At 45.1% G+C, this 72,089-nt stretch overlaps 1 long non-coding RNA gene across 1 annotated transcript; it reads right to left on the reverse strand.

The window, feature by feature from the left end:
• Positions 1–1,279: 1,279 nt before the first annotated feature.
• On the reverse strand, positions 1,280–41,694 carry LOC142804170 (uncharacterized). Its single transcript, XR_012894487.1, has 3 exons — positions 41,536–41,694; positions 41,292–41,395; positions 1,280–6,510 (listed from the first exon to the last, which is right to left on the reverse strand). It is a non-coding gene; the product is annotated as an uncharacterized LOC142804170 (long non-coding RNA).
• Between the last annotated feature and the right edge of the window lie 30,395 nt (positions 41,695–72,089).

Genomic DNA, 72,089 nt, shown 5'->3' on the forward strand with positions numbered 1-72,089 from the left:
CATCTATTTCATAGTTGAGTTACCATATGCCAGATTAATTCTTTGTTTCTCCGTCATCAGAGCCCTGAGACTAGAGCTCTTTCCTAAAGAACCACCCCCTACTGTTGTGGCTCCACGGCTTAATCTATGAAAGAGTGATAATGTAGTGTAGAATAATATCATTGCAACGAAAAGAAGCAGGTACAGTTGCTATGCCTTAAAACACAAGTAATAATCTGACCGATCGCTTCACACCGATGCAGAGCTTTCCGTAGCGGTTAAGCTGTCAAAAATGTTGAAAATCAGCGCTCGTGTTGTGGACACTCTTCCATAGTTCTCATTATTTTTGCGATGTTTTGCTTATATGCTTGCTGGTAGCATAATCTGGTACTTTTCCAGAGTGTACACAGGTAATGTTGTTAGGACTAAGTTAATAGCGGACAGGCGTAGGTGGACTGTTATGGCTTAGCACATTTCTTACTAATAAAGCATGCACCTGTATACGCTTAGTTATTGTATTTTACGAGCTGCCGTATTGTGTTCACACGGTCTGCTGTATGTCGCAATCAGATCTAAGTATATCTGAGATTAAACATATACACACATGTGGCCATGCTGGGTCACGTTTTCAAGGGCGTAGCCAGAGTTTATTTCTGGCTGAAGCGTCGAACCCACGGTGTGGTTCAACCAGTAATATTGCATTGAATTGTATAGCTTCAACCCAACCTTGTGGCAACGCCTAGCACCTTATACTACCACTAATTTAATTAGGACAAAAATTGTGCGCTTCTTCGCCTCTTAACAGTTGTCATTTTCGCTTGGTATTTACGCGTCATTCTCGCACGTACAACCGTGGCTATTCACGCATGTCGAGTTCAAGACTACTGCAGCTGCATACCGTCCGGAACTCCGGCATGATTAAATAAAATATATGCTGCAATCGGATCAGCTGATGCTGGTTTTCGCGATTTGGGAGGATAGCCTAATTTTTCTAGCTGATTCTTTGTAACGGTGTCTTATGATCGTGATCAGGCCCCTCAGGTTGTGTCTGGCGCAGAATTACGCAAACGTTTAGCGAAGACGTTAGCTAAATCACGGCCTGAAAGTCGGAAATTGCGATGCGCAGATCGCGACCGTCTTATACCCGCCGCTATGGTAGGTGTCCGTGTGACACGCAACGCAAGCTAAGCACAGTCGTAAAAAGTAGTACGCCCCCGCAGGGGCGCCCACCTGCGCAAGTAGGCGTTTGTTGTGTAGCGGCACCACGGACCCGAGCAAACGGGGGGGGGGGGGGGGGGGTTCAACTCCCTTCCACGCCAAGCCGTGCGTGACTTTGCCGTGTCCGGGGAAAAGGGGATCCTGGGGGTTGAGCCAATGCTGGGTGATTGGACCTTTAAGGCCCCCAGTGGCGGCAACACACCCCTTTGGCCCCAGGTTCACGTAGACGGCACACCCGGATTGACCCGCCCGGGGGCAATCGGCAGTCGCCTTTTCCTGTCTCCACCTCACATCTTCGTCTTTTCTCTTACTTTAAATCTTTCCTGTCCTCTACTCACTTCTATTGACTTCCGTGTTTCCTGGCGGCAAGGGTTATTCCTGTGTGGCTATCCTACCTTGGATACACCATATTCATTATAGCGGTGGCGTAGAGCTGGCGTATGTGGGGCCTGTACTTACAGAACCTGCAGCGTCCCCTTGTAGGACTCCATGGTGGGTGGCTGGCACCGCTGCCGAAAGTAAACGTTTACACATGGCTAGTTCCTTCCCCCATTCCCTGATCGCCCTCAGAAAAGAGGGTGCACCGATGAAGTCTTCCAGTTTTTTTTGTCACCAGAAACTATTTTTTCCCCGATTTCACGTTATCCACGCGGACACACCCGGCAAATCAGTGCGAACACTTTCACCTTTTCTAGTTTCACAGTCTTTGACGGAAATCTTCGGCCCAGGATATAAAGCAATGAGAATTGCAAGTGGTGACCTCCTGTCGGAGCTCCGCGACCAGAAACATTATGAGAGACTGCCTAATCTAGTGAAATTTGGAGATACCAAAATATAGTAAACCAACACCGAACCATGAACACCACCCGGGGCGTTGTTTCAGATGATGACCTGTTAGGGCTGACGAGGCTGAACTCCTGGAGGGTTTTAGCGAACAGAATGCCATCAACGTGAAACAAATTAGGATGAAGCGTGATGACAAAGAAGTTCAGACTAAGCACCTGATACTTACTTTCAATTCAAGTGCACTGGCCGACTCTGTTGAGGCTGGGTACATCAAGCTTCGAGTGAGGCCGTATATACCAAACCCTCTCCGATGTTTCAAATGTCAGCGATTTGGCCACAGTTCACAGAACTGCCGAGGCCGCCTAACTTGCGCGAAATGCAGTGCTGAAGAACACACATCAGATGCCTGTGAAAACTCTCTTCACTGAACAAACTATAATGGTGTGCATGCCGCATACTCACGGTCATGCCCATGCTGGAAAAAAGAAAAGGAAATTGTCACAATTAAAGTAAAACAAAACATTTCATTTAGGGTGGCACCAAGGCAGGCGTCTTACCTACTAGAAACTAGCTTTGCCGAAGTAGCGCGTGAGGGGGAAGCGCCACGACGAACCCCGGCGGCTGTCTGGCACACGCGTTGTGAGCCAGCAGTGACACCATCCGCCCCCTTCGCGGTCGCAGCCAGTGCTGCTCCGCCATCCAAGAAAGACCCAACAACCTCTGGGCAGGAGGCCGCGAAGGTCTCGTCTTTTGAGGCGAGGCCCTCAAAACAAACGCAGCGCTTGCAAGAGCGCGTGTCCAGCGCCTCGCAAGAGGTGATGGACACAACACCGAGCGTGAGGGCGCAGCCAGCGCTTAAGGATCGGCGCGACTCCGTCGACCGATCCAAAAAAGGAAAATCTCGTGTCACAGCCCCTGGAAAGGGTCCGTGAGCTAACTTTTCATCCTTGAGCACACAGCAAAAAACACATCTAAAATGGACACACAGATATTACAGTGGAATTTGAGAGGACTTCTCCATAACCTGAATGATATCAGAGAACTTCTTAATAAACATACTGCAAAGGTGCTGTGTGTTCAGGAAACGCATCTCAAGTCCACACAAACAAGCTTTCTAAAGCAATATGCCTTCTTCCGCAAAGACCGTGACGACGCTGCCGCTTTGTCGGGCAGTGTCACTATAATAGTTGATTAAGGTGTTGCCTGCAAGCAATTAAAGCTCCGAACTTCTCTTGAGGCAGTTGCCGTCCGAGCAGTGCTGTTCGCGAAGCTACTAACAATTGCCTCTATTTACGTTCCTCTTTGCTGTCATCTTTCGAAGACCCAATTTCAAAGCTTCGTTGATGAACTTCCTCCGCCATATATAGTCGTTGGTGATCGAAATGCACATAATCTCCTAAAGGGTGACTCCCGTTTAGATGCGCGAGGACGCTAATAGAACACTTTCTGTTTTCGTGAGGCGCATGTCTACTAAACAAAAACAACCAACATAATAAAGACCTACACACAACACATACTCTTCTATAGACCTGAGTATTGTCTCAAGTACATTAATTCCATATGTGGAGTGTGTCGTTCTCAAGAACCCTTTCGGGAGTGACCACTTCCCGATTATGTTGAAGTTAACAAAATAAGATACATGCTCGCCTGACTTTCCTCGTTGGAACACCAAGTCAGCCAACTGAGAACTTTTCCGAGAAATTACATTTTTAGACGGTGATGACATTGCTGATTTTAATATAGACAATGCTGTAGCATACCTAACAGGTTTATTATTGACGCTGCAGTGAAATGTATTAAGCAACCTAACGAAATGACTAATAAGCGTCGCATGCCATGGTGGAACGACGATTGTGGAAAAGCGCGCAATAGACAAAATAAAACTTGGAGACTACTCCGAAATTACCCAACGTCTGAAAACCTTGTCAATTTCAAACAGGTCAAGTCCCAAGCCAGAAGAACGCGTCGTCTTGCAAAGAAAGTAAGTTCGAATAGGTACATCTTCGGGTTAAATTCTTACACCGACGAAACGAAAGTTTGGAATAGGGTAAACAAGTTAATGGGTCGGGAGTCACACCCCCTACCCTTGGTAAGTAGCCGAGAGGAGAGCCTGGAGGAGCAGGCAGACTGTCTTGGTTGACACTTTGAATATGTCTCAAGTACATCACACTATACAGAAACGTTCTTAAAATTTAAAGAACGCAAAGAGCGGCAACCCCTAAATGTAAACGTCCGTCCAGGGAGACTTACAACTGCCCGTTTTCATTTGCTGAACTTAGGCATCTCTTGCGTACTGCAACAACTCGGCGCCAGGTGGCGATCGTATACTGTACGAAATGGTCAAATATATTCACCCCGAAGCACTAAAAACACTCCTAACCCTCATCAATGCCATATGGGAAGCTGGGTATATTCCATTGTCATGGAAAGAAGCGATAGTCATCCCGGTACTTGAACAAGGCAAAGACGCGTTCTTGGCCACGAGCTACAGGCCAATAGCGTTAACTAGCTACCTATGCAAACTATATGAAAAAATGATAAACTGGCGCTCAATCCACTTTCTAGAAAGTAGCAGTATACTTGACCCCCTTCAGTGTGGTTACAGAGAGGGGAGGTCGACAATAGACCACCTTGTTCGCATAAAAACATACATAAGAGATGAATTTATTCATAGGCAGTTTGTACTTTCGGTGTTCCTAGACTTAGAAAAGGCGTACGCTACCACATGGCGATTCGGGATTCTACGCGATCTTGCCGCCATGGGCATTCATGGAAAATGCTAAACACAGTTAAAAGTTATGTGTCAACCGAACCTTTCGGGAAAAAGCGGGAAATGCTTTCTGTAGATTATTTAATCAAGAGACTGGTGGTCCGCAAGGGTACGTGCTTAGTTGCACACTCTTTCTTGTATAAATGAACTCCCTGCAGTCAGTCATTCCAAGCGCGATAGTTTATTCCGTGTATGTTGATGATGTGCAGATGAGTTTCAAATCATGCAATATGTCTATCTGCGAACGACAAGTGCAGCTCGGAATGAATAAACTTTCTAAATGGGTGGTTGAGAATGGTTTTAAAATAGACACCAAGAAAAGTACTTGCGTACTTTTCTCCAACAAACGAGGGCAATGCCACTACCATATGTTGCTATTAAGGGAGACCAACTCTCTGTGAGCAGCGAGCATAAATTCCTGGGAACCACTTCAGATTCTAAGCTCACGTTTATTCCCCATATTAAATATGTAAAAATAAGATGTCTGGAAGCGATGAACGTCCTAAAACTTCTATCACGTAGAACATGGGGTAGTCATCGAAAGTGCCTCTTGAAGTTGTACAAAAGCCTTGTCGGGTCGCGCCTTGATTATGCCTCTATAATTTATCATTCCGCAACACCAAGTGCATTAAAAAACCTAGACCGCGTTCACCATCTGCGTATCTGACTTGCAACCGGTGCTTTTAGGACAAGTCCAATCCAGAGCCTCTATGTAGAGTCGAATCAGTGGTCACCTCACCTGCAGTGATCCTATAGCAGTTTCACATATTTTATAAAGGTACGGGCAAATATCAAGCATCCTTCTTATTCAACTATAAACGATATGACCGCTGCCACCATCTTCCATAATCGGCCCGCAGTGAGAAAGTCGTACTCTTTGCGTGCGAGAAACTTAAGTGAAGAAATGGGTGTTCCACTGCTAGAACTTTGTCCTACGCCCACAGCGAAACTTTTACCGCCGTGGCAGTGGCAGCTTATACACTGTGACAACTCATTTGTCGAGATCACTAAACATGCACCAGAAGCGCATATTAAAATGCACATCCGACAACTTCAGTCCAACTACTTATGCGTAGAGTTTTATACCGACGCTTCTTATTCGTATGCAGGGGTGGCTTATGCAGCCGTCGGACCATCCTTCTCGAAATCCGGTGTACCGCACCCGGAAACAAGTATTTTTACGGCTGAGGGCTATGCTATATTGTCGGCTGTGAAGCATGTACGGAAATCAAACGTACAAAAATCAGTTATATTCACAGACTCGTTAAGGGTCGTAAATACAATAAGATCACTTTTCAGATTCAAGAATCCGGTAATATATGAGCTGTATTCTGTTCTGTGAACAGCGTATATATCCAACCAGCATGTCACTGTTTGCTGTGTACCTGGCCATATAAACATCGAGGGCAATGTTTTAGCTGACAAAATGGCCACGTCAATTATATTCCGCGCTATTAGCCCTACGTATACTGTCCCTGCAACAGACCTAAAACCATTCCTACGTAAGAAACTGCGAAGCCACTGGCAACGCCTGTGGGACACAGAAATAATTATTAAGTTTCACTTGATTAAGGCGCAGTTAGGTTACTGGCCCTCCGCTACGAGAACACGACGATCTGATGTCCTATTCTGTCGCCTCAGAATAGAACACACTTATGGTACCCATGACTTTCCGCTGACTGGTGATGAACCTCCTACTTGTGGTAGATGTGGCGAGAGGCTAACCGTCCCCCACGTCCTCCTGGAGTGTCCGGACGCTGAAAGAAAAAAAAAAGAAACAATTTCCTTTATCATACCGCTATCATCCTCCTTTACATGCGATTATGTTTCTCGGCGAAGAGCCGCTTTTTGATGCAAAATCAGTTCTAAGGTTTTTAAAGGATGTATTATTGAATGTTTTTAGCCCAACATTGAATGTTTTTAGCCCAACAAGTTCATAGCGCATCCTCTGTTCAGAGGATGCCGCTGCGATAGCAGCTTTAATGAGCGCAGGCCTCCTGCCAAGTTATTTCACATACGTATCACTTTTAAACCATTTTATGTCTCCATAGCACACATCATTTGTCATTGCCACACTTTTAATATATGTATATTTTTACGCACCTACAGCGACTGTTTTTAGGCTCATTTACAGCCACGTCACATCTGTTTTATCCTCCGTGCACATCGCACAGTTCATTATCATCGCTCTGGCGCTCTTTGGCCACATCTGGCCCTTGCGCCAATAAACTCCACTAATCAATCAAAAGTATTACGCTTGTTTTGTTGGTTATACAGCCAGCTGGTGCTGTATAAAAGCTATCAGTTCCATGCTACTTCATTTATTAAATTTGTTTCTCAGTCTTTTGCGCCGACCACGACCTCAGTCGAGATACCAGCTTGCCAAGCTGAGCTACAGTAGATTTTGACATTTGCTGGTTGACTACACCATCGCTGCCTTTCTGAGTGCTAATTATCACTTTCGTTAAGGAGGCTTGAAATCATTGTTAGTTTTCTGGTGAATAAATACTTCCCTGGCCACATTTCGGGCGATTTTGTCCGATTTCGTCAACGCTCCCTTACCAAGAACTGGCCACATTGATTTTGTCATCCGGGTTCTGGGCAGAGAAAAAAAGAATTTCAGCTGTCTCAGCAGCGCCAGCGACAAGCCGGATTACATTTGTGAGTATAAGTTACTGTTCTTCTGTACGAGTGCTTTTTTGTACATACCTGTCACATGCGCCTTAATCAACCGCTCGCCGTAGTGCGCGAGTATTTGGCGAGTAATAGGACGAACAGTGAGGGCTAGTCGCGTACGTGTGACCCGAGTGATCGATCTTTTTTCTTTCGATTCGAAGGTACTTAGTAGAGTACAAGTAATCTTTTGATGTGCAACTTGTGTGACCTCGCCGCAACATGACGGGAGCCTATGCTGTCTGCCTATGTCTCGGGTATCCTTTAGAAAAGTGCCTGCCTGTCACCAATGCTAATTTTATGTGCCTGAATGTCAAACTTGTGCAGTAGGTCGTCAGCCTGAGCTGAATGGTGCATACACGTAGCACATGTCGCACTATTTTGCATAACCACGTCTTTACGATGCACCTAAAACAAGGCCAACTACTGGAGTCTGCCATGGGTTCAGCGTGGCCAATTTGTGGAGCGTGGCCCGTTGTAACTAGAGGCAGTTCTCTGGGTGGGAGGTTAGTACGCTAGACAAGGCTTTTGTAACTTGCTAGATACATTAGATATAATGAGCAGCGACGTTTAAAAGCAAAGCTTCGTGACATCAATACGAGTAGATAAAAGTGGCATCAACATTTATGCCACTTACTTTGCAGCAAAGAAAGCGGTGGTGATGATTATGTTGCTACTAGCGGGGTTAGCTTGGCCGACAACAAAAGGTCTGAGTAACGTTTCCGTTTTTTCTTGCTTTGCAAGCCCAACAATACCTTTCAATTCGTTTTGGAAATTCACTCCTGGCGAGTCAGAATCAAAATATGAAATTTAAAGTTAAAATTCATCTAAATTCCTATGTTTGCCTTGTCTGTTAGCTTCGTGTCGTTTGAATAATGTAAACGCCCCCCTTCCTCACCGAGTGATGCTGCTTCTGCGTACAAATGTGCCAAACTAAGTTTCCTGGGCCATTCTAATAAAATCAATGTAGATTGTGCTATGCTGCATCAGAGTCCCACGTTTGACAGTGTGTATCAGTGGAAATAGCCTTGCTGCTCTAAACATTTGCCGCTTGATTTGGAGGCCACCAATCTCACAGCCATACACCCAGGATTATTTTAATAACCGAACAGTGCTGGCACGCAATATGTGCTATACCCCACGCAACCAGAAACCAGATGCAATATTTAACCACCCAGAGATGAAAATTCAGTTGTGGTGAAGAAGTTGTGCGCAAGCGCACAATGACCATAAAGCCCTTCAAATTTTTTGAAACAATGCTGTATCAGCGGACTTAATGCGTTTGATTATCTAAGCACAGTAATCACTCCTTTCATTCTTCTTTTCACTACCCTCCGTTGGTACCTCTTGCGAAGCCGCTTTGCCATCTTGCCGGGCACCTCTTCCAATCTCGCGCGGCATACATCATTGATGACATATTGCTCCAAACACTGTCTTGTTACGGTTGCAGCGACTCCGCCCTCTGTCAACTGTGTGGGTACCTCTCCTGAAGCCGCTTTGCCTTCTTGCCGAGCACCTCTCCCAATCTCGCGCGGCATATATCATTGATGATATATTGCTCCAAACACTGTCTTGTTACGGTTGCCGTGACTCCGCCCTCTGTCAACTGTGTGGGTACCTATCCTGAAGCCGATTTGCCCTCTTGCCGAGCACCTCTCCCAATCTCACGTGGCATACATCATTGATGACATATTGCTCCAAACACTGTCTTGTTACAGTTGCAGTGACTCTGCGCTCTGTCAACTGTGTGATTGTTGGCGAATCTCTGTTGCTGTGCCAGCAGGTGCTTATACCAGTAGTCGGTATGAACCCTGTGCTACGGACCATAGTACCCGATTTGCAAGCACGTGCATGCATGTGGCCATCACGACAAACGACGAGTGCATGGAGAGCTTCTTGCAGGCTAATAAGAAGTCATAGGTTCTTGCTTGACCAATCGCAGCGTATTTATTCTGCACGTCAGATTCAACTTCTTGATGTCACGTGCCAGCCCGAAAGATATGGGTGGATTGTTTCTTGGAATTTGTGGAGCACTGGCGGCTTATTGTGCTGCCACGTGGATAATCGTTGATCTTGCAGCATTTTACATATGATGCACTTGTTTACTTCAAACGTTTGTAAAAAAATTATAGGGGGTAGTTTAGAAGCCCTTTAAATGGACCGGAGCAGTCGCCAAGCTACAAAGTAAGGATTGCTTTAGTTATTTGCTGTTCATGAGGAACAACGCAGAGCCGCTGAGTAGAGGATATAACGAGACACAGCTGGGGGCTAAGGAAGCTCTTTTACACCATTGCAAAGCGTAATTTACTAAAAACGGCCTATGTCGATGTGGGGGTTAATTAGTAAGCCTTTATTTAAAATGGGAGGAGGTAGAATGAAAGAAACACAGGGATCAAAAACCTTGTAGGCAAGCTAAGAGAATTCATAAATGCTTTCAACACATGAAAAAATATAAAATACATACAGCACACTATCAATATTGGCACGTGTTGTTTTTCAAAGCTTCAGATTGCAGAGTGGGATGACTTCAGCCATTTATGTGTGTCTTAAGTAGATGCTGGGTGTTGTTGCAATTCGGAGGATTCATTTTGTTGTGATTTTCGCAGCAGGATTATGATACGTCAGGTGCGAAACAGGCTACTGCAATTCTTTGAGCTCAAGCGCTTCATTTCACTCAAATCCATGTTGTTCGAATGCCATTTTGTCTCCGTTTTAACGATGCAATGCGGCCTCCACACGTTCTACTCACCTTGCATGGCTATCCTCATGTCTTGACCATGAGAATAGCCTGACCAATCTAGTGTGGCTCCATTTCATTCTTTTCTTTTATGTCTCCCTGTTCTAGATAGAATACTTACAAAATAGCCCCTCCGCTTATAGCACATCTAACTCGAAATGAAACTTTTTACTATTTCTTTATATTTCAAATAAATAATGCTTGGCTGCTGTAGTCATCAACGTACGCTATATATATCATTAACACACAAGCAAAACTTTTTGAACTTTTAGTCTTCTGTGCGTGAAAAAGAAAAATGAAAAGCGTATCCATAAAGTAGGTGCTGATTAGCTGGTTATTCATTTATACCCTTTTGGCGGAGCATGTGCTCGTAAACAGCACAGTAGGTATAAAATATTTGCGTTCACGTCATCACTTTCGGTGCTTATTTGCACCTTACAATTTCACGCTGTTTGCAGCAGGGCAGTTGCGTATCACCTACTGAACATTTGCGTAACCACCTTTGTGCGTAAACAGTGGGAGCGCACCAACAGTTAAGGGTAACGAATTTGCCACAACAGCATTTTTTTCAGTTTTGAACAGTGTTGACACATTAGAGACATCTATGAACATTTTACAGCACACAAAGGTGGATACAAGATTTTCTATGAAGGAAGATCACCATTTGGAATAACATATTTGCTCTTTTTGGGGCATACAAAAATAATAACAACAGTAGGAGGGTCACGGCTTTCCGCTCGCCCTTCTGAAACTTACCGCCCCCTTTGAAAAAGCACATAGAATGCTTGAAAAGTACCGATAGTGAAGCAATGCGTGTGCAAACCACACCACCCAATGTTACCTTATTAAACTCCACAATAAACAAGTAAATATAAGCAACATGTTCGAGCACAACCGGTCCATTAGATAAAAATCGGTGACATGCAGAAGCTACGAGGCTAATATGTAATTTTTATCGCAATGTAATCGACAAAGTAATGCTGTAAACAGCAGCAGAGACAAGCATGAGTTGCTGTGGTGCAGCTTTGAAGCTCATGCACTAGGCCGGTTTGTGCCTGCATTCACATGGTGCAAAAACTGTTTCATTCAGGTATGGCATGAAAGAGCGTGCTGTGATGAGTGTCTATGCTGTGCCATATCTGGATAGAACGGAGAACATAAACAGGCATTTATTTGTAAGCAGCGAAATGAGTAACAGATTTGTCCTTTCGCGTCAGCCACGAGGAACTCAAATAACATAGAGGTTATATTTCAGCAAATATTTTTTTAGCATCCCCGTTTCCTTAGTCTGAGCAACAGGGCACACGAAAATTTGTTGGCATGGCCACCCCTATCTGCCACCACACGTTAATATGGACATTCCGTGCCTGCACAGGTGGAGCGCGCCCAGCCTTCAACATTGTAGAAATGCGCTCGGTGTCTGCTAGATGGCAGCAGATTCTACACAAGATCTGTACAACACTGTCGGGTGTTTCAAAAACACATCAGTTTTCCCATTATTTCATTTTTTAGCCTAGCAAGTGTTGTGCTGCCAAGATAACAATGAATTCCTTTTTTTTTCTCGTGCTGTTGACCTGTGGTTTGCATTCCAAGGCTTGTTTAGGGCAGTGTGTCGTCTATCGCTTGGGCACCAGTGCTAATACAGAGTGGCAAGTTTCAAAATGTCTCGTAGGTGCTTTCTATTCATAGGAATCAGAAAAGCGGAAGTCTCAAAATGACGCTTCCCTTAAAGGTTGAGCACCTGGTAGTCACTTGCTCTTCAAAGCAGACCATTTTTAGCGAATTAAAGGCACGTTAATCATATCTGTCTGCCAGTCAGTCCGTGTAGTATCTATCCGATGGATCGATTTAATCTAGCTTGTTAAGTATGGGCGCTCTGTGATCGTCTCCGTAACTTGACACCTTAGGTAAGCAACTCATTTATGAGTTGACTAAGTCGAGACTCGCTCATACTCAAATTAAGCCATTTGATTGAGTGAGTAAGGGCTAGTAATATTTTAGCGAGCTTGAGGTTCACGGACAGTGTTTGATATGATACGCCGCGGACCACATGAACAACTAGTGCTGGAAATTAGAGAGCTGCTTCACCATCTCTTCTACGAAGAACTCAGAATCACATTTCAGTGGCTTCCAAGTCACTGCGGCATATTGGGCAACGAACATGCCGACGCAGCTGCTCGATCAGCACACAAAGATGGTGTAGAAGAATCTATACCATTTTCAAGGGCTCACGCTGCAATGACAATCCGAAAAATCGCTAATGCAGATTTAAAATCTCCGTGGAACGCGAGTGCTTACGGCACACGCGACTGCATATACTGGACTCGTCTCGTCGACTCCGGCCTCCGTCTAGACTCTCTCGACTCGAGACAACGGTCCTTTGCCGACTATGGCTTGGTGTCACCTTCACCAAAGCTTTCGCCTTCCCAATCGGCATGGAAGACAGTGCTGCTTGCTGTCATTGCGGTAACGTTGAAACAGTAGAGCACGTTCTCTGTCACTGCCCTCGTTACAGCGTACAAAGACGGCAAATAGCTGCTGCGTTAGCTCGCCGTGACGAAAGACCTTTGTCTGAACAATCAGTGCTTGAAAGGCGACATGATATGTGTGCTCACAGAAAATCAGTGAAGGCCTTACTGAAGTTTTTGCGTGGCAGTGGCCTATTGTATAGACTATAGCACCCCAGCGCCCCCCCCCCTTTTTTGCGCACGTCTCTTTCATTCTTCGCTTTCTTTCCCATCTTTCTTCCCCATTCCCCATTTCCCTAGTGCAGGGTAGCAAACCGGATGCTCCATTTTCTGGTTAGCCTCCCTGCTTTTCCCTCATTTTATTCTCTCTCTCTCTCTCTCTCTTGAGACCGAGCGAGTCTGCTTTAAGAAAACTTTGGTGGGCGAAAATGAGCCCCAGGCGCGAAGTATGTATAAGTGAGTTTAGGTGAGCTCTAATTTTTTGCCAACTATTGTTTGACATGAACCAAAACGTGCATGACAGGACAGAGTATGCTATTAAAGGGTTTGATTCAGCATTTCACTGACATTTGGTATCTATAATATACAAGGTGTTTATTTACACTACTTATAAATGCGTTAGAGAGCCAAGAATCTTTGGTTGACTGTTTGCGAAAAGTCTCTTGTCACTGTCGTTTCGACCACTGATTCACTCTGCACCGACCACTCCTGTCTTCCTCTATTGCCTGCTGCACCGTAAAGTATACTAAGGGTCGGTCATGCAGTTTCCCTAACATATTGGGCGTAAGGCCCACCACCGGAGGCGCGAGTGCTGCAATCGCTGTGACGTGCAGGGTTGAATCACGTGATCTCGCCTCGCACTGGCAAAGGGAAGCTGGCAGTTGCATGAGTGATTTTACCGTGACTTTGCAGTGTCTTCATTTTCGAACATCGTTGTTTTGCGCTGGCTTCATGTGTGCCGACTTCTGCACACGACATAATCCGGAAAGACAGCAAAAGTTACTAGCGCCTTGCCACCGTGCGCTACATACGTGAGGGTACTCTAACGGCAGCTTGCAGTGCCACTGCCACCTCTCTCTTTTTGTGTTGTGGTTGTTATTCAACTATGGGGTTAACATGAACCCCGACCATGAATGTTTGCATAAAAGCGGAACATTTAGGTTTCCGCATGGGAGCCATACTCACAACTAACAATGAATGTGCGAACCATCCAATTATGTATATTTCAAAATAGTATGTAGGTGTGTATATCTGGGGGAAGTTTCTGTAATTGTTATTACACTCAAAAATGTGCCCCGTTGTTGTCCGAATTGTCATAGAGTCTAGATATAGCCCGGAAGTCCAATTTTTTACCCTTTCTTTTGATAATTTTTCCTTATTCCAGTCTATTTCATTGTCAGTTGCTTCTGTGTGTTCAGCCAGTACGTTGGACGAAACCTTCTTTCTTACATCATGAATGTGCAGCTACAGATAGAGCTACTTCTCTCGCCAATGTAACCTAACAGCAGCCTGTGCCACTCCCACACTCCTCCCCGGCTATCCCTTCTTATGTGTGAACTCGACCACATTGGTTTCAATCCACCAGTAGCGTAGCCAGGGGGTGGCACACCAGGCCTGTGTCTCCTTCCCCCAATATTTTTTCTTGGTATATAGGGGCACAGAAAATAACGGTCTACCACATCTGCTTGCCTAGCTGGGACCCATTTTAATCAAGGTGGCGCCCGCTCCGAGAAAAAAAATTCTGGCAACGCCTCTGCCATCTGCGACCTCCGCTCATAGGGTTCTTTGCTTATAGATTACGTCTGTAGGATAGGCCCATAGCCACTGTCACTTCCTCTCAATGCTGTGTTGATCTACAGGCAAAAACTTCGTAAGCTTCGAAAACTGATTCATCATCTAAGAGCTGCCGTGAAATATCGTACAGTTTGTGAATAAAACTTACGAAAAACTGAACACTCCCTATTTCATTGAAAGCTCTGAGCCCCCCCCCCCCCCCCCCGCTTTCTTTGTCTTGAAGTTGCGTCGTCCCGGCCACGGTCCTAGCGATAGACATCTGCGGTACTGTCGCCAGGTCAACCGGTGCACGCTGTTGTTACAATACCTGGTTGAACACGCCTACAAGGGAGAGCCGAAGCGATACCTAACCCCACGGTGGAAAAAAAAACAAGGTGGGAAGTTGGGTAAGGGGAGGTGTAGTGATTATAAAATTTCTTGGTTTGAGATTCTAACCCGTGAAAGGAATCCTGAATAGGCCACCTTTGCCAAAATACACTAATGCTTTCCAAAAAAGCGTATTGAGATTTGGAAGGGGCTCTTATTTCTAGTCACGGGACACTACACATAATTTTCACTTACTCATGCGTTTGTACGCTGCCTAATTCTGAGTATCAGTGTAATCACTGATGTGTAAATATGTTACTCGAAATACTTTGGAGCAGTGTATGACAATTCTGCTTTTTTTAAAAGAACAAATGAAATTGTGCACCAGTTTTTTTTTGCACCACCTGTACTTTTCTGTTTCAGGAATCTCCCAAATTTCATGGTCGCGAGCTTGGCAGATCCAAATTTAAATTCTTAGACTCTGTCGAATGATTTACAGGCACAGCAAATGCTAATAATAACTTTATCAATGTTGGTTCAGTCGAGTGGTTCAACATACCACTTTCATTGAAATAGCAGTGCTCATGTTTACACTGCACAATTTAGGTGATGTCGAGTGGTTTATACATATTTTGTTTCTAAATGTAAGCCTTCTTTTTTATACTGCTCAAAATTTGGTATCTAGTGATGAAAATTGCGTATTTGTTTCCCTGTAACCTGCTAGAAATTTAAAATTTAGGGCTACAAAAGTAATATTTTGCTGCTCCTGAAATCGCTCTAAGTTGTATTTCGGCTGTTGCACCGCTAATGTTGTTAAACAGTGGCTTTCAGTGACACTGTGTTCAATAAGCAAACAAGTTCGTATTCGGATATTCTTTTCGCATTTCTTCTGGGGCCTTGTAATCTAACATGCACCTACCAGTCTGACCAATATAACTGTTGGCGCATGACTGAGGAATCTTAAACACTACTCCTGAAACACAAGGAATGGAGGAGCTTCGGTGTTTCTGACCACATTCACCTTTATTTTTGGATTTGCCTTTGGCGCCGAGCTTAAGTAGTGTGCAAGTGCTGCTCAGCTTCTTGAGAGCCGTACATACCACTGCCGCATCATATCTGGATGCGATACTTTTAATTGTGTGCCATCTTGCTAACAAGTCTAACAAGTGTTGTCTTTTTGGTGACAAAGGCTCCCATGGTGCCACCATAATGTTTAAACTATAGCAAATATGCGTGACACCACAAAAATGTGCTGCCGTGCATCGAGCATGCTGCTTCTACTAGATAGGCTGTGCGTTCTAGTGACACTGTCGGCTAGTGAAAACAACCAAGTTGGGTGGCAAGCATAGCGGGGTTGACTCTCCGGTTCTCCGTCGTGCATAGCGCATTCTTCTAGTCACTGTGACTTTCATGTTGACGCTGCTGCACCCGGTCACCTACGAGTACGTGTTTGCTGTGAGCGAGTAGCTGTAAACGTGGAGTCATTTTTTTTCTGCATCCGACGCGTCTCCCAGATGCTCTGGCACGTGCACATGGGTTCTCAAAATGGGTTCCATGAGCGGTGGAATGCATGCAACCTATTGCTGGTTTACACTCATTGGCTACTAATTTATTTGAGACAGGCTTGTTCTCATTGCATTTTGCATTTAAAAAAGCCTTCGCAAGTGAAAGCCGCACCTCAGTGTCTGCAGGTGGAGAGCAACACTTGGTTACATGCGAAGCCGCCGTGACAAAACGAGTGTTCAAACCATTGTAAACGATATAACGGGCACCTTGGTGCTTTATTCGTGACTCGTTACGCATCGGCAATCACTTGGCACAGTTTTCAATAATGTCGATTTGTCAATGCCCTGTTTTTTAATCGAAACTCGCAACAAGTACTTAAAGAGGTGTCACTGCATGCGTGCCGGCCCTGGGCTTCACGAGCTTTTGGCTTATCTCAATCAGTGTTTCGCTCAGCGGCAGTGTGACTTCGTTTTCTTTCTTTTCTTCTTTTTTTTTTGCAATAAAACCTCCCTCTCTACGATCAGCGGTTTGTTTGCGTGGACAGGGATTTTTTCCCCTACGTTGCGCGAGCACTTTACGTGAGTCACGGAGCGGCGCGGGCAGCAATCGCGAGTCGATGTATTATTTGGAGTTTTTCATCGACGGTGATGACCTATAGATATTGAAAAAATATTAAACTGCCAACTTGTGCTCTAATAATAGTGCATGGTTGCTCATCTGGAGAGGCGGTATCAATATCACTCGCTTATCACTTAGTGCTTATGCACGTGCTTTACGGGATAGTCTATGCGGCGAGATTTCTTTGCTCTCGCGTTGCACACTTGAACGTGGTCCTGCATGAGGTGGCCGCGAACGGTAGTGCAGCATGCTTTTGTTTGTTAAAAGCTCTTGACGCTACCATGTCATCCTTTTTTTAAGTGAACGACCACTGTTACGTCACTCAGATTCGTGTGCAATCACAATTTGTTATATTCGTTTTGAGTGTGCTGTGTTTTTTTTTGTTAATGTTTCCACGGAACCTAGCTTTCCACAAAACCTTTTTTAGATATTATTTCACGTGTTACTGGGGCTAGATAGGTCACGTGTGTGTTATGTAATGAAGTAGTGCAGTTCATACCTAGTGATAATCTGTTCAAAAACTTCCTTCAAAATAAGTTCCATTGAATTGTGTTTATAAGCCAAATAAAATATGCACTGGTGCCCCCACATTGCTAAACATGGGTATTTTTAAGCTCCCAGGATAACTTAGTAAAGGCGGCTAACTGCTCCAAAATTGAATTTTCGCTGCTCCAAAAACTGCTCTCAATTTAGTTTCAGCCATCTCACCCCAGTTTGAGTAAGGCGTTAGCCTTAGGCCTAAAGACTGAAGGTTTAATTGCTGCAGCAGTTCTCTCATAAAGGGAAGTACGCTTTCATTCTCTTTAAAGGGACACTAAAGAGCAAAACAATTTTTTGCATATTAGTAACTGTAGTTTCACTATCCCAAAAACACCTCTCTTGCGCGACATGTTGCTCGGCAAAGGAGAAAACAAACATGCAAGAAGAAAGTTTGGGTGGAGATTTCACTGAGATTACCGTGCCCACCACAGTGACGAACGAAATATTGAAGGCATCTACTGGAGGAGTCCCACATAGCTTCTACGTCACTTAATGTCACTGATGTCTAAAAATGAAGTACATTGTGTTCAGTGGGTGCTAGACCTAGCATACGATGGTTGGAAAATTTTATTGAGCCAACGTGATGAAAATACGAAAAAGACATTTTGAAATTCGCGACGTGATGCTCAAACGCAGGGGTGCAACAGCTGTGCTGATTGCGCCAATTTGATAAAATTCGTCATTTGTGCGCCGAGCTGTACCAAAACAACGAAGTTTGCCGAATTTGGGCCACGCTGCGCCAAAATGCCCGACCAGCTTCAAAATTTTCTCATTTGCCCTAATTTAAGCGAGAAATGGGGACCACTTTAGCCACCTGTAGTTTGCATCATCAATCTATGCGGGCAGACCCTAACCATAAACTGCAGTGTAAGATAGCTGTTCATTAGCTCAAGACACTCGCGAAATTCAGCCGACCAGATGAAGTAACAACACCGCGTACCTGTTGGTCTTCTGACCGCAGCAGATATATTTACCGGTGGGACGACGCAACTGCAACACAAAAGATGTGTTGCCGTAGCCAGCAACACTTTGTAGGAAATATGAGCTTTCTAGTCAGCAAGTATGGCCATGGCATGTTAAGAACCATTAGGAACTAAAGCTGGAAGTGTACAAACTCTCAGCGCATCGAGCTTGTACACTACCAGCTTTAGTTCATGCCGTGACCACGTCACTTGCCATAGCAACGCCACATGCGATAGATATCTAGTGCCTTTGCGAGGCCAACTGGTGCTTGCCAATATTAGTTTATCTGGTCATATGCACCTTGCAAGCAAGCCAAAAAGTCGTGCCCTAAACGTAACCTCTTCATGAAAGAAAAAAATGGAGGGGGGGGGGTGCAGTTCGAAAATTTCTTGGTCTTGTTCTAACCTAAGCAGAAACACCGCTTAAGCCACCTTCGCCATAGCACATGGGTGGCCTGCGAAAAAGCAATTTAATATTTAGAAGGAGCTTATTGTTGTCGTCTCTAGACACTGCACAGTTTGTTCAATGACTGATGTATGTATATGCCACATATTTGTGAGTACTAATATGCTCGCTGATGTCTAAAGAGTTACTGGCAAAATTATTTGGAGTTCAATATGACATCTCTGCAGCTGTAGAAAGTCAGTTTTCTTCCCCAGTTTTACGAATCTCATGGTCACCATTGTGGGAAATCCACATTTGAATTCTCAAACAATTTTGCAGGCCTGGTGGTGACTTCTAATGTAACCTCATCATTGTTTGCTAAGTGGGGTAATTAAAGAAAATACTATTTTGTTGAAATAGCAGTGCTAATATCCACTCTGCATGATTTAGGGAATGTTAAATGGCTTGCACATATATGTATTTTTAAATCTAAGCCTTCTTTCTCAAGCTGCCCAAAATTCGGTTTTTCATGGTAAAAAAACGAATGTTTTTTTGCTTGTGACCTACTCCAAATTTGAGTTTTAGAGCTCCAAAAGTAAGGTTTTGCTGCTTCAAAAATTGCTCAAAATACTTGTTCGGCTCTTGCACCTCTGGCAATTTCTTAAGCACAAAATTTAACATTGAAATTTTGACCTTGATTTTTATTCATTATTAATGTAATATTTACAGTGAAACTTGTTGCATTAGAGTTCACAAAACACAGTTTGTTAATCTAAGTCAAGTCATTGTTTCTCTTTATTGTCCCGAATATATCTACCTGCAGCTGGTCTGTAGGTGAATGCTCGCTTTTTTTACGGCCTGTGTACAGAAAGGAGGCTGTGCTTCTACCTATCGCCGCAATCTCGTTCCAAACTAACTCGCCACCGTCCATCGGAAAAAAAGGCTAGCGCACTCAAATAATGCTCAGGTTCATTTCTACTGTTGCACTTCCTGGTAGTACCGATGCAATAGAAACATGGTAGGATGCATATATGACAACTCTTTCTGATACTTCAAGAAAAGAGTAAATTGATAAATATTCTATTCTGCACGTATGTACCATTGTTCGTCGCGTTCAGAAGGCTCGGCCACATGATCCGTCACTAGCTGGCCGACGAAATGACAGACAGCGCAATTTATTTTCTGAGAAAAATAGTTTTGGGGACGTTTACTTCGAATCCACATGCCGGGTGCCAGTGCCCATGAAATTGATAAATTTTGCACATTTTTTGTTCAAGGTATCACATTTTGTGCTTATTGAAATAAGTACTTCAAAAAGGTGAAAGTAGAATTTTAATAGGGATGGTCACTAAGTTCCACAAGTAGGTGTGAATAGTGATCGCAATAGCAGGAGTAATAGCAATAGTAATGAGAATGTCAATGAAAATATTAATTGTTCAAAATGAAAACACAAAAGAAAACATAAAGAGCATGTAGTGATAGTTTTGGAAAGTCGTTGTAGTAAAGAAAAAAAACAACCCTAAGCCCACACAGTCACAGATGTAATCTTCAGTGCTGATGAAAAATTGTGAAACCTTTTCTTATGCAATAAGGCTCACCAAAGACGCAAGTGAACGATACCATTTTAAAGAATCAGAAAATGTTGTCATTAGTACAAATGTATTTTCATTGCACCTGAAGAAAAAAAAGCACTGTTGGCAAAACTTTGTCGCGATGCTTTTCGCTGAAGTAGCGACATTGTTTCTAACCAGGAACAATGTCGGCAAATGTCGGCCAGAAACAATGTTCTAACTAGAAACAATGGCTTTTGTGTGGGCATGTAAACAAAGCCAGATGGCATGTCATTTTGATCCATTAACATATTTATGCAAAAACTAGAAGAATCCGGAGAAACTTTTTAGATGTAAACAGTGCCGACCCTTCCGCGTGACTCTTGTCCACATTTTCTGGACAGGCCAGCAGCAGTGAATCTTCAATATATGGCTCAACAATCAACTGTGGTTGTCAAAGCTTTTTGTTCGAGGAAGTTATTTCACTGATATGTTTATGAAGGACGCCATAGTAGAAGACTTTGGGAATTTTCAGCATGTGGAGTTCTTTAACGTGCACCTAAATGATGAATACAACCACACGAGCACCAAGCATTTTTGAATTCAGCGAATAGATTGTGTTCGACCCTTGAAAAAAAGATCTTTGTGTTGTTGCGTGTGCATATTCCTTACCCAATGCATGAGTGCCAAAAAATGCAGGCTGTGCCCACACACACCTCTACTACTCTCACTGCTTCCTACAAATGGAAAAGTCATTGGTTAGAAAAAGTGGTTGGGTACAGCCGATTTACAATGCAATGCGTATGCGGCAAAAGGCGTTCTGAAGAGTTGGCTCTCGACGCCCTCATGCGGAGTTGGCTGACACTGTATAAAAACAACTATATTTTACTCGCGGCGGTTGCCTAGGCCATAAAAGCACGGAGCGAGCGAGCACCTATAGACCGGCTGAGATCTACCATCCATTCGATAATATTGTTTCCTTCAAAATTAATTGATCAGGTAATCGTGCATATACGGAAATACATACTGCCAAACCATCTAATATTAGCTCGATTCATCTTTTTGGCATCACCTAAAGGAGTACTGAGACGAATTTTCAATATTTAGGAATTGTTGTTTTATAGAATACGATTGGGTTCAAGAAGAGAGTTCTGTATGTCCCGGAAAAGCATCGCATATATTTTAATACCTCTACCTTTAAAAGACACTTTCAGTTTCAGTATCAACAGAGTGGCTTCTCTGTAACATTACAAGGCAGTGTGACGTTGCAGGAACTTGGCAATTTGCTACGTACTAATGGCAGATAAGCGATCTGCTCGTGGTACATATAAACGATGAGTGCGTTGTCCCTATTGACCGTGACAGTGATTCCTGTGATTTAGGCTGCATGGAAACTCCGTTTTGAAAACTCCGGGGGAACCTTGTTGACTCATCACGATAATGTCCACTCCATTGCTTGCCAATACTATGCAACAAAATCTTTAAAATCAGAGTAACTATGTTATGCATGCTGGCTGACTATATTGTGCTAAGTGGTAATACTACTTTGCGTAAAGAGGAAACTAAAAATGTCCCTCTCGCGATGTCTCAAAATTGTCTCGGTACCCCTTTAAAAGACACTAAAACCAAATTAGTTTTTCATGTATTAGTCAAGTACCATTTCTCAATCCAGGAAATGCCACTTGTACCATGAAACGATGCTTGGTAAGTGAGAAAACGTCCGAGAAGAAAATGTGGGTGGAGATGCTGCTTTGATCTTTTCACATGAAACCACGCAACATCATGAAATTCACACGTGTGTATTGGGTCTTACGTAAATATAATTCATCAAAATTAGGTACACTGTGATCTGTCGGTGTGATGGACCTAAGATAGGAAGTTTCAGAAATATTCATTCAGCCAATGTTGGAAAAATACAATGCAATATCAAAATTTGAGCATCACGAAATCGAAAATAAACTTCAACCCTAATTTTCTCCGCTGATAATGAACTTGTGGCATGAGAGGTCTCGTATGCAGCATGTCAGCCTAAACTAAGACATTGGTTCTCTTTAGTGAACCTTTAAGAAAATATTGCCAACTGCTGGTGCAACATGAGTCACTGCAAACACTGCTTTGAAGCAATATTTGATTTCATTCAAGTAGAACATCAGAGGTTCACTGACATTTTATTCCTATCACTTCATTTAAGTTGACCTTGTCGTTGACCTCGTGTTCTAGCAACTTAACAGCAGTCATGAGTTTTTTTTTTTTTTTTGGGGGGGGGGGGGGGCATGGCGTAGCGTTATTATGATCCCTTTCTTCTGCCCGATTCAGGGGCTATCGTGATATTTCTGCGGCAGAATGATCCGAAGACATGCAGTGTATTTAGCTTAGATGTCGAAGACCTGTACTAGTATGAAATGTAGTTACTTTGTGAGAGATTTTCCATGTTTTTCCCTTGCTAGAGAATTATCAATATAAAGGCAAATGAATAATGGCAGAACATTTATAAAACCTTCACTCGCACTACGGAGTGTTCTTCTGATCCGCATTTTTAATACACATGGCTCTATTGAGGTGGAGAGGTGAGGTGGGGCAAATGACTTTACATCGCGTGGGGCAGCTTTGTGACAACATTGTTTTTGTTTGAATATGATTGGGAAAATAGGACTAGCACAAAGCTATGCATTCGAAAGTTTATTCTGTTCTAGCAACCTCACAGTTGTATGAAAATTTATTCATAGATGTACCTCCTCAATCATGATGTTTTACCCTAAAGGTACGTTGTTTATCTAATGGATTCAATTGAGTGCAAATTTGTGTTTTCACAGTCCGGCCATGTTCAGTTCTTCAAGGTATTCCTCATAGTGCTGATGATGTGCCTATCAAGTTTGAGTTCTGTCGCTCATCCCAAGTAAAGTGGTCGTTCAAAGTTTGCTATGTCGAAGTTATCCTTCCCCAAGGTTTTTTCCTCCGGAATCCGCACCATCGAATCTTCAACGTTGCTAGTATAGGGAACCAGCGCTGGAGTTTCCATGGCCACCCTGGCAGTGAGCGGGCACTGCTCAGCTGCTCTCGCACACGAGAGTGGCGGCTGGTAAAGATGGTGCGTGCGCGCATGACTGTAACAAAACCAAAGGAGTGGCTACTTGGGCAGGTTGTTATTGCATTTTTTTAGAGAAATATACTTCTTAATGTGCAGAAAATGTTTGAGAGGGATGGTATAGCCGAGAGGTAGGACAGAGCACACAATTGCGACCAATTTTATTGTACAGATGGCGGGAATGTATATACGGCCAAGAGGGTGAGAAGGTCACGCACAGAATAAAGGGCGAATGATGGCGCATGCGCCAGACCACCTTATTCCTTAAAATGACAATTTAACTGAAAAAATACCTGTCAATCTGTCGAATATTGAATACAGGTATCTTTTCAGTTAAGTTGTCATTTTAAGACTGGAATAAGGTGGTCTCGCGCATGCGCCATCATTTGTCCTTGCTTCTGTGCGTGATCTCCCCGGCCTCTTGACCGTATATATTGTCACGATGAGTCACAAGTACTGGGAGATATATTGAACAACCGGGTAGCTAGCTCTAGGACGATGCGTCAGTCGTGGCTGGCTCTCGAGCCGAGAAGAGACACGCAAATCTTCTTCCTTTCCTCCAGAAGGTAGAGCCGCTCTTGCAGTCGACCCACTACGTGTGGGTGGCAATATATTCCCGCCATCTGTGCAATAAAATTAGCTGCAAGTGTGCGCTCTGTCCTATCTCTCTGCTATATCCTCCTTCTTAAACGTTCCCTGCGCACTAAGGAAATATTTTTCTATCAAAGAAAACAAAAGGCGCTGGCGGTACTGCTGCGTATTCAAGTGCAACAGTATGTAAAGAGGACGGCGTATAGAGGAAAGGGACAACAAAGAAACAGGAGGCAGCGTTGCGTCCAAGCGGTCCGCCTAGCGAAATTCTGCTCTCGCTCTCCTTTCTAGTGCTGTTGGGCTTGTTTCTAAACCGAATGGCACGTGTCTGCTATATTATTCGGTTGTGAAGACAGCCACCAGTGGAAACCAGGGCCAAACAGTCGAGTTTAAATGGTGTTTTGCAAGAACTGAAGCGAGAATATTATGCAACAAACGGCATTGTAAACTTTTTTTATCTGGTCCGCTGAGCGTTGAGTAGTGAACTTCAATAATAACAAAGTTTTCATGCGTCCGTCTGTTTGACCATTGCCACCAAACTTCTATTCGATGCCACTGCGTGTAGTGAACGAAACGATAGGCAGGTAGTTTTTTTATATATATAAATATTTCCTTGTAAAGGAAAGCTGCGTTGACCACAACACTTGTGCAGGGCTACGTTCATACGCCTCTGGGCGGTTATAAAAGATACTCTCGCGGTGAAAACTTGATGCATAAGTGCCTCTGTATAACTTAATTTGTGCAAAAAACGGGGTTCTTGTTACGAACAAAGGAGCGGACAACTCAAAGCTTAGCTTTGTAGAGCCAGCAAACTCGGTAAGTGTTTTTCTCACTTGCTGCCCTGGCTAAGTAACATCAGAATTGATGCGTTGCTAGAGAAGTATCAAACGTCTTCGATGTTTACTTATTGTTTTGTTCCCCTAACACACAGTTTTAGTTTTTTCCACTTGCCTGTGTTGGCCTAAAATGAACATGTTTGTTCAACATCAATAATTGCTAGGCTTTATTGTGCCAACAAGATATCTTTCTAAGGTACGCTGTAGTGTGCCTACCAAGATTGTGACCGCTTGTGGTTCTCCAATTCGCACATATCTTTTGGTTCACGGGTGTTCTTTTTAATATTTTGTCCCCTTCTAAATGCAGCCATTGTGGCCCGAGATCCATTCCGCGCTATCAAGCATAAGACCGCGACACCACCCTTGCTATGCTGTCACAGTGGTTTGCTTGATCAACGTCTACGTACATACATACCGCAGACGGGGCGTACATATGCCGCCAGAAAAAAAAAAGATGCCGCAGTTACTATTCATTCGGTTTTTTTACTACAGAAGAGCACAGTGTAGTATCGTCGGCGCATGGGCATATAAGCCGGTACTACCATACCCAAAAATTCCCACCAGATAATGATCACGAGGGAGTTGTCATCACTGCACAACACTGTCTCTTCGATGCCACATGTATAGATGCAGTTCGTTTTGCGGGTCTTCTCTCCGTTTTCAAGTGCTATTTATGCGAGAGTAGCCTTCAGACTGTTGTGTTTTTTAACCTCAGTGCAGTATTACTGGCGCAATGGCTTTTAGAGCCGTTCGTTCTAAAATGAAGCACTGCAGCGCCACAAGTGCGTGCTCTCCCTACAGCCGGTTGTCTGGGCGCGAACGGCTCAGTTGTGTCGCGACTTTCTTCCACGTGCTGTTTTTTGGCGAGCCACCTATCCAGTCCTGGTCTCCCATAAAACTAAGACTTCTGATCAATGCAAGTCACAAAAATCACGTGAAATTTCAGAGGTTTATTTATTGTGAAAAAAACAACATAGAAAAGCACATCAGCACATATTTCATAGAATTTGGAGATGCGATTTTAAAATTAATACAGGAGCTTTGCAATAATCCACAATTGTCAGTGCTGAAATTGGGTTTGCATATATTTTTTCATCTTGTGTTGTCTATCTGGTGGTCAGTCATCTTCTCATGTAGTTTTAGCTGACGTGTGCCCAAGAATATTCCAGTGTTGAAAATTCGTGCGGTCATGTGTCTTGTTGTCCTGTTATAAATTTATACAGCCTTAGGCTGTAGCTGTAGACTAGTTCACCTGGCTTGCAATTCTGTATGTCATGTTTAGAAATCATGAAAGACGTTGTGTTTATTTGTAAATTAATCAAACAAGGTTGATTTATTCAACTTTCATTGAAACCTATTCCTAAATATTTCTGTCTGTGGCAGAATTTTTTGCACCATGACTGTTGAAATATTTGTTCATTTCTTTTTATAATGGCCACATGGCATTTGATCTGGATAGTAACACATAACGTCTGCTGTCATTGTTTTTTCTTATTTAGCTTGCATATATGTTATACTTCAGTGCTTAGAACTTAATTTGAAGTGTTTGTTTCTATTCACGTATGCAGGTGTCTGAAAAAGCTCAGTGATTCAGCAAGATATCGCTGTTGAAGTTTGTTGGCCTAGATGGAGGTTAGGAAAGGCACTTCACAGATGTGTTGATAGACTTGAAGCCCGATCGCTGCTCTCCCATAAGAGCACGGACCTGCGACAGCCTGTGATGGTTGGTTTCCTGCCCAATGGCTGCTTCCAGGACCCTGGGCAGCCCACAGTCATTGCCTCATCTCCTGCTGCAGCCTCTGAGTCATGGCCCCGCCGCTGCTGTCCTGACCAGCTCTATGCCTATAGAGCCTTGCTGAACTCGCCTGCTATATTTTGGGCTGCATTACTGCACAGCAGTAACTTGAAAAACTGAACTAAAAAGTGAATAGTTTGACTTGGTATATTTAGAAATATTGTTACAAAAATTGTGTTCTGGTATTCTCATTTATAGATTGCTTGTGTGCGGAACATTTGCACCGAGCAGTTTTTTCAGTTAATGTTTTCTTGAGCTAATACTTGATGGAACAGCCTATGTTACAATTTCTCGCAAAACTGAGGAGGAATGTGTGGAGAAAACTAGACAGTTACTAGACTTGTGCAGACTTATGCTCTACATGTGGGGAGAGTAATGGTCAATGAAAAAAAAATGGCAAAATGGGTAATTTAGTGGAATAGTGTAGTGTTTCTACACTAGCCATCTAGTGGTCAGTCGCCTTGAAGTATACTAAACTGCGAAGCTCCTACGGGGCTGCTATAAGCTGCTAGGGGAAGTTCTGGGGGTGTAATGTAAAGTCTACCGGCTGAGTAATGCCAGTAGGCAAAAGCCCATAATAATAATGGTGGAATATTGGCAAGTCAATGTTAGCCAGTATTCGTTGTAAAGCGAATGCTGGCGTAATATCGGCATTTTATTGGCAACAAAATGGCCCGAAAATGGTCCTATGCTGGATGTATGTTGGCAACTACGTCGGTGAAAGGACGGGCAATCATTGGCATGTGTAGAGTGGGCCGGCGTCCGCTGGATACTGGCTAATGCAACGGCAGAATGTCGGCTTCAGGTTGGCTTGGACATCGGTCCTACATCGGAAGAAGTTGCACTTGGTCAAGATGCCGACCTTGGGCCAATATTGCAGCCGACGTTAGCCGATACGGATCCAAGATTGGTCCAACGCCGGTGTGCTGCCTGGGCAGTCACTAAGAAAATGCAGACCCACGGCGTTACAACCTCCGCCATCGTAACGTTACCTACCACCCTGGGAACCGAGTGTGAGTTTGGATTCCTGACCGGCGACCAGGCTTATCCGAAAAACTGCTAAGCCAATATTTTGAACCATACCACGTTCTTAGACGTGTCACAGATTTTACCTACGAGGTATTTCTGGACGGCGCAGCGTCTTCTCGTCGACAGCTTCGGCACGAAACCGTGCAGGTCGTTCGACTGATAATTTACTTTGCACAGTAGCCCTCGTGGTTTCCCATGTTACGACAGGCCGTAACATCGCATTGCTGCTGCTGTTTGTGTTCTCCTGTTTACGATGTCTTTTCTTTTTGCGCTTGGCGCAAGTATTGACAAAACTTCCTTATTTGCGCTGCGAGTACTGGCACTCTTCCTCTCTTGGTGCTCTATATCTGCGTGTGTATACCTTCAATTTTTTTCTTTCTTTAGGAGCATCGAGTCGATGCTTTCAAAGGGTAGGACTATTGCCACATGGTCTGCTTGGGTGAGATCCATGAGTGAAAAAGGACGAAGACGACCTATCTAAGCTGCTGCTTGGCTAGTCGACTCAACGAGGCCATTATATCAAGTTTGTCGTGAGAAACGTGTCAATATACTGAGCACAATGGGTATAAACAACAACACGTGCTACAGTACAATCTCGTGCACTAAACAGAACAATTTAAAAACTAAAAAAGTTCGTCAAACTTATTCTGTCCAAATTGTTTCCTGGATCTAAGTTTCAATGATTCTCTTCAAGGAACTACTCACTCAAAGTCCAGCGATGTTATTCATTCCGTCACTCCAGATGTTTCTCTTCCGGGTACCTCACGTCGTCAAATGTCCGCAATCCAGTAAGGAAACTTCTTCGGTGGTAGTACGTCGGCTCCTCACGCGCTGCGACTGGAGAATGCTTCTTCGCCCACTGACAGTAAACACACACTTTTCCTCTGCTTGTAATCTTTATTACAAGCCTTCATCCTCAGATCAAAACCTCTTCATCTCACCCGCTAGGTCACTAGAAAACCAGCACTTCGCCCAAAGGTGGCAGACTCTCTTCATCTCCCGCTTTACGTACGCTGGTGCGAATGTGTTTACGTCTCCTGCTCTGTCGGTGACGACACAAGCCTTCGCCCGAAGGCAGCAAAACTCTCTTCTACTCCAGCTCACCACCATCCGCTGCTCGCTTATTTACATTCACCCTGGGTATCAGAAGCTTCATTGGTGCACAGCACAGCCAAAGCTCGGGAAGGGGCGAGACTTTTATCACACTATTCACGACAGGTGTTGCAACCAGGCAGTTACTGCCTATGGTAGTCGCTTGGCGTTAGATGCGAGCAGGTTCGTCAGCTGGTGGCGGCGCCTTCAAGCGAGAAAGATAAGGCGTGCGTGCGGCGTCTTCTTGATCCTTGTTTCTTTTTTAAAGACGATATGCTTTCTTGGGGAACTTCAACGCAAAGTTTTGGGCTGTCTGTCTGTCGGTACATTTGTCTGTTTGTCCACTTTTACCAGCATTGGGTACTCGAAACGGCCGACCCCATTCGCAGCGACGACCAATGTTGCTCAAGTTGAGCGTTCATGCTTGTGCAATTGTCAATAAAAAACAAGTATTGCTCATGTCTGAGGCACCATAACAACACGCATATATTCTGAATATGTATCTCTTACTATAAAATGCATACATAAGTAATTGTAAGGACCGTAGCACTTATCACGCGGCGCTTACCATGCAACGTTTGCACGAAACGGGGAGTGTTTCCAACGCTTTGTTAAGACGAGATGGTGGTGGCACCTACCCGTCACCTCTCGTTCTACACCTTATCACCTCTGAGACGAGCGCGCACGGTCATGCGCTTTGCTTTTCAAAATAAACAGCCAGATGGCGCTTATGTCTCACGTGTGACGTGACTTGATGCGGTCGTATGCCTCCGCTGCACGCTTGAGGCACTCTAACGCAGCGCTTCCGGAATACCATTCACCGATTTTCTTGCGCAGAACATCAAATAAATGTTTTGTTCACTCTCTCCACACGCAAGACTATCGTCTTTCGACGACATTTGCAGATTAGATGCAGATACGGAGCCTATTTTTTACTCTGACTTCTGGCGCGTCCAAGCAACGTTTGGTACTGTCTCCGCAGTGGAATTCGGAGGCGTGCGTCTTCTTGAGCGCCCTTTTTTGACATACGCTCAACCACTTTCACCACGACAAAGAAATAGCTTTACTTGCACTGTAGAACACTATCCAGCCGGCCGGGCACCTGCCCTTCATTAGGAGGGACGCCATTGTTATCCCTAAATTATTGAAAATCAAAGGCACCTCTTTAGTTACAAGCTACCATCCAATAGACCTAACGAGCGGCCTGTGCAAGGTATTCGAGGAAATTATTGAAGAAAGACTTCTGCATAATCTAGAAACTAAGAAGCAGCTTCACTCTTATTAGTGCGGTTTTAGGGAGGGCCTGTTCACTACGGACCATCTCGTTTGCACTGAAGCGGTATCCGCGAGGCTTTTATCCACAAAAAATACTGCATTTACATGTTTCCCGACACGGAAAAGCATAACACAGCACATGGAATTACACCAACTGCATCAATGGTAATAGGGTTTATTGGCGAGGATCAATGCTTGGTAAATGTGGCCACAAGCCCCGCTGTGGTGGTCTAGTGGATAAGGTACTCGGCTGCTGACCCCCAGCTCGAGGGATCGAATTCCGGCTGCAGCGGCTGCAATTCTGATGGAGGCGGAAATGTTGTAGACCCATGTGCTCAGATTTGAGTGCACGTTAAAGAACCCCAGGTCGTCAAAATTTTCGGAGCCCTCTTGTACGGCGTCTCTCATAATCTTATGGTGGTTTTGGGACGTTGGACGTTGAACCCCATATATCAATCGATCAAATGTGGCAACAAGGTGGGAATACTGTCATGTAAGTGGGCAGGAAAACATTACTCAAAGCATTGCAGCACTCGCTAAGAGCTACTGACCCATGAGACCGAATTATTTGGCTATGTAGCGTTTTAGCACCGCTATTGACGTTCCAAAACTTCAGTGGATTGCAGCTAAGCAGCGAACAAAGAGTTTAAAGAGTTTCATTGAAAAATGCTTTTTTTTATTTCTAATGTGCAATACAGAATTCTCTCGTAAATGTCTGATTGGAAGACGAATGGTTTGTTCTCACTGGTGATATCGCGCGCCAGAATCACAGCTTCTTTTTATTGTACATACGTTTCAACGTGTTATTGAAGCACTGAGAACGAGTAATAAATTACTGTCTACTGTTAGGTACTAATCAGTCAATTAGCGCTAGTAGTTTGTTCTTTATTGTAACCGTTTCTGCTCAACTTATCGCTGCTTCAAACCAACAATAAATGGGTCAACAAAAGATTGTAACTATGTATTCATTCCATCAATATCCGCTTTGCTATAGCCTTGCATAATTTTTGTTGTTTTTTTGACGGAAACTCGTACTTTTCTTCCGACGTTAATTATGTACAATGGTCGCTCACCCCGGTATATGAGTGAGGGATGGATCTAGATCAGGTCTAATACACAAGTGGAAGTGGGTGTAACGCAAGTGGGACTGTCAACAAGCAGGATAAAGTTGAAGTCGTGAGAAAAATTCTGAATTCCCTACTTTCAACCAGGCGTCTTTCTGGCCTGATGTCCTCTTGCATTGTGAAACATGTATACAGGTAGACTGTGCTTGGTGATGCATTAGAGTTACGTTCACGGTATTTACAAGCAGAGAAAGTTATTTCACTGTAATTGAAGCATAAGTGTGAATGAAAGGAAGAACACCTTCTTGCCACTAAAATGGTGGAGTTAAATTATTCATTCGAGTCCATATCGTTTATTATTTATTTCACTTGCAACTTCACAATTTCTCTCACGGACCACCAGAATAAGGCGACTTCCAACCCACTACCAACGACGCTGAAGGCGACGCCGTTGCCGAATTTAAAATTGCATTACAGCAAGCTGGCTTGACAGCACCGTCCATCAAGTCTAAAAGGCCTTCCTACAAAGCTGTGTGGCAAGCGCCGGAGACTTGTCTAAGTGCAAGCCGAAACGCACTTGAGCGTAAAGTCTGACAAGTTTATGTAGGAAAAAATTAAAATGCACTTTAGTCAGGCGTGAAAGAAACACAAAAAAAATTCGGCAAATCCTACGTACCTTGGGAATGATGTCGTGCGTAGCGTGCTGTGCAAAATGAATTTGTTTTATTCGTTTTATTGATTGATACGTTATCAAGTAGCCCTCAAATAATCGAGAAACCCACGCACACACATACATAGAACAGACGCATACGTTTTATGTTACCAGTTGTTTCTAGTTTCGTAGCAATACCTAAAAGCAACTATAATAGTAGTAGACCCAGAAGCGGTATGCTGATATGAAGTGCTGATGTTCGCGCTGTAGCTCACGAGGATGGTAGCCCTCAGCTTCGCTACAGAAATCAACCTCATCGGATGGCACCTAACTACAACTGATGTTAACCCAACACGACCACTGTACCACGGGAGTACATACTTAACGTTTATGCAACTTGATAAACAGTTCTGCGACCATAAAAAGAATTTCACAAACATTAGGCTGTATCTGCAAAGTATTTCCGAGACCGGTCGTGGGTCAGTCTGAGAATAACAGATTCTCACGCAGCTGCTGGGGTTCCATTCGTGCTGGGAGACTGACACTCATTCTTTACACTCTTATCGCCAACGCTGCATATGCGTGCTTATTGTTGATGCTGCAGTGCTAAAATTACTCATGAGTGTTCTTGCCGTTCCTGGGTACATACAAAATGTCTATCAGTTGTGGCACATACCAGTGGCACATACCTACTCCGGGTCACTGTTTTTTGAAAAAATATTTGAGGACGTATGCGACGAGATTTTGACATTAATCATGTCAAGACCAGAGCCCCCTGTTCGTCAAACCATATTACCTTCCAGTACTAATTTTGATGTACCCTTTGTTAAGGGGCTGATGATGAGAGCACTGAGACGTAGGCAGCAAGATTTTTATATAAATAAATAAGCACAGAGACGTAAAAAGTGCTTGCATTGCGCGAAGGACTGCTTCAAATGAAAAAGATCACTGCCATATCCACAAAGTGACTGAAGTTAGAGGAGCTTACTCTTAGCCATGGGGCGTTACTTTGAGAGACTATTTCTGCAAGAAGGCTTGTTAATAAAACCGGCGCTTGATGTGTACTCTGAAACCAGCGTTGTCGGGCACATTCCACGGCTCTCACTGCACATTCATGACTAAATTAATGGGCGTGCTGGTCGCCTGCCCATTTATGCTGTACTGGTCGTTACCGTGAGTCAAATGCCTAACGCTCATAAACGGCAGACGTGGAGCTAGAAAGTGTTATTCAACATGGCTGTGAGCAGGAAGATGAGGATCTGGGGAGAATATCGGTACCCGTGCGCAACACTGAACTTAGAAAATTGTCGCGTGCTGCCATGCCTACGAAGTGACTAGAACAAAGTGGACGTAGTCGCGAGGAGGCCAGCGCGCGGGCCATCAAAAACACAGCAACGTCATGCGTGGCGGCGCTCCTTCTAGTAGGAAGTAATAGAATCACGAAAGAGACAACCGTTGCAGCGGCCTTGAGCGCCGACCGAAGACGAGTACTGGCAACACTGGTGTACACGCTGGCAGCTGCCTCCGGAAACGCCACGAGACATGAAAGCTTGCCGGTGAAGCATATAAAACATCGCAATGACGCCATAAAAGGAATTGAGTTACTGCAGAAGAGCCCTCGCGAACACATTACCGAAAAGCATGACACAGCAATCTTGTGAACGTTCAACTGTCTCTCTTTACTTACGTGTGGTAGATCGTGAGTTTAAGTGAGGCGCACATGCTTTTATTTTTCTCACTCAAGTGGACACACGGCAGCGAGTTTTTCTGCACTTTCATAATAGCGCCACGCAAGGGCGTCTGCGTAAGCAGGCGTTTGGTGTGTAGCGACACCACGGACCCAAGCTAACGCGGGCGGGGGGGGGGAGGGTTCGACTCCTTTCCACGCCTGGCTGTGCGAGGCTGAGCGGTGTCCCGGGAAAAGGGGATCCTGGAATTTGAGCACACATTAGGTGCTGGGACCTTCAAGGCCCCCAGCAGATGCAACGAACCCCCCTGTCCCCGGCTTCACGTAGACGGTACCCTTGGGCTGACCCAGCCGGGAGAAATTGGCAGTCGCCTTTTGTAGCGTTAGCTACAATGGCCTCGCTGAGCCAATTTCGCGTGGCACTGGTCTGCACATGCGCGATGATACTCCGCCGCCGCCGCGCGTGGCTCGCCGCCGGTGTGCGTGCAATTCGATGCGCTGCGCAGACGATCAGTGGTGTCACGCACCGGAGCCGGCACCTCCCTCGCACTCGGCCGCGGCCGCGCGCGACTCGCCGCCGCTGGTGTGCTCTTTCCAGAGGAGTGCCGTCATAGCCTTGGTAGACATATGGACGCCTACGCGCGCTCCTTTCCTGTGCAGTGGCAATCTGACACTGTGCTGCAGCTGCTTGATAGCGCCTCTGTCTGGCGTTTACCACTGTGGTATAGCCATGGAGAAGGAGAGTGCAAATGTGCTCAACGGTGCAGTAGAGTGGAGAAGCTTAACTCATCGGATCTCGAAGAAGTTGCCCGGTAAAATAAATATACATGCGCCACATAATACGTATACTGTGTGTAATTAGAACAGCTGTAAGCATGATATCTGGAAAACTAAGAATATACTGGTGAACCTTTGTTTACGCTACGTATATCTTGACATAGCTGAGCTAAGCCACTGTCACTTTTTATATCTTTCTCCCCCTACACCTTCGTCTTTATCTGTCACTTTTAATCTGTCCTGTCTACTTCTCTCTTCTATTTACTTCCGATTTTCCTGGCGGCAGGGGTTAAACTCGTGTGTTCACCCCACCTTTGGTTGCGTCACATCGGTTATAGTGGTGGTGTAGAGCTAGCGTATGCAAGCCATTTTTTCGTGTCTTGCAGCGTCCCCTCATTGGGCTCGGTGGTGGGGGGCTGCAACCTCTACCAAAGTTAATCTATATTTTATGGCAAAAACTTAGAACTTTCAATAGATCACTCCCTGAAGAGCGTAAACACACAAGCAAACTTTCAACCTTTTCAACTCAACAAGGACAACTTTCCACGCTAACTTGTCATTCATAGTGACACACTTACAAAGGCAGTCGGAAACCTCCCCCCGTTTCTAGTTTCAAGGCGCCTGATAAAGGCACGTGGAACAGGTTACGGAGCTACGAAATTGGCTAGTGCAGACCTACATATTGTCACGCAGCAAAGGACGACGCAGTTGTCTATAAGGAAAACAAATTTATTGGAGCGAGCTTGTGCTCCCCTAACAACTGAAAGAATACACAGGTGGTGAAGCAGCGGTCGGCAAAGCGACGTGCACGCTAGTGAGCGTCGGCGATCGAATGTCGCGGCATCGGCTGTGCGGGAATTTATATCCCTCGGCGCGAGCGTTTCTCGAATAGTCGAATTGTATCGAGAACGCTCTGATAGCGTTTGTTTGAAACGCTGTTTGTTCCGAACGCTCGAAGCGCTGTTCGATAGCGTTTGTTCGAAACGCTGTGATAGCGTTTGTTTGAAACGCTGTTTGTTCCGAACGCTCGAAGCGCTGTTCGATAGCGTTTGTTCGAAACGCTGTGATAGCGTTTGTTCGAAACGCTGTGAAAACGGTGATAGCACAGGCCGGCGCAGCCAGGCCCAAAAAGCGAAACACAAATTAAACCCAATGCATGGTTCGCGGCATTACCCCCCCCCCCCCCCCCTCTAAGAGTGCATCGACCCGATGCTAACATAAGGAACAGTCCAAACAAATTAAAATAAAAGTTCGTCATCGTCCGTACAAAGGTTTTAAGCGAACCACATGGACGACTTCGGGCCGCGTGCGTCGTCGTGATGTACGGGAGTCCCCATCGGGGATCACTTCGTACGTTACTTCGCCAACACTTCGTAGAATCCGGTAGGGTCCGAAATAGCGTCGTAGAAGTTTCTCACTGAGTCCACGTCGTCGAATGGGAGTTCAAACCCGCACACGATCTCCAGGATGGTACTCGGCGTCTCGGCGTCGGAGATTGTAGCGTCCGGCATCCACCAGTTGCTGGTCTGTTATACGAACTCGAGCGAGCTGGTGGGCCCCCTCCGCACGTTGGAGGTATCCTTGGACGTCGGCGTTGAGGTCGTCGTATTCTACGTGCGGAAGCATGGCGTCGAGCATCGTAGTCAGCCGTCTTCCGTAGACGAGCTCGAGCGGTGTCATCTGCGTGGTTTCTTAGATAGCCGTGTTGTACGCAAACGTGACGTATGGGAGGACTTCGTCCCACGTCTTATGTTCAACGTCGACGTACATAGACAGCATATCCGCGATTGTCTTATTCAGCCGTTCATTTAGTCCGTTCGTTTGGGGGTGGTACGCCGTCGTTCTTCGGGGATCTGTGTTGCTGTAGCGTAAGATTCCTTGCATGAGCTCCGCAGTGAAGGTCGTTCCGCGGTCTGTGATTAGGACCTCAGGGGCTCCATGTCGCAGCACAACTTGGTTAAGAAAGAACTTTGCAACTTCTTGTGAAGTTCCCCTCGGAATAGTGGTGGTCTCTGCGTAGCGCGTCATGTAGTCTGTCGCTACGACAATCCATTTGTTCGCGGATCGGGATGTAGGGAACGGGCCCAGAAGGTCCATTCCGATCTGTTGGAAGGGCCTCGTTGGGACGGCGATCGGCTGCAGAAGTCCGGCGGGTCTCGTCGGTGGTGTTTTTCGTCGCTGGCAGTCACGGCAGCTCCGGATGTAGTGGGTGACATCGGATGTAAGGCGGGGCCAGAAGTATTTCGCCTTAATTTTTGAAATCGTGCGAGCTGTTCTGAGATTTCCGGAAGACGAGTCGTCGTGGCACGCTTCCAAAAGTTCGTCACGAAGGTCTGCGGGGATGACAAGTAGATAATTAGTTCTCGTTCCGGGGTTGAAATTCTTCTTCACTAGGATGGAGTTTTTGAGGCTGAACACTGGTAAGTTGCGCTTGAACGCCCTAGGCACGGCGACATTGCGTCCTTCGAGGTAGTCGATCATGGTGCGGAGGTCAGGGTCGGCACGCTGCTGGGCGGCTTGGTCGCTCTCTGTCATGACTCCGAAGAACGCGCTGTCTTCATCGGAGAACCGTGGTGGTGGGTCGACGGGGGCGCGGGACAGGCAGTCGGCGTCGGAGTGTTTCCTGCCGGATTTGTAGAATTTTGTAACGTCGAACTCTTGCAGGCGCAAGCTCCACCGCCCAAGACGGCCAGAGGGGTCCTTCGAATTGGTGAGCCAACACAGCGCATGATGGTCTGTCACAACCTTAAACAGTCTACCATAGACGTATGGGCGAAATTTTGAAATGGCCCATATGATCGCCAGGCACTCTTTCTCGCAGGCAGAGTAGTTTCTCTCCTCCTTCGACAGACCACGGCTTGCATAGGCGATTACCTTTTCGTAACCGCTTTGCTTTTGGACAAGGACGGCACCCAAACCGATATCACTGGCGTCCGTGTGCATTTCCGTTTCGGCGTTTTCGTCGAAATGAGCGAGCGCGGGCGGGTTTTGCAGGCGTTGTTGCAGCTCGCGGAATGCCTTTTCTTGGTCGTTTTCCCAGCTGAAAGGGGTGCTTTCTTTCGTCAGGCGCGTGAGTGGCTCTGCAATGCATGCGAAGTTTGCGACGAAGCGCCGGTAGTATGCGCACAGTCCGAGAAACCTTTGCACACCCTTCCTATCTTTCGGCCTTGGGAAGTTCGCAATGGCTGATGTTTCTGCCGGGTCAGGTAGGACTCCCGCGGCGTTCACGACGTGACCCAAGAACTTGAGTTCCTCGTACGCGAAACGGCACTTCTCAGGCTTCAGCGTTAACCCCGACGCACGAATGGCCTCGAGTACAGATTCCAACCTTGTGAGGTGTTCGTCGAAAGTCCGGCCGAATACGACAACGTCGTCGAGGTACACGAGGCAAGTGTGCCACTTCAGGCCTGCTAGCACAGTGTCCATGACTCTCTGAAACGTTGCGGGCGCCGTGCACAGCCCAAACGGCATCACCTTGAACTCGTATAGACCGTCCGGGGTTATAAATGCAGTCTTCTCTCGGTCTCTCTTCCATTTCAATTTGCCAGTAGCCGGTCTTCAGATCCATGGATGAGAAATACTTGGCGTGGCAGAGGTGGTCGAGGGCAGCGTCGATTCATGGCAGGGGGTACACGTCCTTTTTGGTGATTTTGTTTAGTCTGCGGTAGTCAACGCAGAATCTTAAAGTGCCATCTTTTTTCTTCACGAGTACAACCGGCGCAGCCCACGAACTTTTCGATGGCTGTATTATGTCGTCGCTGAGCATGTCATCTACTTGAGTCCGGATGGCTTTGCGCTCGTGTGAAGAAACGCGGTACGGTGACTGTCTGGTAGGTCGGGCTCCATCTTCGGTTATGATCCGGTGCTTCGCCAAAGGTGTCTGCCGTAACTTCGACTTCGAGGAAAAACACTCGCTGTAGCGACGGAGCAACTCCAGTAATCTGTCCCGATTTTCTTGCGACAGCGCCGGGTTCAAATGGAAAGGATGTGGCAGCCTGGAAGCATCTGCGCGTGCGCGTTCAAAGGTGGCGACCGCAATCACTTGACTCGCTTTTTGTGTTTCTTCGAGGAACGCAATTGCAGTGCCCTTGTTTAGATGCTGGTACTCCTCGGTGAAATTGGTGACCAAAACGTGGGATCTGCGTTGCTTAAACCGCGAAATGCCTCTTGCGACAGACACACCGTGGTCTAGAAGCAACCTTTGGTCAGTCTCCACGATAGCGTCGATGTCAGGAGCAGCACCTTTTCAATAGACGGCGATCATCAAGCTTGCGCGGGTTGGCAGGGTGACGGGATCGTCGGCGATTCTTACAGCAGCACGGTGTCCGAGGTTCGGCTGCGGCGTCGTGGAGTGATCGGAAGAAAACGTTATCGACCTGGTCTGCAGATCAATTATTGCGCCATTGTCCGTCAAAAAGTCCATTCCGAGAATTACGTCACGGGAGAAGTTAGGCAAAATGACGAACTCCGCAGGGTACGTAGTGCCGTCTATGGTGACGCGCGATGTGCACATTCGACTTGGGGTCACGAGGTGGCCTCCTGCTGTGCGTACGTGGGGACCGTCCCATCTGGTCGTAACTTTCTTTAGCTTGCACGCGAATGACCCGCTCATGGCCGAGTAGTGGGCTCCCGTGTCGATGAGGGCGACTACGTCAAGGCCGTCGATGGACAACTGGACGTCGGATGCCGCTTTCCTCGAATTTCGCGTGCGTCGGAGCGTCGTATTGCGGCTTGCGCGTGTTGATGGTCGGGCACTGTGCGTCGTCATCGTTGTCTTCTCAGCGGCAGGCTTCGTCTTTTCGGGTACGCGTCGCGCAGCGTAGCTGTCGTCGTTTTCATGGGTCTCGTCAGGGTGTCGTCGGGTAGTCGGGATGAGGGCATGTCGTGAATCACGGTCTTGTGTCGTTGGAGGGTTTTCATTTTCTCGCCGTTGTGCAACTTCACCTCCAGAAGTTGCTGCTTTTAGTTTCCCCCTCGTGGGCTGGGGGACCTTCCACGGGCGAAGTCAGCATTGCTGCGACGGTTGGGGGATTAGTACGGGTAGGGCGACGGCGAACGGTTGAAATGGGATGGTCCACGGCTGGTTTTCGACAGGTATTCTTCGATCTCAAACGGGCGCTGGCCGGCTCGCGGTCGGGGTGCGTCGACGGAGAACCCACGCAAATCCAGCCTCTTGTACGGGCAGTGGCGGTAGACGTGGTCGGCCTCTCCGCAGTGGTAGCAGCGGGACGATTATCTGGCGTTCGCCCCACCTAGGTCTTCCTGGGCGCCTGGTTTCGGGTTACAGGGAGTCGGGCGGGCGACATTGGGCGGCGGTACGGCGGGGCCTCTTGATTACGGGTTGGGACGGGTTGGGGTCGACGAGCAGCAGCAGAGTAGGTCATCGCTTGTGGTTCGTAAGATGCTTCCGACGGCGTAAAATTCCCCAGTGCTTGCTGAACCTCCTCGCGGATGACGTCAGTGAGGGAGGCGACTTGGGGCAGCGGTGTTGCTGCGAACAATTTCCTCAGTTCCTCGCGAACGACGGCGCGGATGGTCTCCCGCAAGTCTTCCGTCGCCAATACAGGGGCGTTTACCAGGTTCACCGAAAGGGTGTTGAGTGTTTTATCGTATTGCCGCGAACGCATATCCAAGGTCCTCTCGATCATCGAAGCCTCGGTGACGAACTCAGCGACGGTCTTAGGGGGGTTGCGGATGAGTCCAGCGAAGAGCTCTTGTTTAACTCCCCGCATCAGAAAGGGCACCTTCTTCTCTTCTGCCATTTCGGGGTCAGCTCTCCGGAACAGCATCTTCATCTCCTCAGCGAACAGTACAACACCTTCGTTAGGGTGTTGCATTCGCGTCTCCAACAAAAGGGCGGCTCGTTCTTTCCGCACAACCGTAGCGAATGTTTTGAGAAATTCGCTCTTAAAGACAGTCCAGTCGGTTAGGAAGCCTTCATGGTTCTCAAACCACGTTCGAGTTGCATCCTCCAAATAGAAGAAGACATGACAAAAAGTTTCTTCGTGATCCCACCTGTTAAAGATGCGGATGCGCTCTAGCTTCTCCAGAAACTCTTCCGGGTCTTCACCAGAAGATCCTTGGAATGATGGGGGCTCACGAGGTTGTTGAAGACCGACGGGAGGGTTGGTAGCGCTGGTCATTGTGCCTGCGTTGATCATCGTGGTTTTTACGTCTTCTTTCCTCTTTTATCCGGGAGCAGTCCAAACTCTGGCTGAAGACCTTGCTGTCGGCGGCTGACAGGAGTTGGGCGTGCTTGTCGTATTGGGCTTGCTTGTCGGCTTGGCAATGGCTTAGGGTTCATGTACCCCGCACCTCCACCAGATGTCACGCAGCAAAGGACGACGCAGTTGTCTATAAGGAAAACAAGTTTATTGGAGCGAGCTTGTGCTCCCCTAACAACTGAAAGAATACACAGGTGGCGAAGCAGCGGTCGACAAAGCGACGTGCATGCTAGTGAGCGTCGGCGATCGAATGTCGCGGCATCGACTGTGCGGAAATTTATATCCCTCGGCGAGAGCGTTTCTCGAATAGTCGAATTGTATCGAGAACGCTGTGATAGCGTTTGTTTGAAACGCTGTTTTTTTCGGAATGCTCGAAGCACTGTTCGATAGCGTTTGTTTGAAACGCTGTTTGTTCCGAACGCTCGAAGCGCTGTTCGATAGCGTTTGTTCAAAACGCTGTGATAGCGTTTGTTCGAAACGCTGATAAAACGGTGATAGCAGAGGCTGGCGCAGCCAGGCCGAAAAAGCAAAACACAAATAAACAAACCCAATGCATGGTTCGCGGCAATATTGAATCCGAGACAAAGAACAATATGAAAGACTATCACACTTAGAGACTTTTAGTGATGTTCCCATCACTGTATCAGCACACTGTTCATGAACACTGTGCGAGGAGTTGTATCGGAGGATGATCTAGCTGACTTGACAGATGCAGAACATCTTGACGGTTGGAAAGATGAGTATGTAGTAAATGTCAAAAGAATAATTCTGAAGCGAGATGGCAAAGATACTCCAACTAAACACATCATCATTACGTTTGGCTCCAGTGTTCTTCCAGAGACGCTCGTATACTGGGTACACAAAACTTCGTGTTCGTCCATAGAAATCTTACCCTAGTCGTTGCTTCCAGTGTCAGAAATAGGACAACGGCTCACAAGGCTGTCGTGGTCGGCAAACCTCTGCCCAATGTGGAGCTTCTTGCCATAAGTCAGAATCCTGCAAACAACCAGCGCATTGTGTGAACTGTGACGGAAATCATGCTGCCTACTCATGGTGCTGTTTATTCTGAAAAAAAGAGATCGTTGCTTTGAAGAAGAGGGGGAAGTGCGGCACTTTTCTTCTGGGCATGAACTTACGTTGCTTTATGTATGAGGTGCTGCCCGGTATCCTTGTGGCTGCGGCGTTCATCGACGGTGCGGCTGCTGAGTCTACCACACAGCCCTGGATGGCAGCTACAGCGCATGTGCAGTGCGCCCCTCCTTGCCATCCACTGATGCGAGCTGACACGCCTGATACCTTGCTTGACTCTGGACAGGCCACATGACTGCGCGGCCGGAAGTGCTTCCGGATCCGCCTTACGAGGCCGATAAAAGGGAGCATCTCGGCCGCCGTCGACTGGGGTGCAGCACCCTTCTTCCGGGCACGAACTTACGTTGCTTCGTGTATCAGGTTTGTTATTTGAATTAGACGAAATGTTATCGCACGAGTAACGTGATGCTTGTAAGAGTGTCGTGCCCCATCGATAGACAAAAGTTGTGCTTGTTTATTGACACTTTTTGCAAATTCTTGGTTGACTCTGTTTGGGTGCTAATTTGCAATGATTGTTCTTTGTGGGGGAGGCTCTATTGCTACTCTCAGGGGATGTAGAGCTAAACCCAGGCTCTATGAACTCAACCGAAAAAGAGCAGATGGCGAACATTGAGAAGATCCTTTTGGATGTACAAAGTAGTCAGAAAACTATGCTTATTAAACTTGCAGAAATAGTGGCAAAGCAAGCCGACCTGCAACGAAAAATAGACAGCGTGATAGCAAAATCAAATGTTATCGAGCAGCGCATTAAGATTGTTGAAATATCTGAAAGAAAGATAGCGGCTAAGATTGACAATCTCGAAAACAGGAGCCGCCGGTTAAACTTAGTTTTCTTGGGTGTGCCAGACAATGAGCGCAAATAAACATGGGCGAAAACCTGATCGCCTGGTGAAGAGATTTGCAGTAACGTGCACAAGCTTAGTATCATTCCGATAGAAAGAGCTCACCGGCTGAGGGCCTTTACAGAGGGGCGCATGAGGCCTATCGTGGCAACCTTCTCGGGGTGGAAAGCCAGGGAAAGTGTCATGCGTAATGCTTACAAATTTAAGAACACATCTTCTAGTGTATTCGAAGACTTCAGTCATGCTGTTCGCGAAAAACGACAGCTTCTTTGGACTTATGCCAGGGAAAAGAGAGATAGCAAGGGATGCCGAGTGCGTCTTAACTATGATAAGCTTATTATCAACGGAAAGACGTTCGTGTGGGACAGTGAAATGAACCAACCCATCCCACTGCATGCGCATGCGCAATCTCAAGAAGCCGACTGACGTGACGTCAGTCATCGCTGAACTGGGAGAATCGATACTTCAAACACGTGCGGGACGCATACCACTGCTTCTTGTGAACTGTCGAAGTAATAATAATAATGTTAACGTCTTTGCGTCCTTTGCGGCGACTATCAAGCAAAAATATTATGGGTACAGAATCTTGGCTGGACAGTGCGATACCGGCACTCTAAAAAAATATTGAGTAAAAAGGGTGTCTTTTTGTCCCACAACAATAATCGTCATCAGGCTTGTGTGCGCTTCCTTTCTTTAAAAGTCGACGCTGGCCACTTTCCTATCAAGAATGCAATGTAACCCTGCAAATGGGCATGGCGATTGTGACCGGAATGTACCGGGCGCGGGGTGATAGCGCAAGAATGGAACGCAATATAGATGACGATTATTGTTGTGGGACAAAAAGACACCCTTTTTACTCACTCTTTTTTTAGAGTGTGATACTGAGGTCTTCCCACACGGCTTCATTGCTTATAGGAAAGATAGAAATCGCCATGGTGGGGGCGTATTTGTTCTTGTATTGAACGAGTGGACTAGCGAGGAAACTTCTTTCCACAATTCTGCCGAAGCAGTTTGGTGCCGCGTTTTTTTACCGAAGAGAAATACTGTCATGTTTTGTTGTTTTTATTCACCACCAGACAGTGGTGATACTCCTATGACACTGCTTTCTGAAATGGTGCAATTAATTCCAGACAGTGTACTCCTGAGTGGAGATTTCATCTACCAGATTTGGACTGGTTAACCAGTGGTACACAAAGCAGGTCGTCAGTGTTTACTTTGTTCGGTGAATTCTTGAAAGTGTTTGGTTTTTGTCAATATGTGAATGCTCCAACGAGACATGATGCCATTTTGGATTTAATGTTATGTAATTACCCAAATATTGTTTCCACTTTGTCAGTGATTCCTGGTATAAGTGACAATAGGGCATTTTGGCAGATTTAAAGATAAAATACTGCCAAGTAGCACTGGCAATACCCCGACAAATTTTCCTGTATGAACAAGGTGACTAAGATTCTGTTTCTGCAGAGTTATGGTCGTATTACCCAACAATCTTGCTTTTGGCAGAAAGTCGTTGCTCTTTAGCTATGTAGTTTTATTTTTGTGAAAAGCTACTAAACCCAGTTGAAGCTCATGTACCAAACAAAAAACTAAAGAAGAAAGTAAAACAAAAACCTTGGTTTAATAAAGACATTCGCAGGGTAATTAGGAAACCATGAAGTTCATACAGAAAATCTCGCGATAGGAGTACCGCGTCTAATGAACAAGAGCTTAGGCAAGCAAACCTGACACTAAAATCGGCAATAAAAACAATGAAGGATACTTTTTTGCCCAATTAGGCGATAGGTTAAAGCAAAACCAGAAAGAGTTCTGCAAGTATGTGAAACAAACATGAAAAGACGACATGAGTATTCTTGCCCTGACCATGGAGGGTGATACTTTGTGCACTGATGAAGAAAACGCTGAAGTTTCAACAACTATTTCCACGCAGTTTTTACTCAAAGCACATCTGGCGATGTGGGGGTGCTTCCAGTCACGTGGCCTTCCATGAAAGACGTGTAGGTTGACATTACTGGTGTTCAATCTTTGTTACGGCAGATAGATACAACTAAAGCAGTCCGACCATATAGTCTATCACCATTTGTTCTTAAAAACTGTCATGGCGTCATTGCAAAGTACTTATGCGTTATATATGAAGTTACACTAAATACTGCAGTTGTCCCACATAACTGGAAAGTTGCAAACGTTATCCCGGTTCATAAATCAGGTGATAAAAAGCTCGTCATAAATTACAGGCCTATCTCGCTAACATCAAATTGCTGTAAGTTAATTGAGCACATCATATACAGTGAAACAGTTAAATACCTAGAGTCAATAAACTTCCTCACTCCATCTCAGCATGGTTTCAGAAATAGACGCTCATGCGTAACTCAACTAGTCGAATTTCAGCATTACATCGCACAATTTATAGACAGTGGCACTCAAGTAGATGCTGTGTTCGATGACTTCGGGAAAGCCTTTGATATCGTCCCACACAATCTGTTAGAGTTTGCAATGCTCTCTGCAAACATAAACCTTAAAGTTATCAATTGGGTAAAGAACTATCTAAACGATCGACAGCAAAACGTAGTACTTAACGGCTCAAATTCATCTGCGGTAACCGTTACGTCCGGTGTACCACAGGGGAGCGTATTAGGACCTTTGTTTTTCCTGATTTAGATTAGTAGCTTAGTTGTTGATATTGCCGCTCCCATTAAAATATTCTCAGATGATAGTGTAGTGTACAGAGTGAATAAATCGCTCAAGGATGCTGCAATTCTGCAGCATAATCTGTACCAAATATCAACGTGGTGCCAAAAATGGAAAATGAGTCTAAACATCCGTAAATGTTGCTGCGTATCATTCACCAACCGGATTAGAAAACTAGACACAACATACGAAATAAATAATGCAATAATTAGCAGTGAATCCTATTATAAGTATCTGGGAGTGTATTTTTCCGACCATTTCAAGTGGAATAAACACATTGACATAACTGTGACCAAGGCAGGCCGGATGCTATACCTCATACGCAGAAATTTCAGGCAAGCTTCACAGACCGTAAACAAACCCTTTATCTCATGTATGTAAGACCTATTCTAGATTATGCTTGAGTAATCTGGGATCTCTATCAGCAATACTTGATTGATGCACTAGAAAAACTTCAAAACCAAGCAGCCAGATTTGTTAGCAACATCTATAATTCCTTTGCAAGCATCACAAAAATGAAACAAGCATTGAAATGGGGGACACTGATGGTAAGGAGGCAGAAACTGAGGCTTAAATATCTTCATTGTATATATTATAATGAAAATGCCATTAACCCTCTTGATTATCTGTTCACACCAGCGCACGTCTCTAATCGTCAAGACCATTCACAAAAATATTAGAATACCACTACACAACCCACTCTTTCGGTAGTTCTTTTTTCTTAAAAACAATACAGGAATGGAAGCGTCTACCAGACGATCTCGTCAATGAAACCGATAATGAATCCTGTTTGTCTTCCTTGTAACAACGCTTACAATATCACTGCCACTAAGAATGGTTTGTTGTCTCAAAGCGTGTGGGTTTTCACAAATTAATGATTGTGACATTGTTTTCACTCACCAATATTCGAGTGTTTTTTTTTCTTTCCTTAAAATATTTTGAGTGCTGTTGTATTTGTTGTATCTATTGCTTCGATTGAAAACTATGTAGTCAAACTATTATGTGTACCTCCCCTACAAAATTCTTTGCGGCGATGTAGGTGAAATGTAAATAAATAAAAATAAGAAAAATTTTGCCAATATATGGCCCAACCTACGCTGATGCGGCGAGGAAGGGGCAGCGTCGCACCATCCCCCGTCACTCCTTCGGCCTGCGTCTAGTGAGCCGGCGATTATGGCACCTGTCCCCATGGCGGCAATAGTTCAGCCTACTCTGCCTACTCACGAACGGAAATCGAGACCGCAGAGACCCCAGGTCTGAAGGCCTCACCTCACCAGGCGAGGCCCAAAATTCCAACTACCAGCTCGCACGTGCGGGCATCCAGTGCCGCCAAGGAGGCAATGGATCGGTCGGCACCCTTGTGCCGAAAGAGCGGCGTATCCAAGAACTTTTACACGAACACTCACCAAAAGGGTTGTGTGTACAAGAAACACACCAAAATCCAAAACACACCAACTTCCTGCGTAAATACGCAATTTTCTTTAAGGACCGTAATGATGTCGTGATATTATCTGGAGGTGCTGCCATTAAAGTGAATCAAAGAATTCCATGCGCACACTCTGAATGAACTCCAATCATCTATTGAGGCAGTGGCTGTTCGAGCTGTGTTTTCAACAAACTGATCACAAATTGTACTCTTTACGTACCTCTGAGCTATCACCTACAATAACGTGACTTCCGGCCCTTAATATATGAACTTCCGAAGCCTTATGTTCTCCTTGGAGACTTGAATGCGCTTAGCAGGCTATAGGGTGATTCTCGTTGCGACGCGCAAGGTCGACTGATTGAACAGTTCCTTCTCTCGTCGAGAATGTGCCTTCTGAATAGGAAAGACCCAACTTATTAAAATCTAGCTAATAATATCTACTCCTTCATAGACCTAAGCATAGTACCTCCGTCCCTTGTGCCTCTATTCCACTGGAAATCATCAGTATTCCCTATGAAAGTGACCACTTCCCCGTAGTTTTGAGCACAACAATAGCAACTCATTGTCCACCACGGGTTCCCAAACAGCTCATAAACAGATCCAACTAGTAACAGTTTTATACCATTGCTCGTCCAGGTGGGAATCATACATGTACTTTGAGCGTTGATGCTGCTGCCAACTACTTCACAGCGTTCTTGATTGATGCTGTGGCAAAATGCATACCGAAAACAAATAGACACCCTGAAAAACGACGTGTGCTGTGGTAGAACTCTGAATGCCGAAACGCGCGCAAACAGCAATACAAAGCATGGAGGTTGCTTCGGAGCTCAAAGACAGCCGAAAATCTTGACAGCTTTAGGAAAATAAAGTCTCAAGGCAGGCGAACGCGTCAGCAGGCCCGAAAAGACAGCTGGCAGAAGTTTTTATCCGGAATAATTTCATATCGACAGTAGGCTACAGTCTGGATTATGGTTGGTTGGGTAGCAGGAAAACAAGTACACTCACTGCCACTTTGAAACACACAGAGTGACACCTTGGAAGATCACGCAAACTTTCGCGGTGCACACTTCGAACGGCTGTCCAGCTCGTCACACTGCACTGATGCTTTCCAACAATAGAACGGCTGTCCAGCTCGTCACACTGCACTGATGCTTTCCAACAAAAGAGAACAAGAATATGAAAGCAGGAACTCGAAGACAAACGTACTAAATACGAGGCTTATAACCAAGCTTTCAGCTTGGCTGAGCTCCAAGCATCAGTAAACTCCTGCAGTAATTCTGCCCAATGTTCTGACCGAGTTGTGTGTGAAATGTTATAGACCTACCAAAGGAAACACAAAATACCTTACTTTGCTTGTACAATGCTATCTGGTTCTTTTGCGCTGTTGCTACTTCCTGTAAAGGCGCTATTGTTAATATCATCTTGAAACGTGGCAAGAACTATTCTTCAGTTTCGAGGTATACGCATATTGCACTTTCAAGCTTCTTGTGCAAACTTTTCGAAAAATTATAAACTGTCGACGTGTACATTTTCTTGAAAGGAACAATTTGGTCGACCTGTTTCAGTGCGGGTTTCGAAAGGGTAGATCCGCCACAGACCACCTTGTTCGTATTAAGCCACCATCAGTACTCCCTTTTTGTGTTCCTCAATATAAGGCATATGATCAAAGATGGCGCTCCGTAATACTGAGAGACCTGTCCAACCTTGGCGTGTGTGGAAGAATCTTCACTATTATCGATAGTTACTTGTTAAACCGGTCATTCAGTGTTCGAGTCGGCAGCGTTCTTTCTCAAACATCTGTCGAAGAAACACGCGTGCCACAAGGTGGCATACCCCGGACCACTGAATATGCAGTCAGGTCCGAAAGTGCCATGAACGTGCCTGCGAAACAGGCACCATCTGCCACCTCAGAAGAGGTGATGGACACAAGCCATACTCCTCCAGCGCCCCAGACGCCGAAAGAAAGAAGCCGCTCTTTGAAGCGAAACAAGAAATGAAAACCCAGCTTTACAGAACCCCCAACAGGTTCTATAACCTAAGGCAACATTTCTGTACACACAACGCTTACCAACACTGAAACTAGAGAAACAAATTCGACAGTGGAACTTCAGAGGACTCCTGAGAAACCTCGACGATGTTGAAGACCTTTTATGTAAACAGTCACCAGAAGTGTCGTGTGTACAGGAAACACACATAAAACCCAAGATCACCAATTTTTTATGCCAGTATACCATTTTTCAAAAGACAGGAATATTTATTGTACCCTCGGGCCCTGAGGGTACAATAAATAAATAAATAAATAAATAAATTAAGCCGTCGCGTCGTCAGGTGATTTGGGCTTTATAGTCAATAAAGGGATTGTATGAACTCATCTACCACTCGAAACATTTCTCATAGCAGTGGCTGTCAGTGTAGTTCTTTTGAACAAACTCGTCACCATCTGCTCTGTCTACATACCTCCACACTACCATTTTGAAAAACGTGACTTCCAATCCCTAATACATGAACTTACAAAACCTTATGTTCTCTTTGGAGATTTCTATGCACATAGAAATCTATAGAGTGACTCGCTGGGCTGCTCGAGGTCGCCTGATTGAACGGTTGTTTTTTACTTCTGGCGCGTGTCTTCTGAATCGGAAAGAGCCCACCTACTACTGCCTCGCCAACAATACGTACTCGTCAATAGACATTAGTATTGTCTCTTCATCCCTCCTTCCTTTTCTGACATGGAATGTCATCAATATTTCATACGGAAGTGAACACTTTCCGGTATTGCTCAGCACACCCATATTAAATGAATATCACCCAAAGGTCCCCAAATGGGCCTCTGACAAAGCTGATTGGGAACAGTTCTCGCACAATACAGATTTAGGTTGGACTTACCTATCTGCTTTAAACAAAGATACAGCTGTACAATACATTTCAGGTTTTCTTACCGAAGCTGCGATGAAATGCATCCCGCACACGTCTAGGCTGTGGCAAGCGACATGTCCCATGGTGAAACATTCAATGTCGCAATGCACGCAAACACAAAACAAAGCGTGGAGGTTGTAACGGGACTCGCTGACAGCAGAGAATCTCGATAGCTTAAAGAAAATTAAGTCCCAAGAAAGGAGAACGCGCTGGCAGGCTAGGAGAGAAAAGTGGCATAAGTTTTTATCAGGTACCACTTAATATACACCAGAAACTAAAGTATGGAACATGATTTGCAAGTTAGTGGGGCGAAACACATCTTCACTACTTATCGTAGACACACAAGAAGACGTCTTGGAAGACCAGGCGAACTTCCTCGGTGCCTACTTCAAAGAGGTGTCCAGCTCGTCGCATTACACCGCAGCTCTTCAACGACACAAAACAAAAATTGAAAAAAAAGAAACTACAGCAAAAATTCTCCAAACATGAGTCGTACAATGACTGTTTCCGTTTCACCGAGTTACAAGCATCGCTATATGTCTGCAATAATCAGCTCCAGGTTAGAACCAAATAAAGCAGGAAATAATAAAACAGCTGTGCCATATATTATTTCGATCCTAAAGCAAAGCAAGGCTCCATCTTCAGTTAGTAGTTACAGGCCAATCCCACTTACAAGTTTTTTATTTTTTTTATTTATTGTACCCTCAGGGCATACAGCATTATAGAGGGGAGTGGGTTTAGAAGACAAAAAATACAATTGAAACGTGAAAAACAAATCACATTCAGTACATGCTTCAAGGAAGCACCGCGACAAAAAAAAATACTGTAATGACGATCTAACACACAAAGAAAATACTGAAAAAAAATTACAACATGGCACAACGTATCTGCGATACACAAGTGAACGGTAACCGAACAGCAGCAAACAAAACCAGGGAAAAAAATGCGTTGAGCACATCAATGCAAAAAATTTTCGAGTGCCGCCCGAAAGCGTTCATGATTAGTAATCGTGACTAGTGACGCAGGCAGGTTGTTCCAATCATGGCAAGTTTTTGGTAAAAAAGAATGGGAGTATGTTACGGTGTTTTGGCGCGGAATATGAACCTTGTAATGATGGTCGAGGCGTTCAGATAGGAAAAAAAGAGGGTTTAGCCAACGTGATTTAAGTATGGGGTTATGGTGATACGCTTTATGCAGCACACAAAGGCGAGCAAGTTTCCGGCGAGTAGCAAGAGTAGCAAGGTCAAGGCTAGATTTCATGTTAGTAACACTGGAAGTGCGGTGATAGTTAGAAAGTATGAACCTTGCGGAGCGGTTTGCACAGCTTCAATTTTATTAGATAGTGTTACATAGCCAGGGTCCCAAACTGAGGAAGCATATTCAAGCCTAGGGCATACGTAGGTTATATATAGCTGCTTTTTTAAGGAAGACAGGGACAGCGAGAAATTTCTTTTCAAGTAGCCTAGCATGCGGTTTGCATTAGATGTCACATATTCAATTTGGCGCTTGTGTAAACTTTTTAAAAAGTGATAAATCGCCGATTTGTACATTACCTTGAAGCAAACACTCTGCTCAACCCATTCCTATGCGGGTTTTGAGGGAGTAGATCCGCCACTGACCACCTGGTACGTATCGACGCGCAGATCCGAGATGCCTTCGTTCATATACAATAATTTCTTTGTGTGCTTCTTGCTATTGAAAAATAATAGGATATGACATAGAGATTCGGAAGACTAAAAGACCTCTCCCATTTCAGTGTGCGTGGAAGGATGCTCACTATTATCAAAAGCTACTTCTTCAATCGTACATTTCGTGTCAGAGTGGACAGCGTTCTTTCCCGAACATTTGTCCAAGAAACAGGAGTACCGACAGATGGTGTTCTTAGTTGTGTTCTTTTTATTGTGAAAATGTATTCTTTGCGTTTGTCTATCTCTCGAAATATCTTTTACTCCACATATGTCGACGACGTCAAGTTTGTATTTCAGTCTTGTAATCTGGCCATGTGAGAGCGGCAGGTTATGCTCTGTCTGAACAAAGTTCCCATTTGGACAAAAGAAAACGGATTCCGGCTGAGTGTACAGAAAAGCACGTGTGTCTTGTTTTCCAGGTAGCAAGGCCTTCATTCCGAACCTGATATTCAACTGCATGGGCAACGTCTTGCTGTTAATACTGAACACAAATTATCAGGCCTATTGTTGAACAATAAGCTCAGCTTTATACCACACATCAAGTATTTAAAAACAAGTGCATAAAAGCCATAAATGTTCTAAAAGTGCTGTCATGCACTACAAAGGGAAGTGACAAGAAGTCTTATTGAAATTGTATAACAGCCCCATACGTACTCCCCTAGACTATGGGGCAATAGCATATCAGCCTGCGACACTTACTGCCCTTAAGATGCTTGATCCTGTTCATAACCTAGGCATCCGCCTCTTTACGGGCGCTTTTCACACAAGTCCCGGGCAAAGCTTCTACGTGGAATCGAACGAATGGTCGCTCCACCTACAGAAATGTTGCACGTCTTTTAAATATTATCCTAATCTAAACACAGACAACAATCACCCGTCACATTCCACCAATATTGACATGTCAGGCGTTGGTGTGTTTGACAAACGGCCTTCTATCAGACAGCCATACTCACTCCGTGTGAGTGGCCTAGTGAAGAAAACCGGTGTGCTCTCGAAGAAAACCGGTGTACACCGCTTGATGGCTCTCGCCGTATGCCTGCACAGCGTGGCAGTGGCAAGCGATAGATTGTGACGTGTCTTTCTTGGAGGTTACGAAGCATGCACCTATTGCACGTAACCAGACATACTTCCTAGAACTACAACATAAATACACATGTCCTGAGTTCTTTACGGATGCTTCAATGCCCGACACTTCTGTCTCGTACACAGCCATCGGCCCATCTTTTTTGAAAGCCAGCGTTATGCACTTTGATTCAAGTATTTTCACCAGCGAAGCTTATGCGACACATGCGGCCATCAAACACAATAAACAAATGAAAATTCTGAAGGCAATAATATATACAGACTCCCTAAGCGTTGCAAAAATTCTGAAAACATTTAAAAAGCACAAAAATCCTGTCCTTTTCTCGCTTTATTCGCTCTTATGCACAGTCTACTCATCTAAGCAGTATGGTATGGTTTTCTGGGTGCCAGGACACCACGAAATTTAAGACAACGTTTAGTTGGGCCAGCTAGCTGAATCCGCCAACAAAAGTGCTTCCAATACATTGATACCAGTTCCTGCACTCGCCTTGAATCATTTTCTGAAACAAAGGCTCAGCGGCTATTGGCAGAGCACATGAGACACACACACACAGCCAATAAATTGCAGGTCATCAAGCCAGAACTTGGTCATTGGCCCCCAGTATCAAATCACGCCACACAGAAGTAATCCTTACAAGTTTAGGAACAGGCCATACACACACAACCCTTTCACTTCGTTTGTCTAGGAGCGGTCCACCTTTGTGTGATAGATGTGGGGAAGCACTCACGGTACTTCACATTCTAATCCAGCGTAAACAATTAAAAACGCCGAGAAGACAACTCTTTTCGTTACTTTACCGACAACAGATACCACTCCATCCTGCAATGGTCGTTGGTACGGAACCACTTTTTAGTCATAAATCATTCGTACTTTTTTTATTAGAGGTTCACACTTTTGATATCATATACCTGGGCATTCCGAAGCACGAACTCTTCAGAGAGGTCTTCGCTGCGGTGACTACACTCTACAAAGCACTTGCCTCACGAGCCTTGGACGCAAGGGTGTGAACCAGTGAGACACTTGGGCTAATGCCATACATGTCCACCACCGTTTTTCTTATCACACACTTCTATCATCCACTAACACCACACACCTTTCAGGGCATGTTAATAATTTTATTACTTCTATCTTTTTACCCGCCTTAGCACAAGAAATTTTATGGCCCTTATGCAGCCGCTTATCACAATCATTGCCCATATTTCTGATGAAATTAAATCGCACTCTTTGGCCAAGAATTGGCCATGAACATGAAACATCATCACCGTGCGTCTTTCTATTCCAAGAAATATGCTTTGTACATATTTTGATGACGTGCAGCTTGAATTTAAATCTTGTACACTGGCAATTTATTAGCGGTAAGTTAAGCTTTGCTTGAACAAGGTCTCGAAATGGGCTAAGGAAAACGGATCACAATATAAACACCAAAAAAGCACGTTTTTCTTGTTCTCTAGAGAGAGAGGCACTCACCGTGACCCTGACAGTCAATTGCATGGTCAACGCCTGTCTGTTAAAGTCGAACACATATTCTTAGGCCTAATTCTGGACACCAAGTTAACCTTCATGCCACGCTATAAGTATCTAAAAAACAAGTGCATCAGAGCCATGAATGTTCTAAAAGTGCTCTCTGGCACTACGTAGGGGAGCGACAATAGATGTCATGAACTTGTACAGAAGCAGACAACCCTACTCTTTTCGTGTGAGAGCCCTTTCTAAGGAAACCAGTGTGTCACTCGAATATCATTTGATGGCTCCCGCAGCATATCTGCCATGATGGCGGTGGCAATTGAGAGATTGTGATGAGTCGTTTTTAGAGATTACAAAGCAAGCACCCATTGTGCATATCGGCGCATACTTCCTAGAACAAAAAAAAACATAAAGACCCTGAGTTTTTTACAAATGTCTGAAACTCCAGCACTTTTGTTTCGACGTACGCAGCCATCGGCCCATCCTTCTCAGATACTGGCGTCCTCCATCCTGATGCAAGCATTTTCACAGGAGAATCGATGCAATACTGGCAGCTGCTAACACATTGAACATACAAAACGGCAAAAAACGGTATTTTACACGGATTTTCTTGGTGCAGTCAAAGCCTTGAAAACACTTGAAGAACACAAAAACGCTGCTCTTGAATTTCTTTATTCACTTTTATGCACAGTTTACTCATCCAAACAGCATGTTTCAGGCTGATGGGTGCCGGGGAACCGTGAGATACAGGCAAACGTTTTGGTAGCCCAGCTGGCTGACTCTGCCAGCAACGATTGAGCTAATTCATCAACACAAATCCTTGTACTTGACATTAAACCTTTTCTAAAAAAAGCTCGGAGGTTATTGGCAAAACACATGGGATAGACACACAAGTAATAAACTACATGTTATTAAGCCACAACTTGGTCATTGGCCGCCACTATCAAAATCACGACACACAGAAGTAACACCTACAAGACTAAGAACAGGACATACATACTCTACACATTCAGATATTTTGTCTGCCGGTGATCCACCATTGTGTGCGAAATGTGGAGAACCACTTACGGTTCTCCACATCCTCGTCCAGTTAATGAGATAGATGCTCTAAGAAAGAAGCACTTTTTACTGCCCTGCTGACAGCAGCTCCCACTTTACCCTGGGATGCTCAACGGTAAGGATCCGCTTCTTAATATGCAAGCACTTTTCACGTTTTTAAAGCATGTTCGAAGCTTTCACCCCATATATATCGAGGTGATCCGTAGCACGACCTCTGTACCATGATCGTGGCTGTGGTGACTACATTTCCGCTATGTTCTTGTTATCATAATATTTCGACATTTACTCTCACTGCAGATGATTCACGCCACGGTCATGATTTTAATACTCATGTTCTTACCCGAGTAAGCGCGAGGAATTTTAAGGCCCCCTATACAGCCACGCACCATTGTTCATAACTCTACTGACTGAAATGGCGCTCTTTGGTCATCAATTAGTTCTTGCGCCATAAAGCACCACACATCATTATCATAATTCATTAACACCACACGCTTTTCACGGCATGGTCATGCTTTTATTCTATGTTTTACCGGCCTTAGTGCGAGCAATTTTATGGCCCCCATACAGCCGCTTATCACTATCGTCGCCCCTATCTCTAGTAACATGAACTGGCGCTTTTCACCATAAAATGTTCTTTGTGGCACAAAACATCAAACATCATCATCATCAATTCCGCAGAAACAAGATATTCAGAGTCTGAACGTGAGACATTGGTTATCTTAATGACTTCACGCGATTCTGCAGCTATATTCTTTTCCGACAGTTCACGCTTACAGCTCCTCATCAGCCGTTGTTGGGTCTCTTAATGGAGGATTGCCAAACACCAGTTATGACCGCTGGCTGCATACAGCCATGTGCGACGACATTTGGACCCTACCAATATAGGTCACAACGTCATTATGCGTGAGCTGTATGCAACATTCCTAGGTGTGCGCTAGGCAGCTATTTTTTGTTGAATACGCGTGGTGCATCAATATTCTGCACGCATATGCACTGCTCTGCACGCGTCTCAATATCACACCTTCTTAGCACTTTTTGTGGGTTGTAGAGCATACTTTTTTTTAAATTAGTATATAGTAAATATGGCAAATTTGAATATGGCAATATGATTATTGAAGCTTTAGTGCTGACACACGAGGACACGGATCAATAAGACACATGAACAAGCGCAGTGTCCGTTTTGTGTCCCTTTCTTCGGTGTCTTCATGTGTGTGCGCTAAAGTGGACACAAAATGCACTAAATATGAGGCATATATTCAGCTATTCTGCTTGGCTGAGTTACAGAAATCTCTTAATTGCTGCAGAGATTCCTCCCCGGGATTTGACCGCGTTCTCTGTGAAATGTTGAAAAACCTGCCTCTATAAACTCAAAAAAAACAGTGTTACTTTCCTTGTACAATGCTGTCTGGTTTTCTGGCGTCATCCCTCCCTCTTGAAAAGAGGCCATCGTCACTCCCATAATAAAACAGGGTAAAGATCTGTACTCTCGTATGAGTTACAGGCCCATCGCATTAACCAGTTGCCTTTGTAAACTCTTTGAAAAGATGATAAAAATGACTTACACACTTCCTTGAAACAAACAGTCTACTTGACCCGTACCAGTGCAACTTTTGAGAAGGTAGATCCACCATTGACCACCTGGTACGTATTGAAGCATAGATCCGAGACGCTTTTATGCACAAACAATTCCTTCTCTCTGTCTTCCTAGATATAGAAAAGGCCTATGACACAGCATGGCGCTTTGGTATACTTCGAGACCACTCAGATGTAGGTATACGGGGTAGAATGCTGAGTACAATTGAAAGTTATTTCCGCAATCGGACGTTCCGTGTTCGAGTAGGCACAGTCTTCTCCCGAACATTTGTTCAAGAGACAGGAGTGCCACAGGGTGGTGTACTGAGCTGTACTCTATTTATTATCAACATGAATTCATTGCGCCTTCCCATTCCTAGGAGTATAAATTACTGCACTTATGTAGATGATCTCCAGTTCGGCTTTAGGTCTTGTAACCTGGCAAAGTGTAAGCGGCAGGTGCAGCTGAGTTCGAACAGCATTTTAAAATGCGCAGGTGAAAATGGGTTGCGGCCGAATCCACAAAAAACCACATGCGTCTTATTCTCTAGAAAGAGAGGCATTCATTCCAAACCTCAAATTGAACTACATGGCCAGCGTATTTCGTATTACCGTTAACACAAATTCTTAGGCCTAATATTGGACACCAAGCTAACCTTTAGATCGCACATAAAGTATCTAAAAAGCAAGTGCTTAAAAACGATGGCCATTTTAAAAGTCTTATCACGCTCTACTTGGGGTAGTGACAAAAAGTGTTTGATCAATTCGTATAGAAGCCTGATATGGACACGCCTAGACTACAGGGCCATAACCTATCAGTCTGCGACACCAACGACCTTAAAGATGCTCGACCCTGTTCTTCACCTAGGCATTCTCTTTCCACGGGTGCTTTTCGCACAAGCCCCGTGGAAAGCTTGCTCGTTAATTCGAACAAAATGATCTCCCCGCAGGGGCGCCTGCGCAAGTAAGCGTTTAGTGTGTAGCGACACCCCGGGCCCGAGCTAACGGGGGAGTTTTGACTCCCTCCCACGCCAAGCCATGCGTGGCTTTGCCATGTGCGGGGAAAAGAGGATCCTGGGGGTTGAGCTGACGCTGGGTGATCGTACCTTTGGGTGACGCTGGGTGATTGGACCCGGCAGAGGCAACACACCCCTTTGGCCCCGGCTTCACGTACACGGCACCCCTGGGCTGCCCCACCCAGAGGAAATCGGCAGTCGCCTTTTCCTATCTCTCTCCCTACATCTTCGTGTTTATCTCCCTTTTTTGTCTTTCCTGTCATCTTCACTTTTCCATCTACTTCCAAATTTTCTGGCGGCAAGGGTTGACCTTGTGTGCTTATCCAACCTGGGATAAATCATATTAGGTTACAGTGATGGCGTACTGCTGGCGTTGCGCAGACGTGTTCACATGCTCTATTACGTCCCCTAGTTGGGCTCCGTGGTGGGTGGTAGGCGCCGTTGCCGAACAAACGCTTTCTTTCATGGGATCGCCAAACCCCTTCCTAAGTGATCGCACCCAGAAAAGGGGGCGCACCGAAGCAGCCTCACAGTTTTCATTGGGTCCTTGTGCTACAAGACACCGGTCATTATCATCATCATTATCACCGTCTGTAAAGAAGAATCAAGACTTGTTCCCAAAATATCATGGCATACATTGCGAAACCACAGGAAAAAAAGCAACAAAAATATCACCATTTCTAGTTTCCAGATGCCTCACTGATACCATCGACACTGGCTACAAATCCACCAAGATGGCCAGTGGTGAACTGCTTATAGAAGTCAAAGACAAAATTCAGTATCAGAAAGTAAGCAACCTTGTTGCATTTGGGGACAAACCTCTCACCATTACCGCTCACCTCACATTGAACACAGTGAAAGGTGTCGTATCAGACGAAGCACTTGTAGACCTTACCGACCAAGAACTTTTGGACGGCTGGAAAGACAAGAATGTCATACACGTGCAGCGCATTAAAATTAGGCAAAATAATGCAGAACTCCCCACAAAACACATCGTACTGATGTTTGGAACAAACAAACTCCCAAACACAGTCGCTACAGGCTATCTCATGCTCCGTGTTCGACCATATATACCAAACCCGAGACGTGGTTTCAAGTGCCAACGATTTGGCCATGCTTCCCAAAGCTGTCGAGGGCAGCTCATGTGCGCAAGGTGTGCCACCACAGGGCACTCTTCTGTAGACTGTAAGTCTTAGGCTGAGACCCATTGCGCGAACTGTGATGGTGACCATCCCGCTTATTCTCGCTCATTCCCAGCCTGGAAAAGAGAAAAAGAAATTCTCATAATTAAATTTCAAGAAAATGTGAGTTTCAGGGAAGCCCGACAGCGCGCATCGCACACTTTTCTACAGAAGTCATTCGCCGAAGTGGTGAAAGGGGGGTCAGCACCACTACGGTTTTCGGCGAAGCCCCAGACAACGCCTGGCGTGCCGAGGCAACCGCCAGCAGACCCCACGGGAGGACCAGCCCTGGCTGCTCCGCCCTCTTTGAACACGACCTTACCAAAGGCCCCTGTGAACCCTGGCAGCAGCCAGGGCAACCCTCAAACTATAGAGGTCCCTTTGACCTCTGGCCCGGGGGGGGGCGAAGGCTTTGTCTGCAAAGACAAAGCCCACCCCACGTACACAACTGTCTAGCGCCTCTCCAGAGGCGATGGACACCACTGACCCACCGGCGCCGACTACGCCAAAGGAGCGGCGAGAGCCCCTTGACTGCTCCAAGAAAAAAACAACACCAATTACAGGGCCCCCTAAAGGCTCTATAAAGTAAGTCACCCCCAATCTGTACAGACATCACTACTTTACACCCAATATGAAAACACAAATTATACAATGGAACGTCAGAGGACTTCTTAAAAACCTCGACGATGTGCAAGAACTTTTACACAAACACTTGCCAGAAGCGCTGTGTGTACAAGAAACACACTTGAAACCAAAACATACGAATTTCCTTAGAGACCTTAGAGACCACATGATCTTCTGCAAAGATCGAAATGATGTAATCGCATCATCACGTGACGTTGCTATTATGTTAGACAAATGCATAGCGTGTCAAGATTTGCAGATACAAACGGCCCTCGAAGCAGTGGCCGTTCGTGCTGTTGTCTTAGGGAAACTTGTTACCATTTGCTCAGTGCACATTTCTCCTCAGTATCAGCTGCAGAAACAAGAATTTCAATCTTTTATAGATCAACTACCTAAACCATATAACGTCCTTGGCGATTTTAATGCCCACAGCCCTTTGGGGGGGTAACTCGTGGAGTGATGCGCGAGGCTGCTTGATTGAGAACTTTATTCTTTCCACAGATGCATGCACTTTAAATAAGAAAGAACCAACATTTTTAGCCTGGCAAACAAAACGTATTCGTGAATTGATCTTAGGATTGTTTCTCCTACACATTTACCTGATTTTAATTGGGATGTTATTAAAAACCCCTATGGGAGTGATCACTTTCCCATATTAAGGAAGACACCAAAAGAAAATAAATTTCTACCTCAGGCTCCAACTTGGAAGGTAGACAGATCAGATTGGAAGAAGTACCAGAGTCTTAGTACTATATCGTGAGATATTGAGTACTATATCTCTAGGAATCGACTCTGCCACTACGTATTCCACTGCTTTTATTATTGACGCTGCTTCAAAATGTATCCCCCAGACAAGTTGTGGTCCCTGCAGACGTCGTGTCCCGTAGTGGAACGATGACTGCAGGAATGCTCGCAAAAAGCAGAATATAGCGTGGTGTCTATTGCGTGAGTGCCCAACTGCAGACAATCTGATCAATTTCAACCAAGTAAAGCCTCAAGGGCCAAGGACGCGTCAACAGGCTAGGAGAAAAAGCTGGTAGAAGTTTTTGTCAGGCATTAATTCCTATACTGATGAAGTTAAGGTCTGGAACAGAGTGAATAGGATAGGAGGTCGATAGACACACTCACTTCCTCTAATAGACACAGAGGGTAACAGCCTTGAGGATCAAGCAGACTCTCTGAGAGCATACTTTGAACACGTGTCCAGCGCTTCGCATTATTCTGATACGTTCAAACGATACAAAGTGAAAGTAGAAAGGCAAACACTTGAACATAAATGTGGAAAAAATGAGCCATACGACAGACCTTCCAACTTGGCTGAGTTGCAGGCATTACTAAACTGCTGCAACAAATCAGCTCCAGGCTCTGGACGTGTTTTATATCAGATGCTTAAACACTTATCTCAAGAAACACAAAAACTCTCCTCTGTCTGTATAACTCCATATGGGCTTCTGGTGAGTTTTCTCTGCGTTGAAAGAGGCCATAGTAATACCTACTCTTAAAAAGGGCGAAGATCCATCTTCCGTATCGAGTTACAGGCCTATTGCTCTGACTAGCTGCCTCTGCAAATTATTTGAAAAGATGCTAAACTGCCGATTATTGTATTTTTTTGGAATCAAACAAACTCCTCGACCTATATCAGTGCGGATTCAGAGAGGGTTGGTCCACCATAGACCATCTCATCTGCATAGAGGCGCAAATACGCGAAGCTTTCATTCATAAGCAGTTTTTCCTATCTCTCTTCTTTGACATAGACAAGGCATACGATACAACGTGGCGTTTGGGAATATTGAGAGACCTCATACATTTAGGTAATCAAGGTACTATGCTAAGTGTAATCGAAAATTATCTGTCCAATCGTACATTTCGCGTTCGAGTGGGCAATGCGTTGTCACGACCGTTCGTACAAGAAACGGGAGTACCGCAGGGCGGTGTCCTCAGTTGCACTCCCTTTGTAGTCAAAATGAACTCCCTGCGATCGCGCAACCCACATAACATCTTTTATTCAGCATACATTGATGACTTACAGATAGGTTTTGAATCCTGTAATCTTTCGGCATGCGAGCGACAGGTTCAGCTCTGTGTTAACAAGGTGTGTAAATGGGCAGATGAGAACGGTTTCAGTCTGAATCCACTAAAGAGCTCCTGTGTTCTGTTTTCTAGGGAGAGAGGACTCTACCCTGATCCTCATATAGAGTTGCAGGGTGAGCGCGTAGCTGTCAAGGGTGAACAAAAATTTTTGGCATAATTCTAGACACGAAGCTCACGTTTATACTACGCATTAGTACATTAAGGAGAAATGCGTGAAAACAATGAACATCCTGAAAGTGCTGTCCCGCACAAGTTGGGGCAGCGACAGAAAATGTCTGATGAGCCTTTACAAAAGCCTTATTCGCACACGTTTAGACTATGGGGCTATAGTGTACCAGTCCGCACCACCAACGGCGTTGAAAATGCTGGACTATGTCCACCATCTAGGCATTCGCCTTTCTGCGGGAGCTTTTCGTACAATGATTGATTTGTGGGGTTTAACGTCCCAAAACCACCATTTGATTATGAGAGACGCCGTAGTGGAGGGCTCCGGAAATTTTGACCACCTGGGGTTCTTTAACGTGCACCCAAATCTGAGTACACGGGCCTACAACATTTCCGCCTCCATCGGAAATGCAGCCGCCGCAGCCGGGAATCGAACCCGCGACCTGCGGGTCAGCAGCCGAGTACCTTAGCCACTAGACCACCGCGGCGGGGCGCTTTTCGTACAAGCCCCGCGGAAAGCCTCTACGCAGACTCAGATGAATGGTCGCTACATATACAAAGATTGTACCTGTCTTTTGCATATTTTGAAGATAACCGCAAAGACCGACGACCCTACATACCCTGCTGTAAACGACACATCCAGCCCCCAGCTCTTTCAAAACCGACCCACATTGAAACAACCCTTCTCGCTGCGTGTTCGAGCACTAGCTTTGAGCACAGGCGTCGCATTGCTCAAACACCGCGTAATGGATTCTAATACATGCGCCCCGCCATGGCACTGGCAGGTTATAAATTGTGGCACATCTTTCAAGATTGTGACAAAGCATGCCCCACCCCTACACATTCAGATGTACTTCTGGGAATTGGCACACAAATATACCTATCCTGAATTTTTCACTGATGCATCAAAAACCCGCGCCGGCGTATCCTATGCAGCGGTGGGCCCATCTTTATCGGATGTCGGTATTCTCCACCATCACAAAAGCATTTTTACAGCTGAAGCTTGTGCAATACTGACGGCAGCAAAACACAACAAAGAAACGAAAATAAGTAATGCAGTCATATACACGGACTCATTAAGCGTTGTCAAAAACTTTAAAGGCATCAGAAAGTACAAAAATCTTGTCATTGCTTCGCTATACTCTCTCCTTTGTGCCATTTACGTATCGAAGCAGCATGTAGTAGTATGTTGGGTACCAGGACACCGTGAAATCGAGAGAAACGTACTTGCGGATAAGCTCTCAACATCAATCCATGCGAACACTCCGCAATCACCTGTAGCTGTCCCCGTAATGGACTTGAAACCCTTTTTGAAAAAAAAAAGCTGAGGGATTATTGGCCGCGTACATGGGACGGACAAGTACATAATAAATTGCATTTAATCAAGCCTTACCTTGGTTACTGGCCACCAACATCACAAACCCGCCGCACAGAAGTAGCACTCTGTCGGTTATGTATCGGACACGCATATAGTACACACTCACAGTTCTCACCGGTAGTGATCCACCAATGTGTGAGAAATGCGGCGAACCCCTTAGTGTCCTACATATTTTGATACAGTGCAGTGAATTAGCTCCTATACGAAAAAAGCATTTTCCAACATCCTACCGAGAACAAATGCCTCTTCACCCGGCGATGTTCCTCGGTAGAGATCCACTTTTCAAACATCATTCATTATTTGCATTTTTAAAAGATGTTCGCAACTTCCACGTGATCTACCCTTGTCATCTGTAGAACAACCTCTCACAAGAAGTTGTTGCTGCCGTACATACATTACAAAGCGCGTGTTTCGCGGCTCTTGGAGACAAGGACGCCGGAGAGACATTCGTGCTCTATAATTTCTACATAGGTTATCATCAGAACCATCAGCCACTAGTTTTCACTCTCATAATTTTATTCCCTATATGTTTACCCGCCTTTAGAGTAAGGAATATTAGGCCCTTTCAGCCACTCATCATACTCATAGCCCAAATCTTTTGTCGCATGTATTGGCGCTCTTTATTCATAACGTGGCCTTTGCGCAAAGAAACACTATATACCATCATCATCATCAACGAACGAATAATCTCTTCATTTTCAACGATCCTACCAATCATTTGTCTACTTCCACAAGGTGATTGCCAACAAAGAACACCCCGTACACTCCACCATCAATGACTTGTCCAGTTCTGTCCTCTTTAACAACCACCCTGCCATAAGAAAGCCCCACGCACTTCATGTAAAGACTCACGCCGAAGAGACGGGCGTGCCACTTTTCGAACACGGTTTGGCTGCTCCCGCTGTATATATCTCGCCTTGGCAGTGGGAGCTGTTAGGCTGCGATATGTTTTTTATAAAAGTCACCAAGCACGCGCCAAATTCACAAATCAATACACATTTCCTACACTCTAAAAAAGAGCGAGTAAAAAGGAAGTTTTTTTGTCCCACAACAATAATCGTCATCTATATTGCGTTCCATCTTTGCGCTACCGCCCCGCGCCCGGTACATTCCGGTCACGATCGACATACCCATTATCAGGGTTACATTGCATTAACGCTAGGAAAGTGGCCAGCGCCGAGTTTTCAAGAAAGCAAGCGCATGCAAGCCTGATGGCGATAATCGCTGTGGGTCAAAAAGACACCCTTTTTACTCGATATTTTTTAGAGTGCAGAACTGCAGCAAAAATACTCATACCCAGAATTCTATACTGATGCCTCAAAAACAGCCTTTTTGTCTCCTAGCAGTCAGTCCATCTTTTTTAGATGCTGCTATTCTGCACCCGAACACAATCATTTTCAAAGCAGATGCTTATGCTATACTGGTAGCTGTTAATCACATAAAGCAACTAAAATTACAAAGTGCAGTAATCTACACAGATTTCCTGAGTGTTGTAAAAGCCCTTAAAACACTCAAAAAGCAAACAAACCCGATGCTTATCTCCCTTTACTCAATTCGGTGCACAGTGTACGCACTCAATGCACATGTCATAGTCTGCTGGGTGCCAGGGCACCGTGAAATACAAGCAAATGTTTTAACGCATCACTTAGCTGCAACCACCAAAGGGTGGTTGCAGCTAAGTGATGCGTTAAAACATTTGCTGCCAGTAGATCAATAGTGATTCTCGCACTTGACTTGAAACCGTTTGTAAAACGAAACCTTAGGGGGTAGTGGCAGAGCACGTGGGATATACACAAAGGCAATAAACTCCATGCTATCAAGCCGCAACTAGGTAATTGGCCGCAACTATCAAAATCACGGCACACAGAAATAACAATAACAAGGCTTAGAACGAGACATACACACTCTACATATTCTCACCTGCGGTCCACCGGCAATCCACCATTGTGTGAGAGATGTGGAGAACCACTTACGGTTCTCCTCATTCTCGTCCAGTGCAATGAGCTGGATGCTCTAAGAAAAAAACACTTTTAACTGCCCTACCGGCAGCAGCTCCCACTACACCCTGGGATGCTCATCGGTAGGGATTCGATTTTTAAACTGCAATTTCTTTTCACGTTTGTAAAAGATGTTCATAGCTTTCACCCCATATTTCGAGGTGATTCATAGCATGACCTCTCTACCGTGGCCATGGCTTCGGAGACTACGTCTTCACATGGTTTTATTATCATGACAATTTTCCATCCACTTTCACTGCACATATATCACGCCACTGTCAGGATTTTATTACTTCAATGTTTTTACCCGCGTTGGCGCGAGGAATTTTAAGGCCCTTTTACAGCCACGCATCATATCATTGTTCAAATCTCTAGACTATCGAAATGGCGCTCTTTTGCCATCAATTGGTCCTTGCGCCATTAAAAACCACTCATCATCATGATCATCATAATCAAAACTATCTGGCTTTTCATTACACAATACTGGGCTTGTTGGTTTAACATAGTTGAAGTTTAAGGCGTGAATACGACACGGAAGAAGAGCGACCATACACGCACACGGAGTGCCAGTTCCAACAAATTTTTATTTTGAAAGAGCAAATATATATATATATATATATATATATATATATCCCATACCTTCACGAAGACTAACTGGCCCATTGAATTATTACTCCCACTATATATATATATATATATAAATATATATATATATATATATATATATATATATATATATATATATATATATATATATATATATATATAGTCTAGTAGATCCTCCGTGAGCGGTCACAACGTGGTTTATTTCGACGTTTCGGCCTAGAGTCTGGCCTTCATCAGGAATAAAGATACAGTTTGTCGGTGCTCAGCTTTATACAATCTCAAATCAGAGGGCAAGGTAAGAGGAAAAAAAGAAAAGAAAAGGAAAGAAAAAAAAAGAAAAAAAGAGAAAAATAATATACGGTGGACGCCCCTCGGGTGCCCCCCTTCCACTTTTCCCTCCACTCCCACCATCTCTCTCCCCCCTCTCCCCTTCACCTTTCTGATGTCAGCGGTCTGTGTATGTTTCCGTTCACTAGCGCATTCCTCCCGATCAGATGGCCCCTCCTGGCACTGGCGGTTCGGTGTGGGGCAAAAAAGAGATTTTCAGGAAGTCCTAAGCCTTTAACTATTCGGGGTCCCGTAAACAATTCGTCGTAGAAGGACGGGGGCCGCGTATTGTGGCAGAGGCTGGTCAGCGGGCATTTTAGGAAGTTCTAAGCCTTTAACTACTCCGCGCCCTGTCAACATTTCGTCGTAAAAATAGGGGTGCCCCGTATTGCGGTAGGCTGTGCAAGCGCGTGCAATGCGAATTCCTGGCCCGCTTCTAAATTACGCGTGTCGTGGGGGCCTCCCGGCTGTGCACCTGGTTGTGTTGGGCATGTAGTGCATGGCACAATTGATTGGGTAGTAAAATAAAACAGAAAACAGACGACAGCTGCACTTAGGAAGAGTAGTTACACTTGGAATTGTTTTAGGTTGTCCAGTGCCCTTCGCAGCTGCAGTGCCGTGAACTCAGTCACTATTTTCATTGTTGCCGTTATTGTTTTCTAATGCTTTAATTGCTGCAAGTGTACCAGGATTCTCATTTATTCCTCTATCGAGGGTGTTAAATCGGTGGATAAGGTATGACTCTCGTTGTTCACGTTCTCGATTTCATTTAAATCCCGTCTCTAAGAGCGTTACTGATAGTTTGTCGAATGCATGGTCGGGAAGATTGAGATCTTTTGATAGAGGTAGACTTGGGGCTGATTTCGCATGGGCTCTGTGATTATTGAAGCGAATTCTAAATGGTGTTTCTGTTTGTCCGATGTACTGCATACCACACACGTTGCATTCGAGTAGGTACACCACATTAGAAGAATCGCATGTTAGGTTTCCTCGTATGTTAACCGAAAACTTGGATTGCGTGCTGGTTGCTTTGTCTGTTTCTCGCATCGCCTTACATACAAGACATCGTGGCTTTAAGCAAGGGCGGCATGAATTATTGGGTGGTGATGTGTTAATTTGGGAGTGGACAAGGGTGTCTTTGAGGTTACGTGGTCGTCGGTAAACGACACCTGGAGCGGATGGGAATGCGCGTTTCAGACGTTCACTTTGTTCCAGAATGTTGTAATGTCGTTTAAGGATTTTGTTTACATTGGGGAAGTTTGTGCTGTAAGTCAAGCAGAGGTTTGTTCGTTGTGGGTCTTTTCGTGGTGGTCGCTTCATAAGTAAGTCTTCACGCTTTAGTTCTCTCGCTTTTTGAACAGCGTCATTAATTACATGTGGGGGGTATTTTTGTTGCTCGAGCATAAGTTTTAGCCTCTGTGAGCTCGTGTCAAAGTCAGCGTCTCTAGAGCAGATTCGCTTAAACCGGTGAGCCTGGCTGTATGGAATACTGTTTTTACAGTGGCGTGGGTGATCGCTTTGGTAATGAAGGTGACTGACTTTGACACGAGCTCACAGAGGCTAAAACTTATGCTCGAGCAACAAAAATACCCCCCACATGTAATTAATGACGCTGTTCAAAAAGCGAGAGAACTAAAGCGTGAAGACTTACTTATGAAGCGACCACCACGAGAAGACCCACAACGAACAAACCTCTGCTTGACTTACAGCACAAACTTCCCCAATGTAAACAAAATCCTTAAACGACATTACAACATTTTGGAACAAAGTGAACGTCTGAAACGCGCATTCCCATCCGCTCCAGGCGTCGTTTACCGACGACCACGTAACCTCAAAGACACCCTTGTCCACTCCCAAATTAACACATCACCCCCCAATAATTCAAGCCACCCTTGCTTAAAGCCACGATGTCTTGTATGTAAGGCGATGCGAGAAACAGACAAAGCAACGAGCACGCAATCCAAGTTTTCGATTACCATACGAGGAAACCTAACATGCGATTCTTCTAATGTGGTGTACCTACTCGAATGCAACGTGTGTGGTATGCAGTACATCGGACAAACAGAAACACCATTTAGAATTCGCTTCAATAATCACAGAGCCCATGCGAAATCAGCCCCAAGTCTACCTCTATCAAAACATCTGAATCTTCCCGACCATGCATTCGACAAACTATCAGTAACGCTCTTAGAGACGGGATTTAAATCAAATCGAGAACGTGAACAACGAGAGTCATACCTTATCCACCGATTTAACACCCTCGATAGAGGAATAAATGAGAATCCTGGTACACTTGCAGCAATTAAAGCATTAGAAAACAATAACGGCAACAATGAAAATAGTGACTGAGTTCACGGCACTGCAGCTGCGAAGGGCACTGGACAACCTAAAACAATTCCAAGTGTAACTACTCTTCTTAAGTGCAGCTGTCGTCTGTTTTCTGTTTTATTTTACTACCCAATCAATTGTGCCATGCACTACATGCCCAACACAACCAGGTGCACAGCCGGGAGGCCCCCACGACACGCGTAATTTAGAAGCGGGCCAGGAATTCGCATTGCACGCGCTTGCACAGCCTACCGCAATACGGGGCACCCCTATTTTTACGACGAAATGTTGACAGGGCGCGGAGTAGTTAAAGGCTTAGAACTTCCTAAACTGCCCGCTGACCAGCCTCTGCCACAATACGCGGCCCCCGTCCTTCTACGACGAATTGTTTACGGGACCCCGAATAGTTAAAGGCTTAGGACTTCCTGAAAATCTCTTTTTTGCCCCACACCGAACCGCCAGTGCCAGGAGGGGCCATCTGATCGGGAGGAATGCGCTAGTGAACGGAAACATACACAGACCGCTGACACCAGAAAGGTGAAGGGGAGAGGGGGGAGAGAGATGGTGGGAGTGGAGGGAAAAGTGGAAGGGGGGCACCCGAGGGGCGTCCACCGTATATTATTTTTCTCTTTTTTGTTTCCTTTTCTTTTCTTTTTTTCCTCTTACCTTGCCCTCTGATTTGAGATTGTATAAAGCTGAGCACCGACAAACTGTATCTTTATTCCTGATGAAGGCCAGACTCTAGGCCGAAACGTCGAAATAAACCACGTTGTGACCGCTCACGGAGGATCTACTAGACTATATGCAACGCTACGGCCACTCAACCACCATGCCTTCCTATATATATATATATATATAAATATATATATATATATATATATATATATATATATATATATATATATATATATATACATATATATATATACCCCACGCGCACCGTCACTGTGCCTCAATGCACACACGTTTAGGTAGCGTTACTCCTTTGGCGATAATGAAATGGTAGCCGTGCTGACACATAAATCACCTAGTTTGATAGTTTTCTTCACCTCAATTATTACACTACTTTTTTACATAGATTCGTGTCACTAAAGCGCTGGGGCTAAAGTCTTCTCTTCGTCCCGCTTGTATTCGTGCATCAACCTTCAAGTATCCACTCTGTAGTGTTGAAGCAGGCAGAACTGTTATAATAATAATATTATTAGAAATAATAATAATATAATAATATTCGTAATTATATTATTATTAATAATAATACCTCATTGTCCCCACCCATAGGAAATACAAGGAAACGGGCCTGTCTAACTCCTCAGGACTTGTACGACTAGGCTCGACAGAGCCGGTTACAGCGATGTGGATACAAGTAACAAAAACGATTGTTGCTTCTTCACTAACGAACAGACAAATGATTGACATCATTACTTTTTTACAGGCAGTAAATATAAAAGTGAAAGAAAGGAGGAACATAGAGCATACTTGACATACAAGTAGACCATGTGATTTTACAGCTCAGCGAGCGATTTCTTTATATTGCTTTTTCGAACTCGCTGAAAAACTTCTTCAGATAGTGGATTGAAATCTTTTAGAATATATACACTTCTACATGCTTCAGGGTACCATATTCAGGGTACTATAAAACGCTTTTTTTTCTCTCAGGGGTGGACGCGTTACATATGGAACATTCAAGTCATAACACCTGTTGTATCTTAGAACAACTGTCTTAATAAACAAATCCTCGAATACACAAAAGCCCAAATTCTGAAAAATAGTACTGGCATCAATCTTACTACCGTAAGCTACAGTTTTTAAACTTTTTCACACTAAACTATCAATGCGTGTTTTCCAGCGTTCTGAGCAAAATGCAAAAACTGGTATCCTATATCTCACTGCACTATATGCTAACAAATGAACTTTCATTTTTTTCACTGTTAGAGGCACCAAGCTTTTTATATTGAAAAGCAGACAGGCCACACTTTTCAGTTTGGAACAAATAAATGCCATGTGATGTTGCCAAGACATACCACTATGAAAAATTACGCCTAGTTATCTGAATGTTTCGACATTTTCTATTGCAGAACATTTGCATAGATTACAATACTTAGTGTGAAGAAAACTTGGTATATTCATTTTTTTGTTTTCAGAGGGCTTCGAAAGCAGATAAGTTTCGTTTTCTTTTCGTTTACAATTACAGAGTTTTCTTCAAACCATATCATAGCATTATGAATTGCACTCTGAAGAGCATTAATTGCCCCTTTATAACATATGTGACGTGGTAATAGCACCGTATCATCTGCATACTGGTACACATTGGCTTTACGAATTCCCAGGGGGAAGTCATTCATAAATAAATAAAATAGCTATGGTGAAAACACCGATCTTAGTGGCACACCAGTATTAATATATTTTCTCTTGGTAATTACCTCCCTAAATCCCCTAACGACCTGTGACCTGTCTGGAAAGTAAATAAAGAGCACATCACAAGAAGGCCCCCTAAAGACCAAACGAAATAGCTCTTCTAACAAAATGGTATGGTTCACTGTTTGAAACGCTTTTGCCAAGTCTTAAAACAGAACACAACAGAACAAGTTCTTGTCTAAAGCCGAATATATTTCATAACTAAACTCTTCTAATAATGTTATAGTACTGCGATTGGCAATGAAACCAAATTACCAGGGTGTTAGTAGCGAGAACGTCTGTAGGAAGGACGTCATATATTGAAGCAAATGGCTGCTAATGGGGATTTCAGCGTGCGCGTTACCTAAAGGCCAAATGCTCCTGTCTCTCATTCCCTCTTAGCAGCCACAAACATGTGCATTGAGCACTATCTTTTATTTTTCAACAACGCACAGAAGAAATCTCGCACCAGAACCACCTTCGAGGTCAAAATCGTAAGGATCGCTATTTCGGGTATGTGCCACTGGTGGTTACGTATTACGAGGTACGCACAAGCCACGCCGTAAGGAGCTTCGTGTTACCAAGGGTTCCGTGTTGACGTCCCTGCGTGTTCCACGTCAGGGACGTCCTCCTCATCTAGCCATGGCGCCATCGACGTCGTGGACGCCTTCGAAGGCGCAAGCCTTCGACGTTGTCGTCCCTGCGGGGACTAGTCCGGAGACCGTTGTCGACGCGACGGCCTCAATAGTTGGCCTCTCAGAGGTACACTGCGTTCAGCACATGGGAGGCATGAACTTCCTAGTAACTGTCAAGAGCATGGCTTCCATGACTCTCATCGTCGACGCTGGCTACCTGACCATCGGTGGCGAGCGTATCCCTGTCGTTCCCGTCGGCCCGCAGGTAACTAACGTCGCCTGCCTGTTTTTACCAGCCTTCGTCTCCAACGAGGTACTAGTCCAGGCTTTGTCCCCATACGGCAAGGTATTGACTGTGACCGCTGGCGTCATGAGCGCGAGACGCGGAGTTCTCACAGGCACACGCTATATCCGGATGGAAATGAGTCCCACAAATCGCGTCCCCAACTATCTTCGCGTTTCTGGTCATCGAGTCACCTTCGACTACCGCGGTCTGCAACGTGTTTGTCGTCGGTGTGGCTCTAGTGGTCATTATCGAGCACAGTGCACAGCACCATTCTGTGGTCGCTGTGGTGTGCACGGACACGAAAGCGAAGGTTGCGACCGCCCCTGCCGACGTTGTGGAGATAACCACCCTACCACCGTCTGTCCTGTGCGTCGTTCATATTCTGATGCTACTGCAGGGACCTTTCCTGCCCTACCGTCCGTGTCACCAACGGCAACAGAAGAACGAGAACCAGGAGCTGTATCAGAAGAACGCCAGAATCCGATTCTGAGAGCTCCATTAAACGATGAAGAAGTGTGCAGCTTGGCCAACTCGAGCGTGTCACGTCTGCCAATCTCAGCGACAGAAACAGCCACCGCGATTGACCTCGTGTCTGTCCCAGGCAAACATGTCATGCCATGTTCGACGCTGGCGCAAGCCGAGAAAGAAACGCCGGTAAGCACTGAGGCACCAGAGTCATCGTTAAACCTAGCAGTTGATTGCCCAGAAGACGCCGACGTTGCGAGATCTACGGACGCTGGTGTCTCACCAGGAGCAGAATTGAAACCGAATGAGCAAAGCCCATTGGATCATTCCGAAAGCCAGGCTCGTGACTCTCTGGAACAAGTAGCAAGACGCCAT

This window comes from Rhipicephalus microplus, chromosome 3, assembly GCF_043290135.1.
Source record: "Rhipicephalus microplus isolate Deutch F79 chromosome 3, USDA_Rmic, whole genome shotgun sequence".
Classification (NCBI taxonomy): domain Eukaryota; kingdom Metazoa; phylum Arthropoda; class Arachnida; order Ixodida; family Ixodidae; genus Rhipicephalus; species Rhipicephalus microplus.